General features: G+C 39.1%; 1 protein-coding gene and 1 pseudogene across 1 annotated transcript; both read right to left on the minus strand.

The window, feature by feature from the left end:
* Positions 1-26,804: 26,804 nt before the first annotated feature.
* LOC141627154 (uncharacterized) lies at positions 26,805-57,640 on the minus strand (annotated as a pseudogene).
* A 2,493-nt stretch (positions 57,641-60,133) lies between these two features.
* Positions 60,134-66,651, minus strand: LOC141627155 (uncharacterized). The gene is made up of 4 exons (XM_074440592.1): positions 66,544-66,651; positions 66,384-66,412; positions 60,338-60,435; positions 60,134-60,238 (listed from the first exon to the last, which is right to left on the minus strand). Exons 1-4 carry the CDS (start codon positions 66,626-66,628, stop codon positions 60,163-60,165), a joined length of 288 nt encoding a protein of 95 aa, XP_074296693.1. The 5' UTR covers positions 66,629-66,651; the 3' UTR covers positions 60,134-60,162.
* Positions 66,652-72,089: the final 5,438 nt, after the last annotated feature.

The following is a 72,089-nucleotide window of genomic DNA, read 5'->3' on the forward strand; positions in this document are numbered from 1 at the left end:
CACGTTTTTCGAGCCTAGGGAGCGGAAACGGGGACCAAAATGCAAACTAAAAGCACCCCTATACTCCTAAACAGGTTTCTAACCGAATGCAAACATCAATTTCACTCGAAATTGGCTCAATCAAAAACGCCCATCGATTTTTAGGGCAAAATCCGTCCTAATTCAACTAAGCTAACAATCAACAAATTTGAAAGGATTCGAGAGGAAATACTTACCTTGAGATGACATTTGTTGATAATGGCACGAGCAAAAGCAAGCTAAAAGGTCCGGTAATGGCGATTTTGGCGAGATTTTGAGGTTGAAGATGAATATTCTTCCGCAACTCAACCTCGTGTCTTTTTAACAGAAAATAGGGAAGCCGGCTTACATCGCCAAGTGGCTCGCACCTAAACCAGGCCTCCCCTTTTCTTTTTCAGCGAAATTTGGGCTTTGGCCCAATTTCCCATGACGAATTCCAAATTTTCGTTGACGATAGTAAATGTCGTTGTTTCCTCGAAAACAAACAAAACAAATAGTGAAAATTTAAAACTCGCTATTTTCAAGCAAGCGGCGATCAAAACCGCCTACTTCAAAAAATAATAGCAAAACTCAAATTTGCTATTTTTCTCCAAATTTCAAGCAAACGGCGATAAAAACCGCCAACTTCAAAAAAATAATAGCAAAACTCAAATTTGCTATTTTTCTCCAAATTTCGAGCAAACGGCGATCAAAACCGCCAATTTCAAAAATAATGGCGAAATCAAAATTCACCATTTTCCTTCAAATTTTCCAAAATAAGGGCGAAAATTCAAAAACCGCTATTTCAAGCGACGACACATAAACCTTCACTTCAATTAATAGTGAAGATTCCAAATTCACTATTTCTTTCAAAATGTCAAGCGACGGCACATAAACCGTCACTTCAATTAATAGTGAAGATTCCAAATTCACTATTTCTTTCAAAATGTCAACGACGGCACATAAACCGTCACTTCAATCGATAGTGAAGATTCCAAATTCACTATTTCTTTCAAAATGTCAACGGCGGCACATAAACCGTTACTTCAAACGCTATAGCAAAACTCAAATTTGTTGTTAGAACAAACGACGATCCAAACCGCCACTGCAAATTCCAACCGAATGGTGAAGATTCCAAATTCACTATTCCTTTAAATACCAGCAGAGGGCTTCCTCGTGGAACCCGCTCATTCCAAAAATAGTGATAGTGAGAATCCATACTCGCTATTTCCACAGCGGCATCACGAGTTCGCTACTTTCAAAACAAGTCCATTCGACGTGGCTATTCCCATGGTCCATTAACCGACCATACCACTGGCTGGCGAGCCTTTATCCGCAACCTTTTCAAGGATACATACCGAAGATGCCTCGGGAACATTTTCTTACCTTTTCAAGGACACATCCCGAAGATGCCTCGGGTACATTTCCTTGTCGCGGCTGGCGAGCCTTACAACGCACCACGGCTGGCGAACCATACAACGCACCGCGGCTGGCGAGCCTTACAACGCACCGCGGCTGGTGAGCCTTACAACGCACCGCGGCTGGCGAGCCTTACAACGCACCGCGGCTGGCGAGCCTTACAACGCACCGCGGCTGGCGAGCCTTACAACGCACCGCGGCTGGCGAGCCTTACAACGCACCGCGGCTGGCGAGCCTTACAACGCACCGCGACTAACGAGCCTTTCAACGCACCGCGGCTGGCGAGCCTTTTAACGCACCACGGCTCGCCTGGCTGGCGAGCCTTACAACGCACCGCGGCTGGCGAGCCTTACAACGCACCGCGGCTGGAGAGCCTTACAACGCACCACGACTGGCGAGCCTTACAACGCACCACGGCTGGCGAGCCTTACAACGCACCACGGCTGGTAAGCCTTACAACGCACCACGGCTGGCAAGCCTTACAACGCATCGCAGCTGGTGAGCCTTACAACGCACCACGGCTGGCGAGCATTTGTCCGCAACCCTTCCAAGGACACATCCCGAAGATGCCTCGGGTACATTTCCTTACCTTGGCTGGCAAGCATTTGTCCGCAACCCTTCCAAGGAGACATCCCAAAGATGCCTCGGGTACATTTCCTTGTCTCGACTGGCGAGCATTCATCCGCAACCATGCAAGGACATATCCGAAGATGCCTCAGGTATGACTCCTTCTTATGGCTGACGAGCCTTCATACGTAGTCTAACGGACTTTAAACGACCCGCACGGACAGTCGACAGACTCGAAACTGTTCCCGACAACAGGTCCTGGACTCGTACCCTCGAGTCGCCTTGGCATCGCCCTTCCCGACGGCAGGTCCTTGGCCCGAATCCTTTCGAGCCACCTCGACGTCGCTTTGGTCTTTAGGTTGTAATCTTCGATTTACCTAGGGACTCTACTTTGACTTTCGCCCTGTCCAAGCCTCAGTCAAAGTGGGGGCTCTGTAGATACCCAGTATCTGCTGAGACTCCAACAAACACCCGATGATTATCGGACTACATCATGTTTTGGGATCGCAGCGTTTGATCGAGAGTTTGTGTACAACTTTACGTCGGAAAACTTAAAACGATTTTGAAAACAAAACATTTCAAAACATTTCAAAAATACCTGGAGTGTTTAATGCACAACGACGGGGTCGCGATGACACTAACTAGAGTCAAAACCGACACCGAGCCAAAAACCGACTCGAAAATTCAAAATCCTGACTCCAACAACGAGTCAAACCGAGTCAACAACAAAAACAAAATATCTCAAGCCTTCTATACTAAGTTTTCCCGGATTCATGAATGGTCAAGTACCAAACATGTGACTACAAAACCTAGGATAGAACAAATCATAATTGCGTTTGTTGTGATAGTGACAACACAACTCGAAGTGCCGCGACATGGCTCGCACCTCTTTGAGCAGCCCAGGTGGCCACGTCGCTCAAAACTCACACAACCAATCATTGTCCTATAAATACCCCTCAAATGCCACCCATTTGAGACTTACGCGAGTGCCCGCCCCCTCTTTTCTCCCTTAAAATTCTCGACTCGACTTCTAAAGTAACAATCCGACACGTGTTTACGACCTACCGATCGTAAACACGAGCCTTACACAATGTCCGCCCCCTCTTTTCCACTTTGACCACTACACCATCACTAAACTTTTAAAACACTCTTTTACTTACCAAAACGGTTTTAAACCGAGTTTTTTCCGATCAAACATGTTGTTACACTTATGTCGGTCACTCGCCATAACCAAAAATGTAAGTATGAGGGTGTAAAAATCCTCTTTTATTATGTTTTCATTTGTTTCATGACTTTAACATGCTAAAACATGCATAACATGAACCAAAACATGGAATAAACGAGCCAAAACGATTTTTGGTCCGCGAAGCCCCTTAGGTCGCCAACTGGCTCGCGCCTAAATGGGGTACTCAGACCAGAGATCAAACGTGTTCGTTCTCGTCATTTCCCTTAACCCATTTTTCATATTTGTAATCGGTTTTTACCATTTCAAGTATTTTCGAAACCCTTTTGTTTCATTTCACATGTTTTAACCATAAAGCATTTTTCACCCTTGGTTCTTCATACCATGACGGTTAAATCCGTTTTTCGGTGATAATATTTGGTTAATGACATTTAGAAGGTATTTTAAAGCCTTTTATTTCATTTCTTTAAATTTTCAAACAAACATATTGGTCACCAACACGAAATCATCCTTGGTTCTACATACCATGCCGGATTTTAACCCGGGTACGATGATAAGTACCGACTAATTACATTCAAAATAGACTTAAAACAATTAGTCTATAATCATTTTCAAAACCATTCATGTCAAGCTTGTCAAAACCAAGCCCGACACCGAATATTATCAAATAATGATGATTATTCGAGTCTAGTTCTTCAAATCAACAAATGCGGTCTAAACGACCCTATCAAAATCAAACCGGGTTCAAATACCCACTTTGACACGTTTCATAACGTTTTCTAAACAGTCAGAACACGGCATACATCCGTTGGCTAACCCGCGCCTCAAGCATGCCTTTTCTTTCTCATTTTCAAAACCAGAGGGAGGCCCCTTACACCGCCGGCTGGCTCGCGCCTCTTATAGCCGTCAGTGCAAGCTGTTCCCTTCCGGCATTAGTCTAGGGCGATCCCGACTCGGTTAACCGGATATAGGACGGATCAGATGACTATTCAACCCACATTTGCAAAATGCCTTACTAAGACAAATGGATCATGTTATGCACCCTAAACCTAATACGGTAAATGGATGTTTAATTTCCGTCTTATATGCAAATCAATCATTAATCCAACTCGACATCTTATACTTGATACTTGGATTAAATCAACCGAGTTAGAAAGCTCTCACATGTTAGGCTTAAATCATTGGATGCGCATTCATGCATTTAAACCGTTTTATCAACTTTTGCATTCAACCAACCAAGATCGATCAGTAGAGGCCGCTAAATGCGGGCGGGATTGTTTGTCTGATTAAAGGGCTTCCCAATACGTATCTTCACCTCTTACTCAGAAACTTTGGATAGTGGACGACCTTATCCAGGGCGTACGAGAGTCATTCTAGAGATAGGATGCTAAAGAGGGACGATTTCCTTATCTTTAGTACCTATGTCAAAACGCTGCTTTGTGCCTCGATTTGACCGAGGTATAAAGTGGAATTCGAACGGGTTCCAGGCATCCCACAAATGCTTGGTGGCGACTCCAAACATCTCTAATCGTTTCGAGATCCTTACCGAGACGAAACCGACCGATCTAAAAACGATCCGGTCGAAAGCACCTTTACGCCGCCGAGCGTGGCTTTCAAAAAGACCGCTGCACGTCCGCAGATCGAACCGGACATGCAGGTGGGCCATGTCCATAAGGAGACACGACGTTAGACCTTTTGAAAGAACCTCCTATCAGTGAAGAAGAAACTCCACACCCTCAATTGAAGAGTTTTTTTGATATGTTAGAGGCGGCGGAGATGCCTTTGTATAAGGGGAGCGATATGTCAGTGTTACAAGCAACTGCAAGGCTTATTAACATAAAATGTGAGGATAACTTATCGCACAAATGTGTAGATAAGGTTGCCTCATTTCTTGAAGATGCTTTACCTCGGGATAATGTGATGACCCGTACATTCTATAACGCAAAAAAATTGCTTAAAGCTCTTCAACTTCCCAATCAAAAGATTCATTGTTGTGAAGAGGGTTGTATGCTCTTTTGGAATGAAGATGTGTCACTTGAAAAATGTAAGAAGTGTGGCAAAGATAGGTACAAGCCAAAACCTTCAAGTGGAAAGAGCATACCTCACAAATTCTTAATCTACCTCCCTCTAGGTCCAAGATTGCAACGACTTTATGCAACTATGAATATTGCGGAGGCAATGAGATGGCATGATCAAAACCCTCGTGTGTTAGGTACATTCGCTCACCCAAGTGATAGTGAGGCTTGGAAGCATTTGGATAAAATGTTCCCAGAATTTGCTAGTGAGCCTCGAAATGTTAGACTTGGTTTGTGCACAGACGGTTTTAAATAATACGGTCAATTTGGGAAGAATTATTCATGTTGGCCCGTAATTCTCACTCCTTATAACCTACCGCCATGGTTATGCATGAAGAAACCATGTATGTTTCTTTCCTTGATTATTCCCGGTCCTAAAAATCCTAAAAAGAACTTGAATGTCTATTTAAAACCTCTTATTGAAGAGTTGAAAGACTTGTGGGAGGTTGGTATACCCGCTTTCGATGTGTCGAAGAAACAAAACTTTCAGCTCAAAGCCGCTCTTTTATGGACCATCAATGACTTTTCAGCTTACGGCATGCTTTCTGTTTGGGCAACCGCCGGTAAACTTGCTTGTCCATATTGTATGGAAGAATCAAAGGCCTTTTGGCTTCCTCACGGAGGTAAGATGTGTTGGTTTGACTGTCACCGACATTTCTTATCCACTAACCACGTATTGCGTTATAATAAAATATCCTTTCTCAAGAATAAGTTTCAAAAAAATGATGAACCCCCTCCAATAGTCTCCGGATTTGAAATTTGGAAGAATATTCGTGATTATCCAACTATCATTGATGGTACAGATGCTGAATTTAAGGAGTTGAAAAAGTTGAAAACTGGATGGTTTAAGAGAAGTATATTTTAGGAATTACCATATTGGAAGCATTTGTTGCTAAGACATAATTTGGATGTCATGCATATTGAAAAGAACTTCTTTGAGCTATTGATTCACACAGTGATGGATAATAAGAAAAAAACCGCCGACAATCACAACTCAAGGAAAGACTTGCCCAAATTATGCAAAAGATCACATTTACACATAAAAGAGAATGGTCAAAAGCCAAAAGCTCCATTTGCTCTTGATTAGGCTCAAAAGAAAGTGTTGTGCGAGTGGATTTGTAATTTGAGGTTTCCAGATGGATATGCATCAGACTTGAGTAAGTGTGTTGATCTAAACGATCTCACTCTTCATGGGATGAAGAGTCACAATTGTCACGTATTCATGGAAAGATTATTACCAGTTGCCTTGAAACACTTATTGCCGAAAGATGTGTGGAATGCAATAACTGAAATAAATCTATTCTTCCGTGATTTTGTGTGCCCCGACCCTCAAACTTGAAAACATAGAAAATCTAGAGCACAACATTGCCGAGATCCTTTGCAACTTGAAAGAGTGTTTCCACCGTCATTTTTCAATTCTATGGAACACTTACCTATACATTTGCCTTAAGAAGCAAGAGTAGGAGGCCCAGTGCAATATAGGTGGATGTACCCTTTTGAAAGGTAAATGAAAACATCTCTTAGTTAAATTACTTATTCAAACTAATATATATATCTTGTATATGCTACTAACACTAAAAGTGTATGTAGGTTTCTAAATCACCTAAAACAAAAAGTTGGTAATAACGCAAGAATTGAAGGGTCTATTTGCAATGCTTTTTTAGTGGAAGAAATATCAAATTTCTGCTCCCAATATTTTGAAGAGCATATAGACACAAAGGCTAAAGATTTGGATTTTGGAACCACAGAGCAAACAGATTCTACTTTACCCGAGCTATTCCAAAAACATGGAGGTAAATCATTCACAAAAGGAAAAATAAGATACGTGGATGGAGAATAATATGAGCGTGCCCATCTTTACGCCTTATCAAATTGTGAACGATTAGAAAAATATGATAGGTACGTAAGTATAATAACATAGTTAGTTTTATGAAATTATCTAACTTTAATAATATTTATAGTAGTAAAAACTTTGAAATTTTATGTTATTCGAAGCTTTCATCCATGAAAAACATCCACAAGTTACTAATGACGATGAGGTTTGGAGTTCATATGAGAAGCTCTATCCAGTGTGGTTTAAAGAACATGTAAGTTTCATAGGTAAACATTAGACAAATATATACAAACCTTAAGTACAAAATATATTTACTTATCTAACTTTGAAATTAGGTATTTCAAGAGAATATCAAAGATGATTTGTTGGTTGCCTTAGCAATCGGTCCTTCTAAAGAAGTACAAACTTGGCAGGGATATTCTATCGATGGCTTTAATTTTCACACATTGAAGTATGGGAAAAATAAAGCTAGTATGAACTACGGTGTCTGCGTAAATGGTATTGATGGAGGACTATTATGATACCTTAGAAGAGATCATTGAGTTAAGGTATTGTGGCGAACAAACGGTTTACAACGCCATCTTGTTCAAATGTTGTTGGATGGATAATTCTTCAAACGGCACAATTGTTCATGACACCTATAAACTTGTAGAAGTTATTCGTAAGAGAAAGTACAGAAAATATGTTCCTTTTGTACTTGCACATCAGGTTAATCAAGTTTATTATGCTCCTTATCCAAACACAAGGAAAGATAGAGATCAATGGTGAGCGGTGTTCAAAAGTAAGGCAAGATCACAAATTGATGCACCGGTTGACAATACTATGGTATTACAAGAAGAGGTGACGACATCTCTAAATTTGTCTTCCATTGTCGAAGATGATCTATTACAAGTTTTGGATGAAGGTGGCGATGAGGAAGAAGATGAAGAAGAGGTGGAGTTTCATAGATTACAAAGAGGAAAGAATGACATGAACGACAAAGATGAAGATAATTTTATAAATGATGATGATGATGATGATGAGGATGATGAGAATGAGGAGGGGGAGGAGGAGGAGGAAGAGGAAGAAGAAGACTAGTTCTTGTTTGTTTTATAATTTATCTATGTATTAAGACTTACATTTTTAAATCATGAGAATTAGTTCATTACATTTTCTATTAAGATTAGTTCATTAAATTTCCTATTAAGACTAGTTCTTGTTTGTTATATAATTTATCTATGTATTAAGACTTACATTTTTAAATCATGAGAATTAGTTTATTACATTTTCTATTAAAATTAGTTCATTAAATTTCCTATTAAGACTAGTTCTTGTTTGTTGTATAATTTATTAGTGTATCATGTTTCTATGTATTAAGTCTGACATTTATTTATATTGCTAATGTTTTCTAGTGTGCATTTAATTTGTTCAAGATGTCTGGCCGAGGACGGGACGGGGATGGAGACGGGGCCGAGGACAAGGACAAGGACGAGACGTGGTATTTAGGAACCAGCAGGAGGAGGAGGTGGAAGACATATCTGGAGACGTCTCCGAAATGGTCATGGAACAGAATCCGGAGAATCCGGAGCACACCGCATCTAAGGCATCAAAGTGTGATGTTATTGAAATAGAGCCGGGAAAGCTATGGTACAATTTGTAATCTATATTATATTTTTTTTAAGTAAATGCAATTTAAACACGAGTTTAATCAATTTTGCATTAATATTGATATAGGTTTGACGACATCCAGGTGACTCGGAGAGTTACCCGCTCTTTCAAAAACAACTACGATTTCTTTTTTTGGTAAAATGTAACTATATTAATAAACCAATTGAACCGTCCAATTACATCAACAACACACTAATCAGAAACTATTAGTGTAACCACTGCCTAATACGTGCTCTATCAGTTGGGTTACATATGAAATCAACCCTGCTCATCACCTCCTTCCTTACCTGTGAAACTATAAACTCAGGCCTAGCTATGACAAACTCAATCCTACAATGATTCCTAGCTTCCCATATTTTATAAACTAGTCCTTGTAAGAGAGCTGCAAGTATCTTCTTCTTTAGTAAACTTCGTATTCTCAACTTAATCCACCATTGAATGACATCAATAGTGGGAATAATAATATCCACACGCAGAGAGAGCAGCTTCACACACCTTTTGCTGTAACTACAGTTGAAGAAAAGATGCCTATGATCTTCATCCTCCAGTCCACATAGATAACATATAGAATCCGAGTTAATATGGAAATGCTGGAGCCTATCTTTAGTGAGGAGTCTTTCATTTGCAACAAGCCATCCGATGAAACAATGGTTTGGTAAACTCATATTATTCCAAACAAACTTTGCCCAGCTTTTTGGCACATCATCTTCACCCAGCCAATGATAACCTTGCTGAATGAAGTAAGCATTACCCTCCTTAAGCCACCACTGTCCATAAAATCCATCTTGCGAAGATCCTTAACAAAGACAAATTTTACGCCGGACCAAATAGAGTAAGGTTTAGGAATATAAGACATCCAGTCAGAATTTTCGATGTAAATTGAGTGCACCCATTTGACCCACAAGTGATCCTTTTTGTGACTAATCCACCAGATATACTTACCCAACGCTGCTCTATTCCACCTCCTCAAATCGGTAATCCCCAGTCCACCTTCATTTTTACTTTTACAGCATGTAGACCAAGAAATCAAAGGAGGAGAATTAGCAGATTCCTTACCTTGCCAGAGAAAACTTCTACATAAGGCTTCAACTTTGTTGAGGATACTTGCAGGAAGAATGAAAATCCTTGCCCAGTAGCAATGCAAGGTACTCAAAACTGACTTGACAAGGACCAACCTGCCTGCATAAGACAATTTCCTCGTCCCAACAGCTCTAATCCTTTCAATAACCCTATCAACCAATTTTGCACATTCAAGGGCAGAGAGTCTCTTTGAAGCAATGGGAACCCCCAAATATCTAAAGGGAAGATGTCCCTCAACCATTCCTGTCAACTGAACAATTTCAGACATGATTCCAGAAGGGACACCATTGCTATACTGAGACTAGACTTGCTCTGGTTCATACACAAAACCAAGCTCTTGAAAAAGTTTCAAAAGCCCTCAACATGATTATCACATCCTTCTCACCCTTACAAAAAGGAGAAGATCATCTCAAAACAAAGGTGGGACAACTTCGAGGTTTACACGGGGATGGAATTTGAAACCATCCATTTCTGCACTACGAAATCACCACTCAAATACTCCATGCAAACTGAATAACAAGGGAGATAGTGAATCCCCTTGGCGAATCCCTCTTTTAGCCTTAAAGAAACCAAAGAAATCCCCATTAAGAGCCAAAGAGAAGGAAGGGGTACACACACACTCCATAATCAAGTGAAAAAAACTGTCAGGAAAATACAATGCCACAAGCATTTGTTTGATGAACCTCCATTCAATGCTATCATAGGCTTTCTGAAGGTCCACTTTAATCAACACCTTTGGAGAGCAAGCTTTTCTACCATAAAGCCTGACCAAATCTTGGCAAAAACTCCACAATCCAAAAAAGATGCATGGTTTAATGGCTTTAGGGTATTTATATTGTCTCTTACCTTGTTAATTATTTATTGTTTTCAGAGGTTTATGGAAAAAGTAGAAGGAAGTTAACATTATTTGAGTGCAAGCCAGGCTAATTGTCGAAGTTTGTATGATCAGTTATTTTAACATCAAAATACCATGAATATCTAATTTAAATGTATGCCTTGGCGTCCATGCAGTAGGGTTGGGTATCTCATAATCCAAAAATCAGAATCCTAACAAATTAGAAGGAGAAAGGATTAATATGAAATTTATGAGTTCAATTTTCCAACTCTTCACATAACCCATGAGTACCATTAAGCTAAGAATCAGAATCCTAACAAGTTGTACATTAAACTAAATGATTGTATCTCATAATACAATCAAAATCCTCCTTGGCCAAATAAAGATGTCAATTTGGTCCTAAACTAGTTTATTTATATAGAATTTATGAGTTTATTTTATAGCTTAAATTATTTTATTTGTTAGAGTTTGTGCAAGTGGGATTCAAGGTATGATGAAGAATGTAGGAAGTGTTGGTGATTTAAGAGTAATTACCGGTTTCATTTTGCGTAATTAAGGTTGGTTCGTTAGTGGGTAATTTCTGAATAATAAATTGCAAGTTCGGGAAAATACGGAGAGTATACTTGCATAATTATTTACGGAATTACGGTTTAGCATTCGGACGAATGACTATGACGGGGTCTCGCTTTGCCTGGTCGTGATCTGATCCCGGGGCGCAACGTGGTCCCCGATGGGGGTTCGGGGGCAACGTCCCCGAAACTTTGGAATTAATTAAATATCGCGGGAAACGGAACTTAACTCCGTGTCTACACTGAAAAGATAATTAATTAATTTTAGGGGAAACTAATTCAATGTATTCCTAGTTTTGAAGAGTTGCAACTCTTCAGAATAATTTCCCTCCCTTCCCTGTTTTCCTCTCTATATAAACAAAGAGGAAGAGAAGAAGCAGAGATATAGAAGATTCTTCAGACATCAACAAACGTTTAACAAACTACACACAATATTTCTAATTTACGTCTCTGATCTTTGAGTGCCAAAGACAAAGGGGACCGTCTTATCTCAATAGAAAAATTCGGTATAACCCAGGCACAAGAATAAGGGTCGAATTATTCTATTAGGAAAGCAAGAGTCGATTCGGTCTGTATTTGTTTGTCAATCCTTATTCGTGCATACTCAATATCTAACAATCTAATAGAATAATTCAAAATCTGTCAAGATGACGAATGGAAAGGAAATGACAATGAAAGTGAACAAAATGGATAGGTTTGAGGGAGTAAATTTTGGCAGAAAAAGATGTAAGTTTTATAATGTTTGGACAACGATGACGAATCGGTACACGAGTTTGTAAAATTGCACTGATATTCTTACTTCCTTCTGTGGAATTATGGGATAATCTGGATTTTCTTTTATATGTGTGCATTTCTGCCATGGGCAAATACTGCCGAGCAATTGATGTCGGAAGCACCTTATTTGTCATAACAAACGATATGTTAAATGCTGTTGATGGCAAATGATACAAATTGTGCAACTTTTCCAGATAAGTAAAACTCATTACTCTGTGTTGATTGGTTGAGCGAATTCATATGGTGCTTTTGTTTATACAGTGGATTTTTTAAAGAATTGAGATTGATGGTATTCATTGTTCGTTTCCCTAATCAAGTCTTTTGGTGTTATTATTATGTCATGATGATTACTTTATGCAATGCCAATTTATAATACAATTCATAAGATCAATGCTCTGGTACATGTATGGCGTCAATATTTCATGATTTTTTTGTTTGCTTTATTTTACGTATTTCGAGTTTGAAATGGAGCAATAGACTATTGGTGATAATAATTTTCCACTGTTGCTGAAACGGATGAAAATCAGAAGAGTTTGACTTAAGTTTTGTGGTCAGTTTTTTTTTTTTAATGATGTCGACATGATCTGTATTGCAGTTTTATGCCAAAAAGGCTTTTGTCACCATGGTTAGTGTAATAATGCCATAGTATGCAGATTTATAAGTGTCAGAATGATAGTGTTAAGTATGACCTTTAATTCTTGTTAAAACTACTGAACCGTTAACTGTAGAGACTTATCAAATTGGACTCTCACGGGTCGCTCATATCACTCAAATAAGCACAGGTGAATAATGTAAAGATAGAAAGAATTCATTTGTAGTGACACTCACCTAACTACGACCTATAAGAACATGCCTGCAATCTAATATGAAAATAATCTCTACAACCGTACATATGCATTCCAACCAACAAGAGACCATGACACATGCCGAGGTATATATGTGGATATGTGAGGTGTGGGTAAGAAGAGGCAAAACATTTATGGAAAAGTGGAGGTACAGGTGATCAAGCTAGTACCGAAACGGAACCATATGGCAACATCCAACTTCTTGCTCAAAAACAAATGAAACGGTGCTATAGCAAGCACAAATCTCACAATCTCCAGGTATAAAGGTAATCAACTAACTCCCCATAAGATAAGAATAAAACATGGGAGCAAAAATCGCCAAAAGATAAGGATTTGAATTATGTGAATTTGATTTCTTTTTCTCGAACCTCTAGTCGATCGACCAATTATGGCAGTCGATCGACCGCTTCAACAGTACAGAACCTCTTTTTTCTTTCTTTCTTCGACTTATTTCTTTTTCACTTCTTTTCTTTTCTTTTCAACTTTGTTTCTTTCCTTCCTTTCTTTTCATTCTCCCAACTAAATCTCAATAAGAGCATTTACTACCAAAAACTAAGTAACAATCCCAAGGACACGGACTACTAGCTTGACAAAGGACAGGCTATATGTAGGATGTATTAATGGGACAAAAAGGCTATTTTTGGCAGTGTGGGGTTCATAGGCAAAACGAATAAGGGGAAACCACTACCACATGTGTCAACTAACCACAGACCGAATGAAATACAGGTATTAAGCATATTAAGTTCATATTTATGCAAATTGATATGACATGTCTTATAAGGAGTACTACTCACATTCCTAAATAAACCGGTCATAGATGTCACCAGTTATAGGCTCTAAATCTCATAAATATGATGTAGTTTGCCAATTTTCAAAGTCAAGTCTCAAGTTCAGCAAATAGTTAACGAAAACTCGTGGATATGCACTTATACGATTCTACTAATAACATGTTAATCAAGCAAGGCTTAGGCAAAACAAATGCAAATGCAATATCATCCTTGAAATACTACCGTTCCGACTCGACCTATATGCTAAAATAAACGTGCATTTTTTGGAATTTTTGAATTTTTTCAATTTTTTTGAATTTTTTGAATATAAGAATGAAATAAACAATGCAAAACAAAATGTAAACATGAATGCAAGCAAATGATATGCGACGCAAAACCCTTCCCCAAACCAAATCGCACAATGTCCTCATTGTGCGAAATCATATAATGAAGAAAAGAGAAATGGGAATTTGCGGGAAAATAAACAAATAAAAAATGACATGAAGTGGAAATCGGGAACTCACAAGACTTTAAGCGCAGCAAAGGAAACCTCCCCAAACCAACGTGAGCTAGGAGGTTTCAGTAGCCAGCATTGCTACTAATAAGTACCGAAAAAGACAAACAAAGTACCACGCATAAAATCGAGAAAGACAATAATGAAGCGGTATTATGTGCAAAATTGAGAAAAATAGAAGAAATAAATAAATGACGGAAGATAAAGTGGAGTAGAAATCTCCCTTAATTCCGCAAATCGACCAAACATAGCAGGAGAGAGGTCGTAACAGTGCAACGGTGCGGGTAGGTCGATCGACCACATCACTCAGTCGATCGACCGAGGTGAAAGGAACAGTAGCTCCTGGAACCTGCAGATCAGTCGATCGACCACTCAGGCCAGTCGATTGACTGAAAATACTGCTGTTACTTCTTATTTCTTCGTATTTGCTTAAAAAACTTGAGCTAAAGAGGTCTAAAAACCTGCAAATGCACAATAATACGCGCCCGAAATTGCGCAAAACCCAAAATAAAGTCTCAAACGCATAAAATCCTAAGCAAGCAAAATAAAATGCGAAGTTTCGCGCACACAAACGCAAAAAAAAGTGTTTAACAAAAGCAAATAAAAAGTTTGGAAAACATGTGATCAACTAGTAGTTGATTAAGAACGGCCACGGAATGGCCCACTTCGTCGGCTTCTGACTACTAGAGGTAGCCTCAACGGTGCTTATCTTATCAGCTGCACCCTTCCTAGCTTCCACGTCCGTATGGCTCAACGGATCAACACTTTCATCATCTCCCCAGTCAATGACCTCTTCTTGCTCATCAAAGTCTAAGTCGGACTCCCTTGCCTTGACCGGCTCGTCATCAACTTCCTCATCAGTGGCATAGCTAAGGCAACCAAGACCTCCTCGTGAAACGATTGGCTTATTTGCTACCGAGTGACTTGCGGCTCTTCCTTCCCAAACCAGCTCTGAATATCGAAAATAGACAAATCTTCCTCCAATTTGCTCCCAATCAGGGGCGGAGGGGTTACAACAGAATAGAGATAGATAAATCGGGAAGCACAAAGTACGATTTCTTGTCGAAACCGTGTTACAACTCACAGAGCCTCATGGGGTCCTTTTTCTTAGATGGTCAAAAAATAATACAATGCTTGCCCACTTTAAAAGTCAAGGTTCCTAGACCGACATCTATGACTGCACCAACGGTGTGCGAAAATGGCCTACCCAAAATAATGGGAATGTGGGCATCCTCAGGCATGCCAAGTACAACGAAGTCGACGGGGAAGAAAAACTTCCCTATTTGGACGGGGATGTCCTCTAAGACTCCTATTGGCTGGACCGCGGATCGGTCGACCATCTATCTTGTCATATCATCACACTGCGAACCTAGTCAATTTGAGCTTCCTAGCTAGACTCAAAGGCATGACGCTTATACTAGCTCCTAAGTCACATAATGCCTTCTCAATAGAGAAGGTACCTATATTGCAAGGAACAGAAAAGCTACCGGGTCCTCTAGCTTATGGGGTGCAGTATGAGACAAATAAGAGCATGACTCTTTGGTTAATGCGACAGTATGCACATTTTCAAGTGACTTTTTCTTAGACAAGAGTTGTTTCATGAATTTAGTGTAGGCAGGCACTTGATTGACCAACTCAAGGAAAGGAACTTGTACATTCAAACTACGAATAACCTTTTCAAATTTATTGAAAGATACTGTTCCTTTGTCGGCACTAGTCTCTCGGGATATGGGGTGAGAGAAATACCTTAGCCCTCTCTTCTAAGTCTCGCATGCCGCGCATCCGTGGACTTAGGGTGAAAGTCCAAAGACCTTCTCCCTATTGAAGCTTAAACCCTCCTCAGACCGTCTCAAATGTGAGCCATTGACCGACATTGGGTCGAACTTCGGAATCGGGACGGACCCATCAGCACTCGGGTCTTGCCCCAATACTTTCGGAGTTGTCGAACCCCGGAACAAATGGTCTCTTAAATTATCGGGCATTGAAGGACGAAATTTCTCAATATCGGCAGGGTCTCGGTCGATCGACCACCTTGCTCGATCGATCGGCGAGATTTGATTCGAAGCTCTGTAACCCGCATATCGATCGATCGACCGGGTATATCGATCGATCGATCGGCGATATACCCAGTAGACGCTTAGTTCTTGTTATTTTTCGTTAAAGCTTTCTTTTGACTCGGTTCCGCCTCATTCTTTTCGGGGGCATCCTCGACCATAGCGAGCCCCTCCAGGGTAGACCCACTCCTTAAAGTAATGGCATTCGGGGTCTCTTTCGGTCGGTTTGAGTAGGTAAGTGTCCAGGAGCTCGAGTGGTACTCTTACTAGCCAATTGAGCAATTTGGCTCTCTAGTAGCTTCATCCCGGCCTCTCTAGCTTGGGACTCCTTCAGCAGACAGTTCTTAAACTCAGCAAAATCGAACCATGGGATTGTTGTTGCTTTCTTGCGGCACATAAAGAGGTTTTTGGTATTGTTGTTGCTTATGATGAGGGGGCACATAAGCTTGCTTTGCTCTCTTCTTGTTGTGGAGGTTGAGTCGGATTCGGGACATTACGCTACTCCACCTCAAGTTGGGGTGGACATTCGGCTCATAGTACGTGTTTGTCTGCCTATAGTGTTGAAAGGCACACAAGACTCAAAGGGGACAGAACAATTCTTCGAGACATGCCCCTCGGCTCTACATCTTCTACGAGACGAAAGGACCTTCAAAACAGCGTTAACATGGTACATCCCACCTTTAGAAGCTCCTCCCAATTCATATTTGTCAAACCTTGCGGTGAGAGCTTCTAGTGCGGTAACAAAGGAAGATTCAGCGGCTCTCCTATGGTTTCCTCTCGAATTCCCATATTCAACCTTATGAGTGGCCAAATCATCAATGATCTTCCACCCCTTAGTCTCTCCCATGTTCTCGGCAAATCGGCCATTGGGCTGCAACATCCAAAATATCCCTCGATCGTCATGACCCATTATAGAACTGGTTGCAAAGACTCCATTTTTCGAACCCATGATGCGGTATGGTTCGCACCGATTTCTTGAAACGGACCCACGCTTCATGAAAGTTCTCATCAGGCCCTTGTTTAAAGCTCGTGATCGAGCTCTAATGGCATTCGTCTTGATCTTGAGACGTACTTTTGTAGAATGCCAGGGCTAAGGAATTCCGATCGGTGATCCCATGGGCGGCTCGGTCAGGATCTCTATACCACTCTCTTGCGGCGTCACGAAGAGAGAAAATGAACATGGTCTCCTTGATCGATCTTGGGTCACACCGGCCGGCGGGGTATAGAGCAATAATCAATAAAAATCTCCATGTGCTTGGTGCATCTTCAATTGCAGCTCCCCAAACTGTTTTCTCTCGACCAAGTTAATATAGGAAGGCTTTGGCTCGAATTTTCTCGCCTCCCAGTAGTTCGAATCCTTTGTAGAGATTCGCATTTGTAGGCTCGAGTGACTAGCAATGGTTGCTTCTTCACCATGATTGGGATTTCGGAGAAGTAACTGTCTCGGTGAAGAAATTGAAGCGGGAGATGTAGGTGGATCTCCTTCGAACGGAGCGTTCTCGTAGTAGCTTGACGAGTACTCGGCTCTTCCTCTCTGTCGGTAATACCCTTTGTGATCGTCTCAACTCGCGCAAGGATTTCTCGATCTCGGGATTTAATGGTACTAGTTCACCACCCTGTGACCTGCGCATAAAAGGAAACTACAAAAAGAATATAAGAAAAGTTTAAGGAACGGAAGTCCCTTAAACTAAAGAAAGACTAAATAAAAACAACTAAAAATTAGAACAATTGCCTCCCCGGCAACGGCGCCAAAATTTGATACCCGTCGTGAGGTGTCAAAAATAAATTTATAATCTCCAACTACAACTATAGCTAGCGGCAGTCGGGTCGAACCACAGAGAGGCAGACGTAATTTCTAGTTGTTTAAATTCGGTCTAAGGTAACAAAAGGTGGGGGTTTGATTAGGTTTGGTCTATAGCTAATAACATTAAAAGAAAAGCAAACTAATGAAATATATAAAATCAAGTATAAAAAGAGGTACTAGGATGGTCGGTTCGTTATAGTTTCGGCGGACATATTAAACAGTCTAAATCAAACACATGAGGCGGGAAATAAAGAGGTCCTCTCGGTCCACTCTTAACAAATAGCATCTTTCGATCTCGCTATAGGTTCCTAATATCACTAATACTGACTCTCGTCCTGAAAAGTGACTAACAATCTAAACTTTACCTATCTTTCGATCTCAGCACAGTTTAGTCATTTTAATTGGTGATCTAACAACTTTCCCTATCTTTCGATCTAATGGGTCAGTCATAAATTAAGCATCTAACTGGTCGCATGCATTCGATTCATTAAATACGACATTAAAATCAATTAAAACGAAGGGTAACCTCACGTGGTCAGTCGATCGACCAGGTATGGCGGTCGATCGACTGACACGCGATTTCAGTCCAAAATAATACTACGCCGCCTACGCTATAATTCCCCTACATCCTAGCACAATTAATTTAGCTACTCATGCTAAGGGTGATAACAACAATAAAACTAACAAAATAAACAGTAGAATTCATGCTTAAAGTGGTAGAACAAACAATTAACATAAAGCGGTAGATTGGTTTCGGGAAACTAACTAGCAATTCTCTCCTACGAATGATAAAAAAGAGAACTAAATCAAGAGCAGAAGAATACCGAGATTGCAGAGGAAGAATCAGAAACCAAACGAAGATAAAATTGTATAAAACTCCGAACCCTAATTATCTAATGAACAAAACTGAATGTTACTGTGTAAAACTTAGACAAAAGTCGGATCGAAACTGGATGCCTTTATCTGATGTTCTAGGTTACGTTATATAGCAAACATACGTAACAACTTATTATCAAAACCTAAACATAATGGGCTTGCTTTCCTCAATCTTTTAATTCTCGTCTGAGTAGCGGGGTGGTCGATCGACTGAGATGACCGGTCGATCGATCGACCGCTATGCGATGTACTGATGAGTTTCTTGAACCCGCAGGTTGGTCGATCGACTGATGGTGGTGGTCGATCGACTGCTTGAGCTGCTACTTGACTTCTATAATCTCGTGGATTTGTCTTTTGGGCTTTGAAATGCGCACCAAGCTCATTCCTCGAGTCAATACTTCACGTCAATTGCAATGCAGGATAGTCGGGGACGGATTTAGCTCAATTTCCGTTGAATTCTTCACATTTCTGCAATAAAGTACAAAAACACGAAAGTAGACGGAAATGGGGGAAATTGCAGCTTAAACTAGACAAATGAGCTCTGAAATGCGTGTAAAATGGGATTTAAAACATCATATAAAAGACACGCATCAAAAAGCCGTACTCATCTTAAGCTCACTACCCAAAGCCAAATGCAGTTTCTTCCAAAACTGAGAACAAAGCCTCGGTTCACGGTCAGAGATGATATCCTTAGGAACCCCATGAAGACGAATGATCTCTCACTGATAAGCATTCGCTAGTTCCTCGAGACTCCAAGTCTCCTTCATCAGAATAAAATGCGAGACTTTAGTCAAACGGTCAACTATGACCCAAATCGCATTCATTCCTCTCGGCGACCTTGGCAAACCCATGACTAAATCCATCGATATCGAATCCCATTTCCATGTGGGAATCTCCAAAGGTTGCAGTAGACCACCGTGTCTCTGATGTTCGAACTTGACCTTCTGACAGACCAGGCAATGACTCACAAACTCGGCGATATCTTTCTTCATACCAGGCCACCAAAACCGTAGTTTCAGATCCTTGTACATCTTATCACCACCAGGATGAACCGAATAGGGAGTACTATGAGCCTCCATGAGAATCTTACATTTTAAGACCTTACGGCTGGGTACACGCTAACGACCTTGGAATCGCAGACCATCATCAGGTCCAACGTCGAAGCCTTTGGCGCGGCCTTCGCTTATAGTGACTCTAAATCCCTCTAGGAATTCATCCTCTCTTTGCTTAACTCCGGTCTCATGAAGAATCTCAGGTTCAGAAACCATCGCACTCAAATCTAAAGTACCAGGAAGAACTACCTCAAGGCTCACCTTCTGGAACTCTCGACTCAAGTCATCAGGTAACACCATCACAGATCTAATGGCATGACACACCTTGCGACTTAAAGCGTCAGCAACCATGTATGCCTTACCCTCATGATACTGCAGCTCAACCTTGTAGTCGTTAAACAGCTCCAACAAACGTATCTGCCTCATGTTAAGATCTCTTTGAGTGAAGATGTACATCAAGCTCTTATGATCCGTATAAATGTTGCAAGAGACCCCATATAAGTAGTGTCGTCAAAGCTTAAGTGAAAAGACCACTGCTGCTAACTCAAGATCGTGAGTCGAATAGTTCATCTCGTGAACTTTCAACTGACGGGAAGCATAAGCCACAACCCTACCCTTCTGCATCAAGACACAACCCAAACCAGACTTTGACACATCGCAGTAGACATCGAACTCAAAGCCCTCTTCTGGTAGAGTCAACACAGGAGCGGTAGTCAACCTCTTCTTCAACTCTTAGAAAGCAGCTTCACAAGCTCAGTCCAAATGAACTTGGATCCCTTCTTCATTAACTGAGTCATCGGTCTTGCGATCTTAGAGAAATCATGCATAAACCGACGATAGTACCCAGCAAGACCAAGGAAATTCCGAATCTCGTTCACATTCTTTGGACTCTTCCACTCGACCACAGCTCGAATCTTCGACGGATCAACCATAACTCCATCGCCAGATATCACATGACCCAAGAAGGTAACTTCCCTTAGCCAAAACTCGCACTTCGAGAACTTAGCATACCACTTATACTTACGCAGAGTCTCCAAGGTAACACCTAAGTGACTCTCGTGTTCAGCCTCATCTCTCGAGTAAATCAGTATGTCGTCTATGAACACCACGACACACTTATCCAAATACTCGCTGAAAGTGCGGTTCATCTGATCCATGAAAAAAGTAGGTGCATAGTTAACCCAAATGGCATCACCATGAACTCACAGTGCGCATACCTCAAGCGAAAAGCAGTCTTAGGAATATCTTCTTTCCTAACTGGAATCTGATGGTAACCAGACCTCAGATCGATCTTCGAGAACACACTTGCACCACGGAGCTGATCAAACAAATCCTCGATCCTCGACAAAGGATAGTTATTCTTGATATTAACCTTGTTCAGCTCACGGTAGTCAATACACAACCGCATACTACCATCCTCCTTCTTGACGAACAAAAGAGGAGCACCCCACGGCAAAGCACTCGGTCAGATAAAACCCTTATCGATCATCTCCTCAAGTTGCTTCTTAAGCTCTTGTAACTCAGCTGGTGCCATACGATATAGAGCTTTCGAAATGGGACCAGTTCCAGGTAATAACTCAGTCGAGAACTCTACATCTCGCTTAGGAGGAATACCAGGTAGATCCTCTGGAAAGACATCAGGAAACTCCTTAACCACAGGGATATCCTCTAACTTCGGCTCAGCTGAAACATCTCGAACACTGCACTGATAGATCTGATGACCCTTTCTACCCACGCCAACCATCTTCAAAGCAGAAACCCACTTGACCGTAGGTGTAACCCTAACACCCAGATAAGATACCCTCGAACCTGTAGGACTCTTAAGTACGATCTTCTGATCACGACACTGAAACCTAGCATCATATCGAGCTAACCAATTCATGCCCAAAATCACATCAAACTCTCCTAGTTTGAATTGGACAACATTAGAAGGAAGGATCGCCCCTACAATACTGACTGGTACGTCCTTGAACAGAATGAAGCAAGAAACAATCTCACCCGTAGGAAGGGATATAGAGGTATCAACGGATGATGAAGAAGTGAGTCCATCACGGACGGTAAAGGATTCGGATACGATCGACATTGACGCACCCGTATCAAAAAGAACAAAAGCAGATAAAGAGTGAACCAGAAAAGTATCCACAACCACATCTGGATTAGCATCTACCTCGACACGACTCATAGCAAACACTCGACCATTCTTCGGAGCATCAACCTTAGGAGCATTAATCTTCGGCTTCTGGGGACAATCAACAGCCTTGTGTCTCGGAGCTTTACAAGTGAAGCAAGTGATCGGATTACGAGTTTCACAATACTTACCCGGGTGGTAAGCCTTTCCACACTTGAAGCAAACCATATCCTTATTAGCTTGACCCTGATCACGCGGAGCATAGGAACGAGCTTCGAACTTCGGCTTCATCTGGGGAGCACTAGGAGCTACATAAGGCCTCTGGACGAACTTACTCTTCGCACTCTCCTCAGCCTCAGTATTAAGAATTAAATCATAAATGCTAAGAGCACGATCATAAGCCTGATGGAAAGAAGTCGAAGGAATACCAGACATAGCAGTCCGGACCTTAGGAGCTAGATTCTTCTCATAACGATGAGTCCTCGACACCTCGTCCATTGCAACAGAAGTCGTGCTACATTCCCGACTCGCAGGTCCACATCACCTTTTTCGAGAGATATGATGTTCGTTAGGCCCTGCAAATGATTACACAGATGAGAACCACAACCAGTATCTAGTACCCAAGTTCCGAAACTTGCATGGTTAATCTCAATCATATGAATATAAGATGACATACCAACAGGAACGACGGGGCCTGCCTTGATGTCCTCACGGTAGATGGGACAGTTCCTCCTCCAATGTCCAAACTTGTGACAATGGTGGCACTCTATGTCACCGCCCTTGCTCTTTGTCTTGCCCTGTGAGCCACTAGTCTCACCAGGCATACTCTTACCGTTTCCTGGCTTCTTAAACTTTGGCTTACCTACAGCTAGGTCGCCATGAGCCTTGCCCTTACCTTTACCTTTGTAAATCGTGAGAACATCCTGCTTCACGCTCCCACTCAATTTGATATCCTTCTCGGTCTGTACGAGAAGGGAGTGTAGCTCATGAGGACTCTTTTTCAAGTCATTCATATAGTAGTTCGCCCTGAAAAGGGCAAAACCATCGTGAAGAGAATGAAGCATTCGGTCAATGACAATGCTCTCACTGATTTTAAAATTCAGTGACTCCAGCTTCTCGACATTCTTAATCATGTGAAGAATGTGTGGGCTAACCGGTTGGCCCTTCTGGAGTTTCGCATCAAAGAAGCGACAGGCATGCTCATATGTAACGATTCTCGGTGCCTTTGAGAACTCGTTAGTGAGCGTGGTGAAAATCTTGTTTGCACCTTGGGCAATAAAGCGTCTCTGCAAATTAGTTTCCATTGCAAAGATGAGTACGTTCTTTATCGCACCCGCTTCCATAACGAAATCACTATAAGCGAGTGACTCGTTGACTCCTGCATTTGGGTCTGGGTTGATCGGTATTGGCTTAGTTAAATACCTGAGCTTACCGTCAGCAGTGGCAGCATTCCGTAGTGCCGCCTCCCAGTCCGCAAAATTGGACCCATCATTCTTCAGTCGAGTGGACTGATTCATTTGGTCCATAAACATTTTTAGCCAGGACGAATAATCTAGTGTGGCACTAGGCATTGGGATTGCGTTATTTCCAGCCATTTGTTGTAACAATATTTTTTATAATAAACGTGTTCTACACTTCGGAAGAAGAATAAAATAATAAGCATGTGCATCGTTTTTATTTTAAGTCTAATGAACTAATGTCATAACGCGAAGACTCAAAACATTTATACAATTGACCTCTCTCAAGAATTATATAAATGACCCCAAGACTCAATTCTCTGTAAATTGATAAGCTAACCTTTTAGCTAATTCTACCGTTAGAATTCTTGGTCGATAAATTTCTGTAAATTCTATCTATAGTCCATCATAATCACGAGAAACTCTTCGGACTATGATGTTGAGGTAAACTAAGTCAACACAACTACTTACCCAACGTAGAAGAGATCATATTTGGCCTACCGACGAAGAAGGGATTCATAGATGTTTGCCCTTATAAAGACTAATCTCAATTTCCGTTTTAGAGGAAGATTCCATCAACTTTATTTTAATTCATTTTAAGTGAACTATAATCTAGCATGCGAGAATGATTAAACTAAGGTGATGGCTTAAAGAAAAAAATGTGACATCTCGCATGTCCATGAAAACTAACATACAACCTATATGAGTCAATTTTCATGCATTTTAGTAGTAGGTGGTTTGATTTTAGGCGGAATATGATGCATAAACTAACATGTGAATGAAAAGCAATAAGAATGAAAAAACGTAAAAACAGTAAAAGTCCTAGTGTGGCCTATCCTATCAAAATGAACAATAAATACAAGTTTGGAATCCATCCTTGGACCCGAGAAGCTTGTCTTGATGTTCCATCTTGATCTATGTAGCGGGAGTGAGCTTCAATCTCCATCTTTAGTCTTCTTTGAAATTACAATAAATAAAATTACATAATTGACCTATTAATTACATTCTAATTTCAAAAACCCAAAACTAAAATAAAGGAGATTCGAGATCTCATAATTACATAAGAAATCATGTTTCCTTCATTACGAAAACATAATTTGACTAAGGCCACACTAAGTATTACAAATTACAACCGATTGCAAAAATAAATACGTAAATAAAATTCATTCATTCGATTCATTCAACAAAATTAAAAGCATCAACTAAAATAAATTAAACATACATAACACAATACATTAATTATGTTGATTAATTTATCCAAACCACCTATTTAAATTAAATTAAGTGATAATTCCGCAATTTAATCACATTAATTTCATATTTAATCCATATTAAACTTGTAATATGAATTCTATCCGTCTAAATTTTAAACCGCTTTAAAATAACTCGGTATCTTTAAATTGTGAACCGATTCACAATAACTAATTGGCCAAAATATAAAAAAAACAAAAACCAATATACACATGGTCTCGGCTGAAAAAAAAATTAAGAATTTTTTTTTTTATTATAATTCCAGCTCCTACACTACACGAAAAAACATTTACCCCCTCTTTTTATGTGGCAAGTTAGGAAAAAAAAACTTACCATATTTTTATTCTCGGCAATATGGCAAAAAAACAAGAAAACAAAACTTTCCTTTTTTTTTTGCTTTTTCTCGGTTTACCAAAAACAAAAACAATTTTTTTTTCCGGCAAACCCTAAAAATTGTACTCCCCTTTATTTTTTTCTTTCTTTTGCGGCAATATGCCCTAAAACAAGATTTGATGACTAAATTGTTTACCTTTGCTATTAGAACATGATTAGCATATGAAATAATAAACATGATTAATTTATATGCCAAAAACCATATAGCAAAAACAATCTTTTTATCATAAACATGACGATTCCATTTAATTTTAACTTAATCTGCATTAAATAAAAAACTACCAATTCTTCATAGGATAATTTTTACTGATTATAAACTATAATATGAAAAATAAAATGGAAAAATATCATCAAACTGAAAGAAAAAAAAGGGCAAAAAACGGCACAAAATTTTTTTTTTCCGAATCACAAAAATTCGAAACCCTAATTTTTTTTCTCGAAAATCCTATTGTTCACATACAAATTTATGAAAATCATCAAGATTAAAATCGTGGCCTAGTGCTCTGATACCACTTGTGGGAAATAATCTGTATACTTCCCTTAAACTAGAAGGATTATAACGATTTAACAATGATGATTAAAGGTCATAAACAAAATACATAAACAAAGTATATGGATTTAGAATTAACCTTCTGTCCTAGCAAAATTGGCCTAAGAACAATATCAAAATTGATATTCGCCTATTAGTTGCACCCAAGACGATCTGAGATATGCCCTTTGATTATGCTAGAAATCGATCTAAAATTTTCTGTAAAATTTAGTTGTTTTTGTGTTTTTTTGATGAGAGAGAGGAGGCAAGGTCAAGAAAAAGCATTAGGGTAGAAATAATTCTCTCCCTTTCTTTTTATACAGACCGAAACTTGGAGTCAATTAGGAAAGTAAAAACTCTCCTAATTTTCGGCCAAGTAAACCGAAATAAGGAGTGTATAATCCTTATTTTTGGTCTTTCCAAAAATATATAATATGTATTGAATTGTCATCTAGTGAGGATCGAATCCATGACCTCTTGGTATGTGTACCCTCACTATTACCACTATGACACATTCAGCTTGTTGATATTAAATACAACTGATTATATTTAATTACGAATTAACAGATTAATTCGTCCAAGCTAACATTATATATATTTAATTAAATATAACTTATTATATTTTATTTGCGAATTGACAGTTAATTCGTCTCAACTAATATTATTTAATTTTCATTAAATAATTATCTCATCAACACATCGACTAACTTTTTAGTCATATTGGGCATCAATGTAATTATATTTCTATAACCACATTTCTCAAACACATCCTATAGGTGTGACCTTTAGGGACCAGTTGATCACCGCCATCTGTATGATCCGTTATTAGGTAAACGTTAATCAACTGATTAAATATACGAAGTATACCCTTGTGAACCTGTAAGACATTTACAAATGTTATCACACTAATTTGTGGAGGACACAAGCTCCAACAGAGAAACAGTTGATGAGTAGGATACATAGTAATACACTACAGAAACTTACAAGACCAAGGGAATCTTAAAACAACCACAAGACAACATTTATTCCAGTGATGCCAATATACTCGAATCATTCCAGAGAAACAGGGGACTCAATTATCCATAAAATACATTACCACAGATAAAAAAAGGTCGAAGCAATGTCATCAAGAAAATAGATCATTTATCAAAAAATACTATCAGCATGGGAAATCTGTTATTTCAAATGCATTTGGTCGTCAAATACCACCACCCAAACTTATCAAGGAAATAATTAACGTCAAGAAGTTTCCAGAATTGTTCTAGACCATCTTTAAGAGGAGATGATATATGCTAAACTGCTGTTATTCAGTGCATAAGTACCTGCATGATAATCTTTCTTGCTGGGGTAGACAATCGCAGATCATAGATTGCTATGCTCCTATCACTGGATAAAAAGAGAAAAGCAACTTAATGATAAAATGAGATCAGAGCAGCAAGCTCAATTATTTACTTGTAGTTGATACCAAAAATCATCAAAATATTCACCCCTTTTGATACAAGTCAAAATATAGTGTTAGACTTGTATGCAAGTAAGTGTTGGAATTAAATCGTAACAACGGATGAAAGACAGAGAAAGACAGAAACAAAAACAGGAAGAATACTTATCGAAATAGAATAGCAGTGCCGTGGTAATGAAGCCACTGACTTGAAAACAATATCGGCACGACTCCGGTGGTTATCGCCTACACGCCGTATGTTTCCCAAGGTTTACACTGCAGCTTTCGTACTTGACCACTAAAGCAAGAAAGCTTTGGAACAAACAGATACAGTACCCGGAAGAAACTCAGAAGCAACAGAAGGAGAGCATATTTGAGAAGAGAGAAAGAGAAGAGAGTATGTTGTGTATTGGTGTGTACCTCTGTCAAGTGAACAGCTCTATTTATAAGGGAAAATAGAGCTGTTACAGAGACAAAAAATCTCAGCAATTAAGGGACGGTCAAACGTAATTAAGGGATTAATTACGCTCCCTTAATTTCTGCAATTAACAGTCATAAAAACATTTGACTGAACAGAATATCACACAGATACACTGAACCTGGACCTAAACCAAAAACACACACAGCCCAAAAAGAAAAGAGGGCCTTTGGCCCGCCCCGCAGGGGCTCTACCCAAACCCGAGCCCGAGCTCGAGTCGGGCCGGGCCGGCGCGCGCGCGCGTGTGTGTGTTTGGATCAGACTCACAGGCCCAACACTCTTAACAAAAGCCTCCTTGGTCCAACTCTTATCCACTTGGGGACAAGGTAGATATAAAAACATCAAAAAACTCCCTTTCCCCACCGATGTGGGAGGAAGGCAAAACTCATTTTTGAGTTTTTGGCTTTACTTGAAGCCATTACTACCAACAATCCCCCACTAATGGCGAAGAGAAAGCTAAAGAGATGTTCCGGGTAAGGAAGGATTGGATACTTAAACGTTCAATGTCTTTCGACTTGAATTGACGTATTAGTGAAATGAGGCAACAACTTACTTTCAACAAGTGAATATCTTTCGATTTGAATTCCTCGTCGGACTTCGGTCGTTGAATTCCCCACAGCACATATCATACCTTCAAAATCTGTTTTATTCCGCGATTTCTAAGTGTAACGCTTTTAAAGCCATGCGTTTACCTTGGTTTAGGTGAGTGCTCTAGCGCGAATTTACATATTCACACATAGATGGTGGCTGGGCCATCACACCCCCACAGGTAGCTCAAGTGCTTCTCAGTAGCACTTCTCACAAGAGCTATTAAGGACAAAAGTCCAACCTCAAATAAAAACTTAATCCATCAAGTGCGTCTCAAAAGCACCACCAGACTTGGCTATGGATATGAAATGCCATAGGAATGAGCTATAGAGTCCATCAAGTATCACACTCAAACTTGATTCAAGGACTTAAGCCCCATTCCCCTCGACATATCAAGGACTACTCTCCTTGTTAACCCCTTAGTAAGGGGATCAGCAAGATTGCGTTCGGACTTCACATAGTCCAAAGCAATCACCCCATTTTTCAGAGTTGTTTTACCACACCGTGCACGATCCGAATATGTCGTTTCTTACCATTGTAGACATTATTCTTAGCAACACGATAGGTAGTCGCTTTACAATCACGAGAGAAGGAGACTGGTGCAACTGTCCCCCACATCGGCACGTCTGCTAGTAAGTTCCTCAACCAATCGCTTCTTGACCCGCCAACTCAAGAGCAATGAACTCAGATTCCATGGTGGAGCTAGCTATACAAGTCTGTTTTGCAGACTTCCACGATATAGCTCCTCCACCCAAGGTGAACACATAACCACTAGTGGAATGTATTTCATCATTACCTGCAACCCAATTTGCATCACAATATCCTTCTAAAACAAAGCAGAAATTTACCATAATGCAAACACAAATCAATTGTTCCTTTTAGGTATTTAAGTAAACGACGAAGTGCATTCCAATGCTCGGCACTGGGGTTATGTGTATATCGACTCAGCCTACTAACAGCATAAGCAATGTCTGGTCGAGTACAGTTCATGAGAAACATCACACTTCCTATAATTTTAGCATATTCTTCTTGTGAGACACTATCACCCAAGTTCTTACACAAAGATATACTAGCATCATAAGGAGTTCTAGCAGGTGCAACATCAAAACTATTAAATTTCTTCAACACTTTTTCAACATAATGTGATTGACTAAGGGATATACCACTTGGGGTTTTCATAACTCTAACTCCAAGGATAACATCAGCTTCTCCTAAGTCTTTCATCTCAAAACGTGATGACAAAAATTGTTTGGTTTTATTTACAACAAATAAATTACTACCAAGAATTAACATGTCATCAACATATAAGCATATAATCACACAATCTGGTCCAAACATTTTAGAATAAACACATGAATCAGAATTGTTAGTTATATAGCCATCATCAATCAAAGTGTTGTGAAATTTCTCATACCACTGTTTAGGTGCTTGTTTAAGACCATATAGTGATTTTCTCAGTTTACACACTTTACTCTCTTGACCCTTTACCACAAACCCCTCGGGTTGCAACATATAGATCTCTTCATTTAGGTCACCATTCAAAAAAGCAGTTTTTACATCCATCTGATGTACCACAAGATCATGAATAGCAGCCAAAGCAATAAGAGTTCTAATGGTGGAAATTTTAGTCACAGGTGAGTAAGTATCAAAATAGTCAATATCTTTCTTTTGTGTAAACCCCCTCACCACAAGTCTGGCCTTGAACCTTTCTATTGTTCCATCAGGTCTCATTTTCTTTTTAAAGATCCATTTGCTACTAATGGGTTTACTACCTTTAGGCAAATCAGTTAACTCCCAAGTCTGATTAGAAACAATAGAATCTAGTTCATTTTTAATAGCTTCTTTCCAAAAAACAACATCTATAGATCTCATAGCCTCATCATATGTTTTTGGATCATCTTCTATTAAAAAGCGAAAACAAGCTCATCAAAAGCACAAATATCACTGCGTTTTTCGATAAGTGAAGTCCGATAGCATCGGTTCGATGAAATCACTCCCGTAGCTTTTTTCAACTCTGGGCCTTTTGCTTCTTCTTGGTTCAACTGCATGATCCACAGAAGTACTAGTACTCGCATGCGTAGAACTGTCAATAGGGTTAACAGGCACAGTAGAAACAACAGGGGCATCGGGTAGTGATACTGTTTCCTTCTTTAAAGGAAATACCTGCTCAAAAAACTCAGCATCTCTAGCCTCAGATATAGACCTGTCACTTAAAGACATGAACCTATAAGCAGAACTGTTTTGAGCATAACCAATGAAAACGCAGTCATAAGTCTTAGGTCCAATGGTTGGCCTCCTAAAGCTAGGTAAGCCTACTTTAGCCAAACACCCCCACACTCTAAGATAACTTAAGTTAGGAGCATAACCTTTCCACATCTCATAGGGTGTCTTGTCTAGTTTCTTATGAGGTACCCTGTTAAGAATATGACAAGCTGAAAGCACCGCTTCCCCCCACATATCATCAGAAAGGCCAGAACTTAAAAGCATAGCATTCATCATTTCTTTCAAAGTTCTATTTTTACGTTCAGCTACTCCATTCGATTGAGGTAAGTATGGTGGGCTTTTTTCATGTATTAAACCATTTTTCTCACAAAAATCTACTAAATAACCAGAGCCATACTCTCCTCCTCGATCGGACCTGACTCTTTTAATCTTCCTATCAAACTGATTTTCTACCTCAGTTTTGAACTTTATAAACATGTCCTCAGCTTCACTTTTATTTCTAAGCAAATATACTTTGGTATATCTAGAAAAATCATCAATAAAAGTGACATAATAATGTTTACCACCTCTGCTCATTGTGTTCTTGAAGTCAGCTAGGTCAGTGTGAATTAACTCAAGAAGACTCGTTTGTCTAGTTGTAACAGGTCTACTAGGTTTCTTAGCAAATTTGGCCTCGACACAACTAGGACACTTCTCATGAGTTTCTGAAGACAACGAAGGAATAAGCGACATAGATTTGAGCTTTTTAATCGAATCAAAATTCACATGACCTAATCTACCATGCCAAACATCAATAGACTCAGCAATATAAGCAGAAGTAGAAGTATTATTATTAATGATAGAAGAATCAACATTCAAAATAAATAAACCCCCACAGAGATAACCCTTGCCCACAAAATCCCCATTGCGCGACATTACAACCTTGTCAGCCTCAAAAACAAGTTTCACACCAGCTTTGTTTAGCAAGGCACCAGACACGAGGTTTCGACGCAAAGTAGGAACATACAAAACATTATTTAAAGCAAGAGTTTTCCCGAGGTTAGTTTGAGAAAGATCTTGCCTTTGCTTGGTGATAACAAAGAGAAGAAGAGTTACCCATGTAGACACATTCACCATCAAAGAACATCTTCAAATTCAAAGAAAGAGATCCTTGTTAGCACAAAGATGCCTTGAAGCCCCTGTATCCAGAATCCAATCACTAGCATTTGCAACCAGATTAGCCTCAACCACTACAAAGCAGAATAATATCATCCTTTTCAAAGAAACATTAGCTTCAAAGACAACTTTCTTTTGAGGACACTGATAAGCTTTGTGACCCGTTTTCCCACAAACATAGTAAACCGGTTTGGTTTACGGATCTTTGAGCGAGTTTGGTGAATTTCCCTTGACCGACTTTCTTGACATTCTGACCCTTGGATTGACCCTGACCAGCTTTAGCCTTTCCCTTACCCTTGAACCTATCTTCTTTTGAAGACCCACCAGTTTCAACGAGATTGGCTTTGACAGTAGTAAGAGACAATTGGACTGACTTATCTTTCAGACGATTAGCTTCTTCAGTCCTCATGTGGCCTACTAGCTCTTGAAGGGACAAATCTTTTTTCTTATGTTTCAAATGGTTCCTATACTCATTCCAGGAAGGGGGAAATTTTTCTAGCAAAACATTAGCCAAGAATATTTCATCTAGTTTCATTCCCTCATTAGTGACATCAAAGACACAAGTTCTCATAAACATGAACTTGCTCCATAATTGGTTTGTCATCTACCATTTGAAACCCAAGCCACTTTGCCCGACAACATATTTTTTCTTACCCGCATCGTCGGCCCCATATTTTTTCTCTCTAACGGTTCCCATATGGTCTTAGCGGTTATGGACCGAAAATAAGTCAAAGAGAGTATTCGACATATGAGTAAGGAGATGGAACTTAGCGGTTTTGTTATCCTTATCATGTTTCTTAATTGTCTCCTCATTCGACTTAACGACATTAGACGAAGGTGGGGTAGATTCTACACTAGCGAAATACGGGGGAGGGTCGAAAAACAAAACATAGTCGATTTCTAGTTGTTCAAAATACATAAGCGATTTACGAGACCATCTTTTGTAATTCATACCGTCTAAGGGTTCCAATTTTGACAATTCGATGCGAATTTTGTTTGAGACAGCGACCATTGTTACGACAGAAATTATATTGTTTTCAAATTGTTGGAATTAAATCGTAACAACGGATGAAAGACAGAGAAAGACAAAACAAAAACAGAAGAATACTTATCGAAACAGAATAGCGATCTCGTGGTAATGAAGCCACGACTTGAAAACAATATCGGCACGACTCGGTGGTTATCGCCTACACGCCGTATGTTTCCCAAGGTTTACACTGCGACTTTCGTACTTGACCACTAAAGCAAGAAAGCTTTGGAACAAACAGATCTGATGCCGGAAGAAACTCGGAAACAACGAAGGAGAGCATATTTGAGAAGAGAGAAAGAGAAGAGAGTATGTTGTGTATTGGTGTGTACCTGCATCAGAGTGAACAGCTCTATTTATAAGGAAAATAGAGTTATTAGACAAAAAATCTCAGCAATTAAGGGACGGTCAAACGTAATTAAGGGATTAATTACGCTCCTTAATTTCTGCAATTAACAGTCATAAAAACATTTGGCTGAACAGAATATCACACAGATACACTGAACCTGGACCTAAACCAAAAACACACAAAAACACACACAGCCCAAAAAGAAAAGAGGGCCTTTGGCCCGCCCCGCAGGGGCTCTACCCAAACCCAAACCCGAGCCGGGCCGGGCCGGCGTGCGCGCGCGTGTGTGTGTTTGGATCAGACTCACAGGCCCAACACTCTTAACAAAAGCCTCCTTGGTCCAACTCTTATCCACTTGGGGACAAGGTAGATATAAAAACATCAAAAAACTCCCTTTCCCCACCGATGTGGGAGGAAGGCAAAACTCATTTTTGAGTTTTTGGCTTTACTTGAAGCCATTACTACCAACAGTAAGCTGAGAAGCACAACGCACATTCTCTGAATGCTGACTTGGGTAATAATGGCTAGCCATTCTAGGGTTCGTATATCATGTATATGGGCACAGGTAACCTTAGAAGTCATATGGTTCATGCAGGAAATAAAGTCATGTTGTAAGTAACTCAGATGAATTTTATGCCCAAGTGAATTCTTGGAAAGTAGCCTAAACATGTTTGTTGACATGAAGAAGTTTCTCACTTCCCATGAATAAAGTTCCATACTTTGTTTGGCTGGACTAACTCAGTTCCCATGTTTTTTATTTATAAATATAAATTTTAAATAGCATGATGTCCTTTGATGCAATCAATTACTTAAAACAATCACTTACTTAAAGATGATAGATTCTGCGAGGGCAAACAAGAAATTTTTAAGACTTCAAAAATGTACTCCCTCTGTAATCTTCCTACTTTTCATTTTGGGTTACCTATTAGGAGTAATAAACTATCAGCTTGGAGTTACGTGTTTGGGGGCAGGTTTTAAGTGCTTCAGACATTAATAGATAGGCTGAAATATGGTTGATTATGCATCACTGTGTGCTTTCACGTATGCATGAACCATGAGATCACATAAATGCATTCTGCATCATTTTTTTGCTAACCTGCCTGAACTGGCCAGTATATTAGGTTCACCAGGGTTGAAACGAACAGACACAACCGTATCGACTCCCCATTGAAAACTATTCAGTGGTTGTGACCTATATACCATAACAAACAGTTATCTCTATCCATATGTAACGTCTGGAAGCAAAAAAAAAAAAAAAAAAATACTTGTCAAAATAATACCCATTGTGATCCCATATGTCAGTCTAACTGTGCACCAGCCGTAGCAAAGAGATTCCCATTCCACTGATGATCAACATCTCTGTAGGATATCAAGCAGAAGTTACAATGTGCACCAGTGATAACGCTTTATTTTACGTATTATTGACCCGCATTTTATATCTTATTTGATCAAACTAATAACTTAAGGTAACTTTATCGACCCATTTTAGTCTTATATCATACATTTGTTGATTAATTTTAAATTAAGTTATTTTATATTATTTGTTAGTATTTTGGTACTGTTTTCGTTTTAATATTTTGTAGGTACCAAGCTAAGTGAAAGCATGGCCGAAAAGAAGTAGATCGAATACAAGAAAGCCCTCTATTCGGACCAAAAGTGCGGGTGATAGTGTTGTATGAGTCGTAACGGCCCATTGGTCTATGTTAGCTCGGTATTGGGCTTTGTGCCCTAATGTTGGCTGTACTATTTATATTACGGTTGAGGAATAAAACAAACACACAATTTATCGTTCTATTTTGTTTAACATGGTATCAGTGAACACAAAACAATTAAAATCTTGAAATCCTCAACCCTAGCCGCCACCATGACCATTGGTGACGGCCCCAGTTCAAAAATTGATGTTTCCTCTCCGTATTACTTAGGTCCTCAAGACCGTCCCGGTGACTCTATCACCCCTGTTCGTCTTACCCTCGATAATTTCGATGAATGGTCACATGAAATTCGCCTTGCGCTGAAGTCTCGTCGCAAGTATGTCTTTGTTAATGGTGTCATTAACGAACCAAAGGCCCCGTGTACGGCCGAGGATTGAGAAATGATCCATTCTATGCTTGTTTCGTGGTTGTCTCATACAATCACGTCTGAGGTACGTACTTTGCTCCCTAAATTTGAGAACGCTAAAAGCTTATGGGATGCTTTACATGAGCAGTTTAGCGTAGTTGATGGGTCACGAATTCAACAACTCAAAGCAGGTCTTCAAGAATGTCGTCAAACTGAAAATATGTCGATAGCGGTGTATTACGGAAAATTGTGTCAATTATGGGATGAACTTGATAAACATCAGCCGATAATTGAATGTAAGTGTTGCGCCAGTTGTACGAGTGCTAAGCAGCACATAGAGCGTCGAGAATCTGATCGTTTGCATCAGTTTCTCCTCGGCCTTCTCCCTACCCCGTATTCCTCTCTCCGCTCTGTCATTCTCGCTCAAACGCCCCTGCCCACCGTGGCTAGGGCATTCCATATGCTCTGTCAGGAAGAGCGAGTCCGTAGTGTCGATAAAATTCCCGAACCCACCTCTGAAATTGCTAGTTTTCATGTTCAGCCGACTATGAATCCTCTTATTAAACCCCCATCTCAAATGACACGGACTGAACGTCAACAATTATACTGTAATCACTGCAAACGTGGAGGACACGACCGTAGCATGTGTTTCGACCTTATCGGGGAGGTTCCTGATTGGTACAATGAATTGAAAGCTCTCCGGCGTGGCGGGTCAGGTCGTGGCGGGTCCTCTGCTCGTGGCCGTGGGGGAGGCCGAGGTAATGGTGGCCGTCATCGGGATGAGGGCAATGGTGGTCGAAGTGAAGGAATGCGTTCTGAGGCAAGCAACTCTCTCCAGGCCCCGGTGTCTTCCTCTGTCGATCCCGCACAGTCCGCTTCCGCGTCTATGGTAAATGTGTATGGCACACCTACCCATGTGCATTCCGGTAAGTGGTTAATCGATACGGGGTGTTCCCATCATGTAACTGGTAATTATACTCTGCTTTGTGATGTCCGTGATATTCCCCATCGTATTGTTGGTTTGCCTGATGGTTCCAAAATATTTGCGTCGAAAATCGGACGAGTACATGTCACACCAACCATCTCTCTGGACCCCGTCTTATATGTGCCACAATTAACCTGCAATTTGATTTCGGTCTCGCAATTAAGTGATGTTTTGAACTGTGAACTTGTAACCAATGCTTCTTTGTGTACCATACAGGACCGGGCTACGAGGGAGGCGATTGGCACGGGTGAAAGGCTAGATGGACTCTATTATCTTCGTCAAGGACCGGAGGAAATAAATGTAGTGTCAAGCTCGTCATCTTTTACTTTATGGCATAATAGGTTGGGACATCCATCCGAGCAAATTGTTCAATTGCTCCCTTTCTTTCGTTCTAGCAAATATTCTTTGTCAAAACCATGTGAGGTTTGTCATCGAGCTAAGCACATTCGTCATAGTTTTCCGTTGAGCAGTAATACAAGTTTAAATGCCTTTGAACTGATACATTGTGATTTATGGGGACCGTATGATGTCCCTTCATCGTCGGGGGCACAGTATTTTTTGACATTGGTTGATGATTTTTCGCGTGGAGTATGGATTTATTTGTTAAATTCCAAAACCGACGTATACAATAAATTTTTACTCTTTATCGCAATGATTAAACGACAGTTCTCAGCTGACATAAAAATTGTGAGAAGCGATAATGGGACAGAATTTCATACCTTAAAGCCGTTTTTTTCCGAACAAGGCATATTATTTCAGTCTTCTTGTGTCGGTACACCCCAACAAAATGGGCGAGTAGAGCGAAAACATCAACATATTTTGAACGTTGCACGTGCCCTACGATTTCAGGGTGGTCTTCCCATTAATTTTTGGGGCGAATGTGCCTTAGCTGCTGCATTTGTTATTAATCGTACTCCGTCACGGCTTCTTAATGGGTTGACTCCGTATGAATTAATTTTCAAGAAACCGCCTGATTTCACATGTCTTCGCGTTTTCGGCTCCCTGTGTTTTGCACATAATCAACGGTCCAAAGGGGATAAGTTTGCTAGTCGGAGTAGAAAGTGTGTATTTATGGGGTATCCGTCTGGTAAAAAAGGGTGGTAGTTGTATGACCTTGATAGACGACAATTTTTTGTCTCCCGTGATGTGAAATTTTATGAAGATCAATTTCCTTTTGTGTCCTTGCATGACTCACGTCCTAGTCCGGATCCCACCCCGAGCACTTCCGATGATTTTGTCATTGACTGGGACAATTATATAGACGCCACTGATGACAATGCCGCCCCTGGGAATGAAACGGCTGCTACTAATACTCCCTCCACCGCGGCTGGAACGGCAAATGGGTCGTCCTCCTCTAGTGATTCTGATACGGAGGATTCACCACCTTCTCCTTCTTTGGGTCGTGGCCAACGGGTCAGAAAGCCAAATCCGAATCTTCGGGATTATGTACTTGATTTAACAGCGGGCCTTTTAATTTGTCAAGTTGACACACGTGGGTTTAGCAATTTTTGAGGCCAAAAATCCAACTTGGCCCAAGTGGACATGACCATGGAATTAGGGAAATAAGAGAAACAGAAAAGTAGCTCGTCATTTTTTGGTGTGCGGGGCACGTGACAAGCAAGTGGAGGGCCTCACATTATTTGGTTGGTGGATGTTTGCTGGGGTTGAGGGGTTCGAAAAAACGCAGAACCTCAGCATTAGACAGCAACTTCATTTTTTGAGAAATAGAAAACAGTAGTTAGAAATTATTAGGAGTAGTTTTAGATCGAGAAAAACTCTCTTATTTTTCCTCTCAATTTCTCCCTAATTAAATTTGTAATATTTTTTGTAACACCCCGCTTATCCAAGAGCCTTATGCTAGGCCTCTAAGATAAGAGACGGTGTTACCATCTCAGTTACCTGAGGTAAATAGTATGAGAAACAACGTTACTAGGTACTTTAAATGTAAATTTAGCGAATGGTAAAAAAAAATACTTGTCCGCATTGGACTTACAAATCCCACGGCTAAAAGCCACCAATAAATGAAGTACTAAATAAATTTAATTACAACTGACAAATTTAAGCGATAACCAATGAGTAAAGTCCAACTACTAACGATAAATAAAAGTGATGACTCGAGTCCCAGCTCACACGTCCCAGCCAAGCAACAATCATCAGCTATACCTGCTTATAAATCTATTTCCATGACGGAAATAGACAATTTAAAGACAACAATGAACACACCAGTCAACAATCTAAGAACCATAATAAAATAAAAGGACATGCGAATAATATAAAAAAAAATACAATGAAATGAATACGAAGTCACAATGTCACGGTCTCAATAATATGCCACAAGTAGTGCATTGTTGGGGCTCTCGGCCCAAGCTCAACCACACCATGTGGACTAGCCACGCCAGGTCCAGGGCTAACTCCTTACACCATGCCCTGCCTGTCCTATCCAAACCAAGGTCCACGGCCCTTCAACATCCCCGTGCCTGGCCTATCCAACTCATCTCATCTCGGCACAGTGCCATTACAGTGATATAATGATGTGAACTCACAAAATATAAACCAACCTCAATGCCAAGTTCCTTTAATTAATTAATGACAAGCCAAGCGAGGTGAATGATAAGATACAATATACATCTTTGCCAAACCAACAAATAATCAAGCTAACATGACAACAATAATAAGCAATCAGCCCTCCTACAACACTATAACAACCAGGAATACACACCCAACGTGCTACAAACAGAAATGCAACCACACAAGCACATAATGAGCCCCGCAAATAAGCGTTGAGTAGCTAGCCTACCTTTAGCAATTTCCGAGCTCAATGAATAATGCTAAAAAGCCTCCTCGACAAAGCCGTTACCTAAATAAAATAAATAACAATTACTAACTAGCTAAATAAATTACAATACATAATTAACTAAGTAAATACGTCGAAACTTATATCCAACACCCACGGTCACGGGTCGACCTAGGCGTAAAAATAGCCATAGAACGGTCACAAAACAGTCCCTAAACGGTCCTTATAAGGCTGCCAAAACAGCCCCATAACAGCATATACACGGTCCCATAATAACCCACACTCAGTCACATCCACTGCCACCATACACGACCACCATACCGTCTCAAAACAGCAGCGATAACATCCACAAAACAGTCATAAACGGTTTCCTTATCACCCCCACGCCCATGTATAAGACGGTCTCAAACTAGCTATAAGACGGTATAATATGGCATAAGATGGTATAATTATCCAATACAATTCATCCTAATACAATCTAAACTAACCAAACCCCAAACCATGGTCTATTTAAACAATTAAAATCCGTCTTAACAATCATAAAGAAAAACCCCCAATTCGATTTCTAGGGTTACAAAATCGACATAAACACAATACTAACTAAGCTAATAATTGAATTAAAGGTGTTAGGGTGAGTTACTTACGATTTAGGATGAAAAATAAGCTAGTAATCGCCTCACAAATCCGATTAAAGAACCCCCAATTTCCTTCGTCTATGGTCGTCGCTGCTCGTCTCTCTGATTCCGTCCCTTTTCTTTTTTTGTTTGTTTTTTTTTTTTTGTTTGTTTGTTTGTTTATGTGATACAAGGTTTTTATGTTATAACTTTTAAGTATATATATGTTGGGTCATCTGGGCTCCTCTTGCCACTCGGCCCAGGCCGAGTTTAAGCCTTGTCATTAATAACCCGTCTCAATTATTAATCCCGACTCATAATAGCTTATAATATAAAATGCTAATTATTCTTTATTAAATTACGGGTATTACAGTCTTCCCCCCTTAAAATGAACTTCGTCCCGAAGTTCGCCCAAGACTAACAAAAGACAAACCTACTAAAAGCATAAATTACTAAATTTAGACGGTGTTTTACATTCTACCCTCCTAAAAGGAAGGTTACGTCCCCGTAACCATATACGTACCTAATGAAAAAGATGAGGATATTTCTCGCGCATGGAGGCTTCTGTCTCCCAGGTAGCTTCCTCCACTTCATGATTAGACCATAGCACCTTCACTAAAGACACTTCACCATTCCTAGTCTTGCGAACTTTGGTGTCCAATATTTCCTTAGGAAATTCTTCATAAGTCAGGTGTTCATCCAGCTCAATATTCTCAATTTCCAGCACATGTGACGGGTCACTTACAAATTTTCTCAGCTGTGACACGTGAAACACATTATGGACTCTTGCTAAAGCTGGAGGTAGGGCAAGACGGTATGCTACCTCTCCAACTCTATCCAGAATCTCATATGGTCCCACATATTTCTGACTCAACTTTCCACGTTTCCCAAATCTCATGACTCCCTTCATTGGTGACACTTTAAGCAACACCTTATCACCAAAATTAAACTCAATCTCGGATCTCCTCAAATCTGCATAACTTTTCTGACGATCTTGAGCAACTTTCATCTTCTTTCTAATTACTTGAACTTGCTCAATCATCTCTTGGACCATTTCAGGTCCTACCACCATCCTCTCAGCACTATCATCCCAGCAAATTGGACTTCTACACCTCCTACCATACAAGGCCTCAAAAGGGGCCATGCCGATACTGGCATGGTAGCTATTATTATAAGAGAATTCAATCAAATCCAGCTTCTCCTCCCAAGACCCTCCAAACTCCAAAATACAGGCCCGAAGCATGTCTTCTAGTGTTTGGATGGTTCGCTCCATCTGACCGTCCGTCGCAGGATGAAACGCTGTACTCATCTTCAATTGTGTTCCCAGCGACTCTTGCAGCTCCTTCCAAAATTTAGATATGAACCTCGAATCTCTATCTGACACGATATCCTTAGGAATCCCATGCAATTTCACCACATTCCTTCTATATGCCTTAGCTAACTCAGCCTTACTCCAAGTATCTTTCATAGGAATAAAGTGAGCAGACTTAGTTAATCGGTCCACTATTACCCATATCATATTGTTCCCCTTTTGACTCTTAGGTAATCCCACAATAAAATCCATAGATATACACTCCCATTTCCACGCAGGAACCTCCAAGGGCTGCACTTTCCCTTGAGGCCTTTTATGCTCTCCTTTAACCCTCTGACAAGTCAAACACTTAGCTACAAATTCCGCTACTTCTCTTTTCATTCCAGGCCACCAAAATGTTTTCTTCAAGTCTTTATATAATTTATCTCCTCCAGGGTGAACTGAATATGGAGTACTATGAGCCTCAGACAAGATACTCCTCTTCAATTCTTCATCATCAGGAACACACCAACGACCCTCAAAGCGGAGGCTACCATCAGCATCTAACCCAAACCGTGTAGTCTCCCCACTGGCAGCAAGGGCCCACCATTTCGCCATTCTCGAATCATATTGCTGCTTCTCCCGGATCTCAGAATACAACTCGGGCTCTATAGTCAAATCACCAACACTCTCTCCTTTTCTTATCACATGAACCCCCATCTTTTCGATTTCATCTCTTAGGCTCACACGGGACAAAGCACTCCATAAGTGATGAATAGATTTCCTACTTAGTGCGTCTGCCACCACATTTGCCTTCCCCTCATGATACACAATTTCCATATCATAGTCACTAATTAGCTCTATCCACCTTCTCTGCCTTATATTCAACTCTCTCTGGGTGTAAATATACTTCAAACTTTTATGGTCTGAAAACACCTTGAATGTCGCACCATACAGGTAGTGTCTCCATAACTTCAGTGCAAATACTACGGCTCCCAATTCAAGATCATGGGTAGGGTAATTCTCTTCATATGGTTTCAACTGGCGCGAAGCATAGGCTATCACCTTCCCACCTTGCATCAAGACACACCCCAACCCATTCTTTGAGGCATCGGTGTACACCTCAAAATTTTCACTTCCCTCTGGTAAGGCTAAGATAGGAGCTGTGGTCAAACGCTCCTTAAGAGTTTGGAATGCTGTCTGACAACTCTCATCCCACCTAAACCGATTCTCCTTCCTCATCAAAGCTGTTAAGGGCTTAGCTATTTTCGAGAAATCCTTCACAAATCTCCTATAATACCCTGCTAACCCCAAGAAACTTCTAATATAAGCCACATTCTTCGGTACTACCCAATTAGATACTGCCTCAATCTTACTTGGGTCTACCGACACTCCCTCTTTCGAAATCACATGGCCAAGGAATGCTACTTTCTCTAGCCAAAACTCACACTTGCTCAATTTTGCATACAAGTCATTATCCCTCAAGGTCTGTAAAACTAGCCTCAAATGTCGTTCATGCTCTTCTTTAGTTTTTGAATAAACTAGAATGTCATCAATGAAAACAACCACAAACTGATCTAGGTAAGCACTAAACACCCGATTCATTAAATCCATAAATACAGCAGGTGCATTAGTTAACCCAAAAGGCATTACCACAAATTCATAATGGCCATACCTAGTCCTAAAAGCTGTCTTAGGAATATCCCCTTCCTTGACTCTCAACTGGTGGTACCCCGATCTCAGGTCAATTTTAGAAAACACACCAGCGCCACTCAGTTGGTCAAACAGGTCATCAATGCGAGGTAAAGGGTATTTGTTTTTGATAGTCACATTGTTCAACTCCCTATAGTCAATGCACAATCTCATACTCCCATCTTTCTTCTTTACAAATAGGACAGGTGCTCCCCAAGGTGAAACACTCGGTCTCACATAACCTTTCTCTTGTAACTCCTCTAACTGCTTCTTTAATTCCTCCATCTCCTTTGGTGCCATCCTATAGGGTGCTTTTGAAATTGGTCCAGTCCCAGGTTTTAAGTCAATGCTAAAGTCTATCGCCCTCTTAGGTGGTAGCCCAGGAATTTCTTCAGGAAAAACATCAGAAAATTCACACACAACTGGGATTTCATCCCTCTTAGGTTCGACCTCTCTCGTATCCCTTACGTGACACAAATAAATTTGACACCCCTTCCTGAGATACGATTTTAGGGTCGCAACATTTATAAATTTCACCTTTGGTTTCATCAGAAAACCCTTATAAGATACTCTCACCCCTTTAGGCCCTCTTAAAGATATTTTCCTTTGGTAACAATCTATAAAGGCTCTCTGTTTAATCAACCAATCCATTCCCAGAATTATCTCGAAACTTCCTACAGGAAACTCAATTAAATCTACTAAAAATATCACCTCACCAATCTTAATTTTTACATCTTTATATATTTTAGTACACCTTACCGACTCTCCTGAAGGTATCCCCACATTATCACTAATAAGCACTGGATCATTTAACTCTAGGTATTTGGCATGCTCACAAGACACAAATGAGTGGGTTGCTCCCGAATCAAATAATACTAAAGAAGGTTTAAGATTCACAGAAAATGTACCCGAAACGATGTGAGTGTCGTTCTCAGCTACTTCCTTCCCAACCATAAATAATTTCCCGGTGACTTGACCGAACCTTGAATAGTTGTTGTAGGTGATCGGTTACCCGACTTTACTCCACTTGCTTGATTGCCATTACCCACATTCGCCTCCGATATGAACCATTCCCATAATTATTACTCCCTTGGTTGAGAAACCGGTTGTACCTATTGTTGCCGTTGTAGTTACTTTTAAGTTATACCCAGAATTGCCTCTATAACCGGGTTGAGGAGTCTTGAAACCACCATCTCCATTACCATTATTGTAGTTATTCCTTCCTCCGGATCTGCATTCAGCTCTTACATGGCCAAACTTCCCACAGCCAAAGCATTGTCGCTTCTGGATGGAGCCTTGGCCGCGGCCTCCACTCACCCCACGGCCGTAGCTCCCACCATTATTACTTCCATAGCTTTTGCCCTGCCCGCCCCATCGAGAAGTAGGCCGGAGCTGGTTCTCTTCTTACTCCCACCTGCTCCTTCACTAACCGTCTCAGCCTTTCTTTTCTCCCCCTTTACTTTCTTCTCCTCCTTTATCATATCCGCTATCCTCTCCGCATGACCAGCTCGCTGGTAAACCTCTTCCAGAGTGGTTGGCTCACCAGCTACTAGCCTCTTCTTTATGCTCACAGTCAAACCCTTCTCGAACCTCATCGCCAGCATCTCTTCATTGAAATTCAAGTCTACTACATACTCTGACAGTTCCATAAACCGATTATGATAAGTCTCTACTGTCATGTCATCTGTCATTTTGAAAGAATCGAACTCTGCCCTCATCTTGCTCCTGATATGTTCGGGAACAAATGTAGCCCGCAAAATCTTCTTAAATCCTTTCCACTTCACATACGGACTATTATTATTAGCAGCAGATTCTCTTATGGCCTCCTTACTGCGAGTCCACCATAGTCTAGCTTTTCCTTTCAAGTAGAACGCAGCTTGATCGACTTGCATCTCTGCCGGACAACTCAATAACTCGAATATGTTGTCAAACTCGCTACACCAGTCTCCTAGTAACGATGGTTCACCCATGCCATCATACTTTGTTGGATTGTGCCTTGCAATAGTGGCACTCATTTTTGCAGGATCTTGGGTTGAACTCTTAGCCTTCAACGCGGCAGTCAAGGCTTCATTTGTAGCGATCAGTCGGTCTATCTCTTCTTGGGACATTGTAGTAGGGACAGATTTCTTTGGAGGCATTATGAAATTCTATTAAGAATAAATAAGATTATGAGATAAGGAATAAGCATTTACGTATTGGAGCTAATATATTATGTATATACTACTATTAATTGGGGAATAAATATAAATGAGAAGAATAAATCCCTGCATCAACAATAAACTACTCAGGTTGGGTTTATTTCACCCTAATCTGAGGTAAATAATCTAGAAATCAGCCCTCTTAAGAGCACAAATTTCATTCCTCAATTACTTCTATCCACTCTAACATTCACTTTATCATACACTAAACTTAGTACTTGGCTTAGGGGCACACATTCCGCATGTTATATTCACAATATAGTGCACCGATGAATTCACACGTTCTCTTACACAATAACATGTTAATTAAGAAAACATTAATCACCACACATGTTATAATGCAAATGCAGTATGATTTCCTCCTTTTATTTGGCATATTCTATGGAAACTTGGCATTGGGCACTTTAAATTAATTTTTTCCTGAACCTTACGGTTCTACACCCTCCACGGGGACTTACCCTTTTGCCATTAAGGCCAAATTTTATCATACGGTACCTGCAACTTTCGTTAATTACACAAGCAAACAAAATAATACATAAAAGCATCCACTCTAACTACCCACTCTCACTTATTCTCACCGAGGTGCCCGGTTCAAAACTAGAAGGGCCATAACCCGAATCAAAGACGTCTCCCCAACTCGAGCTAAGGGGGGGCTCCTAATAGTTTCTACCCGGTGTTCATTTTATTTAGACACGTCCTAGGTTCATTTAATTCATTTGTTTTATGCCCTAGGACCGTCGCTCTGATACCACTTTGTAACACCCCGCTTATCCAAGAGCCTTATGCTAGGCCTCTAAGATAAGAGACGGTGTTACCATCTCAGTTACCTGAAGTAAATAGTATGAGAAACAACGTTACTAGGTACTTTAAATGTAAATTTAGCGAATGGTAAAAAAAAATACTTGTCCGCATTGGACTTACAAATCCCACGGCTAAAAGCCACCAATAAATGAAGTACTAAATAAATTTAATTACAACTGACAAATTTAAGCGATAACCAATAAGTAAAGTCCAACTACTAACGATAAATAAAAGTGATGACTCGAGTCCCAGCTCACACGTCCCAGCCAAGCAACAATCATCAGCTATACCTGCTTATAAATCTATTTCCATGACGGAAATAGACAATTTAAAGACAACAATGAACACAACAGTCAACAATCTAAGAACCATAATAAAATAAAAGGACATGCGAATAATATAAAAAAAAATACAATGAAATGAATACGAAGTCACAATGTCACGGTCTCAATAATATGCCACAAGTAGTCTGTTGCCGAGGCTCTCGGCCCAAGCTCAACCACACCATGTGGACTAGCCACGCCAGGTCCAGGGCTAACTCCTTACACCATGCCTGCTGTCCTATCCAAACCAAGGTCCACGGCCCTTCAACATCCCCGTGTCGGCCTATCCAACTCATCTCATCTCGGCACGCATGCCATTACGGTGATATAATGATGTGAACTCACAAAATATAAACCAACCTCAATGCCAAGTTCCTTTAATTAATTAATGACAAGCCAAGCGAGGTGAATGATAAGATACAATATACATGCTGCCAAACCAATAAATAATCAAGCTAACATGACAACAATAATAAGCAATCAGCCCTCCTACAACACTATAACAACCAGGAATACACACCCAACGTGCTACAAACAGAAATGCAACCACACAAGCACATAATGAGCCCCGCAAATAAGCGTTGAGTAGCTAGCCTACCTTTAGCAATTTCCGAGCTCAATGAATAATGCTAAAAAGCCTCCTCGACAAAGCCGTTACCTAAATAAAATAAATAACAATTACTAACTAGCTAAATAAATTACAATACATAATTAACTAAGTAAATACGTCAGAAACTTATATCCAACACCCACGGTCACAGGGTCAGCCTAGGCAGCCGAAAATAGCCATAGAACGGTCACAAAACAGTCCCTAAACGGTCCTTATAAGGCTGCCAAAACAGCCCCATAACAGCATATACACGGTCCCATAATAACCCACACTCAGTCACATCCACTGCCACCATACACGACCACCATACCGTCTCAAAACAGCATCGATAACATCCACAAAACAGTCATAAACGGTTTCCTTATCACCCCCACGCCCATGTATAAGACGGTCTCAAACTAGCTATAAGACGGTATAATATGGCATAAGATGGTATAATTATCCAATACAATTCATCCTAATACAATCTAAACTAACCAAACCCCAAACCATGGTCTATTTAAACAATTAAAATCCGTCTTAACAATCATAAAGAAAAACCCCCAATTCGATTTCTAGGGTTACAAAATCGACATAAACACAATACTAACTAAGCTAATAATTGAATTAAAGGTGTTAGGGTGAGTTACTTACGATTTAGGATGAAAAATAAGCTAGTAATCGCCTCACAAATCCGATTAAAGAACCCCCAATTTCCTTCGTCTATGGTCGTCGCTGCTCGTCTCTCTGATTCCGTCCCTTTTCTTTTTTTGTTTGTTTTTTTTTTTTTGTTTGTTTGTTTATGTGATACAAGGTTTTTATGTTATAACTTTTAAGTATATATATGTTGGGTCATCTGGGCTCCTCTTGCCACTCGGCCCAGGCCGAGTTTAAGCCTTGTCATTAATAACCCGTCTCAATTATTAATCCCGACTCATAATAGCTTATAATATAAAATGCTAATTATTCTTTATTAAATTACGGGTATTACATTTTTTTTGTTCTTAGTATCCAAATTTCTCTCCTTTTATTAGTCTACAATTAGTATTGGGTTGTAATTTTGGAAGATAAGAAGACATTCATCCTCCATTTTCAATCCAAGTTTGCTCCTTTAATTTAAGTTGGTATATTTCTTATCTTAATGTCACTATATTTCAATTGTTTACATGTTTTTAATTTCATCTTATATTGTTTGTTTAATCTTGTTGCTAACCATGTTTGACATGGTTAGTATTGATGTATGTGTATTATTTGTGTTAACTATGTTTGAGTAGAATTAGTCTAGGGTTAAAGGGGGAGTTTGGGTAACATGAGGGATGATAATGAGTTGTTTACATTTGAATATGGGTTAAAAATCGAGTCTTTACATACTTGCGTTGAAGGTGTTCGATGAAATGGGTGAATGAAAGTTCTTACCTTTCTTTGAATTTTGCTTAACATTTCTTTACATGAGAGTGAATAACAATGTTTGATAGCATATATGTGATGAGTTTGACATAATATGAAAGTTTTATGGTGAGCTTAAGGTGACTTGGAAACTAACTTCGATTCCTTGACCGAAATCGTGACCCAATTCTCGTAGACTTTTGCATCTCCCTCTCCCTACCTAGACAAACCCGAAGACCCTAGCTTTTTCCTCTCTTGTTTCCGTCTTTATGTGTGTGTTTACCTATTGTTTTAGCCTAGTTTGTTAGCGTATTAATCATTCATATGTTTTGCATCCGACTAAACTAAAACCAAATAATAGACTTCTAGCCTAACCCCACCATCCTTATGGTTCGACCTCGACTTACCAAACCTTACTAGTTAGGTATCGAGCTTTATAAATTTGTTTTTGATAAGGGTGTGACGACTTTACCCTACTATCAAAATGGCGCCGTTGCCGGGGATGGTGCTTTGTTATATATAAGTCTTTGTTGAGTTTTAAGCTTAGTCACTTTTATTGCTTTTGAAAAAAAAAAACAAATTTGAAAAACACAAAAAAAATGATATTTGATTATCCACAATTTCTGTATGAACCATTTCATGTTTTTTGGTAAAGACTTGAGCAACATGTCTACATGTTTAATTTGGATGTTCAAGAGTGGGAGTTTTGCCACATGATCTATAATGGCGTTATTGATGAAGTGAGGGATGGCATTGAGCAACATTGTAATGGGACGTTTACTTGCATGACTTATGGTGAGAGGTGGGGGCTTCTTACTTACTTGGCTAGAAACTCCAAGTCAAGAATGGTTAACCATGATGCCCCTCCTTATCACTTTTCCCCCACTTCCTATGAATATGCATGGTGTAAATGATTTTTATTCCACTTGTGCGACATGTGGAGGAGTAGGACATACTTCTCAAGTTTGCACTTCATATGCCTATTCCCCTCTCCCGATGAATACTTGTAATATGCAATCTTTTTCATCAATTTGTGAACCATGTGGTGATTTTGGAGAAAATTATGATGTATGCACCTCTTATGTTCCCCAAATCCCCATTGATGATTATATAATGAATGATGTTAATGATGTGCATGTCTTTGACTCTTTTTGTGAACCACCTCGCACCTTTTCAAGAGAACTTACACATCCCTCATTCCAATCCACACCCCACTTTCCAATTGATGATTCACCAAACTACGTTTGTGATTTAGAGAGCGTGAAATTTGATGATGGTGATGTGAGGTTGAATGAACCAAGTAGTTTTCTTAGTGAGAAATTTGAGTACCTTGGTTTATGTGAATTTGAGGGTGTTTCTTTTGATGTGGACCATGAGGTGGTGAAGAGGGAGTTGATTATGAGAGAGGATGTTACTAGAATTGAGATTTGTGACCATGAGATTGTGGATACCTTGGATAGCCTTGATGAGGGAGGGGACATTTCTCTTGACGTTGATGAGCCCCTTTTTGAGAGATTTGAGGATTCCTCTTGTGGTGAGGATGAACTCCTTGTAGCCACCCATGACACATACCTCATTTCTTTTACACCCATATTGGAGGTTATGTTTGATGATGAGGAGAGTATGAGCACCAATTGTGAAGGGGATTGTGAGGTGCACCTACTTGGTGAACCCGTTTTTGAGAGATTTGAGGTACCTTTTTGCGGTGAGGATGAGTCCCTTATACCCACCGATGACCTTGACCTCATTTCTTATGCCCCTTTGCTTGAGGTTATGACTTTTGATGTGGAGTATAATGCTCATTTACTTGATAAAGCTTGCATGGGTAAGTCGTTTAAAACCCCCCTCCTTGATATCTTTGATGATTGTGATGTCTCCCCTCCCATTTTTGAAAAACTTGTGTTTGAAATGGATGAGTGGATGGGAGAAGTGAGGGACAAGGAGACTAATCGGGTCTCCTATGTTGTTGATTGTCCTTTGCTTGTTGGTTTTGATCATTCTCCTCCAATGAAGGAGGAAATATTTTATGAAATTGAGTTTGAAAATGTCGAGGAGAATGATCACAACCTTGATGATTGGAGGAAGCTAGATGTGAGCTTCATTGACTTGGGCAAGGAGTTAAGTGGCCTTGCCCATAGGTTGTGGGATCCCGGTTAGTTTTGGGACCAAGCTTAGTTTGGCGGTTTCCTTAAAACTGCGCTTCTTGGGAGGTAACCCAAGCTTTTTTTGCATTCTTTTTCTTTTCGAAAAATTCTTCTAAAACCCAAAAACATGTTCTTTTTTTTGAAAAAAAAAATTTAAAAAACGAAAAACATGTATTTAATTTCCGAATTGCCTCTACACATTTATTTCCATTGGAAATTATGTAAATAAATAAGTGTGGGGAGGAAATTTTATTATTTAAAAATACAAAAACATGTCTTTTATTTTTCCTATTTCTTCCCCACATCTCTTTCCATCGAGGACGATGTAAATTTTAAGTGTGGGGAGGAAAATATCTACTTTGTGTATTTTTGTTTATATTTGTATATATACTTGTAAATTTGAGAAAATTTCAAAAATTTCAAAAAAATAATGCATTGTATATATATGTTTGTCTAACAAGTGGAGCAGGCACATACGGGACATTTGAGGCATTAGGAGACTAGAAGACCGCTCGGTTTAATCTTTCCTATCTCTTTCTCCTTTCCTATTCTTTTCCTTTATATTGTTGGATATATGGAGGAGGATGGGCTATGTTGATGAGGATGTTCCATTTTGGAACTTGGTGTGTGTTGCTTACGTGCTGCTAGGTTTAGACAATTGTTGCATGTTTATTTATGTCACTACTACTTAGAAATGCATTTCGTATCTTGTGAATATGTGTTTGTTGCTTTATTTACAGTTTGCATCAAGTTTGTACATATTTTAAAACAAAATGTGGTCTAGGAAGGGAGCATGATACCCTCAATGATGATATTGTCTTGGCCGTATCTTTCCCCTCCCATTGGCTTGCACCTTGTGACATCCTCATTATATACGGGAAATGAGGCTTGAAAGAAAAGTGTTGACCGCCTTGTGAGACCAAGAGGACCGTAGACTAGGCCTAGGTTCTGACATAGCTACACACATGGTGAGGTTTAGAGCCTCCTTAGGTCGGTGTATTCATACCCGGCCTCATTAGGTTTGTGAGTAGGCGTCCTTGCGTGGCATGTCACATCACTACGCACAAGTGTGGCGTTCATTCCTTAGACCATAAGTTGCTTACTTTTGTGTACATAATTTGAAACAAACTCATTTCATACACATATTTTTAGCCTCACATTGCCAAATGAGCCTTTGTTTTGACCCTTTAAATTAGGACCATTTTTTTTTGTAACCCCTTTGAGCCTTAGCCTTCCCTTTTTGGCATACCTACTATACTCACTACATCCCAAAAACAACCAACCTTGATCAAGAAAGTTGTCTAGGTGTTTGTGGTAGTATGAAGAAGGGGACTTAGTCCTAATTTGGTGGTTTCGTGCACAAGCCATTTGAGTTGAAATAATGGTTCTTAATTTGGTTTGTTGTTGGAATAAGAGGTTTTTGAAAAAGAAAAGAAAAAATAAAAGGAGAAAAATTTGAAAAGAACAAAAATAGTTGACATATATATAATATTATAGAAGTGAAAAAGTCAAAGCAACACCCCTTATACATCATTAAAGGGGTAGAAAAAGGCGTTACAAAATAAAGGGCATATGATGTTTTTCCAAGTGAGTCGGATTTTGAAAGTTGGTTTGATTTTGGGCAACTAATTTCAAGAATTTATGTTTACTCATTTGTTGTAATAAGGTAGGGTTAAGCGGAATTTTGACAACTACTTGATTTTAAACTCCAAATGATCCATAACGGTGCTTGCACCAATCCCGTTTTGACCTTCTCCCTAGCCCCTATACAACCCTTTGTTTCTTATTATGTGCATTTCCCTTTTTGCATCTCTATATGGTCACATAGGAAAGGATTCCACATTAGATTGCGGGCATGTCTCACGAGTCGTAGTAGGTGAGTGTTTTTGGGTAATTTTTGTCACATGAAAACACCCGTTCTTCAATGAGTGATGAGTGAAAACCGCGAGGAAGTCGGTAGTCTAGGCCCCGTTAGTCATGGGCCTCTCTTGGTTGAATCTTGTGTCGTGTCATGTCAATCTTGGACTTTAACATGATTATTCTAATTATTCTACTCTAACATGATTAAATTATACTAATCCCAATTAATACACTAATCCCTTCCCCCTAACTAATTATTCTACTCTAACATGATTAAATTATACTAACTAAACTACTTACTAACATTAAACATGAATTAAACCAACAAAGATTAAAACTTTAATTAAATTAAAGACTAGATCTATGAAGACAATAAATAAAAACAAGAACATAATAAAAGAGAGGGAATAAGAGAAATATACCAAGCTTAAATTAAATGGGCAAGTGGAAGTAGATCTTCAATGAGAATAACAAAATGATTAATTTTGAGCACAAATTAATTGACTAATTTAATGTAAGGGAAGAAAAATTGAGAGGAAAATAAGATGGTTTTCTATTGCTATGAACTACTCCTACTGTCTATTGTTTTTTTTTATTTCTCCTATTCTATTGCTGCGGCTAAAAGTAAGGGTTCCTTTTGTTTTCTGATTTCTTGCGTTTTATATCTCTCCCAACACAAAACGTAAAAATACAAAACTGCCCCTCACTTAAACTCAACAGAAAGAGTGATTCCAAGGGCAGCTTTGTCATTTCACGTCTTCTTTCATCAAAAATCACAACTGTTGTGAAATGCAGCAAGGGGATACCGTCTTTTCCCTTCTCATTTCTTCAATCATCAATCAATTAAAGGCAACCAAATTGCTGCGGATTCCATACTCATGAATGGCCCAATGGAGATGATCTCGATGGCTTATGGGCTGTTGAATATTGATGGCCTGAACTCGGGTTTCGAACGGTCGTCGATATTGAGCTTCAGCTGGTCGATTGAATGCAGGACGGAGATGGGTGGCTACTGGGTTCAGCCACGGTGACTGATGGTGATGAATGCAGGTTGAATTGATCGAAATTTGGGAGAATTGCTGGTTGTTGTTGTCGATGTTGTTGCTGGGTTTTGACATTGCAGGTGGCGAATGGTGTTGGTGGTGGTGTTGCGTGAATGGAGGAGCAGAGAAGATGCAAAATGATGGTGGCAGGGCACGATAATGGTGAACTCAACTCGGGTTTTGGAACGGAGTTGAGGAGCAGGTGAATATGGTGATTAATCTGTGATGGTTGAATGAAATGGGGTTTAATGGTGGCATTGAATGATGGTTCTGGGACGATGGTAGGGTGATGATGAAGGTGGAGGTGGATGAATTGGTTGATAATGTCGGGCTGCTGCTTGATGTTGCTCTTTGTTGAAGATGGAGCAGCAGGCCAGTGTTGGCAGTGATTGATTGGGGTTGGAGGATGAACATGGTGATGATGACGAGTTGACTTTGATAAAGTCAAATATTGACTTTGTACTTGCCATTCTTTAATATCGTCTCAAACTCCGTCTTGCTTTCCCGTTTCACCTACACATTAAATTAGAATAATAATAATAATAATAATAATAATAATAATAATAATAATAATAATAATAATAGTAATACTAATATTATAAAAAACCGACTAATTATAAAATATAACTAAGACACCTAATTATTATAAATTAGTTAATAAATGAGCTTTTTAATCATTTAAGCACGCAAAATCGAGTCGAAATAAAGTATAAATGAGGGGTAAAATGTGACCAAAATACTACTCATCAACCAGCCATGCATTCTCATAATGTCAGCAATTTTCACTTAGTTGTATGCATTTTGACCAGTGTACACTGCAAAAGGCTGCAATTATATAATGAGCGCAATTGATTGAGAAACATGTTAACATAACTCTTTCAACACAAAACATTAAAATGCATGGCAACGGATATCAAACCTCCGATGAGTTAGCAGAAGACTCGTCTGATTCCATTATAGAAAGAGCTGGGGTATTCCACAATCTCGCTCTGAAGTAAAAATACACATGCCAAAGCAGAAAAGAAGCAATTAAGTAAATGAACTAGGCAATAACAAAGAGCCCTTATTCAAAGTACATTACAACTTACGTGGAATCAAGTCCACATGATACAAGAATGCGCCCATCGGTTGATACTGTTATGCCCTTTACTGGACCTTGGTGACCAAGGAAACGAGAAACAGTCCGCGTAAATGTTGAAACATATAAAGCACAAGAATTGAGCAAGTCACTAAACCAGCAACATATGAAATGAACATCAAAAGAAACAAGAGGATCTTGTATACAATTCTCTATTATCTTTTGTAGCAGCTTAATTAAGCCCATGGAATAGGCTAAAATCAGTATCTCATACAAGCTGAAATTTCACAGGATATGTCATATACACCCTACCCCCTCCAAATTTGCTGAAATGCAATGTCCAACAATCCAAAAGGTAAGACATCAACCATAACGCAAAACAGAACAAACCCAGAAAACTCGCACCGTGCGAGTTTTGGGGTCTGGAAACTCGCACCGTGCAAGTTCTGGCCTGGAATGCGCTTTTCTTTCGTGCTTTGCTTGATCCTTGGAAGGCTTTCTCATGGTATTCCTTCAATGCTTGTTCTTCACCCTTCCTTGGACGCTTCTCTTGGCTCTTGGCTCTTCATTCTTCACTAGAAATTGTGCTAAATGATAAGGCATTTGAAATTGGTTAAATAACGTGAAAATCGTCACAAACCGTCACCAAACGTTACTAAATGAGCTCCAAATGATGGCAAAACAATGTAGAAATAGGAGCTCATCAGTGGTCATGGTTGAGGAGGGTTGAGCTTTCTGTACCACAATTGAGGTGGTTGATCATGTGACTTTGATGGGCTGGATCGGGGAAGGGAAAGCAGATGGGACACATGGGAGTGGGTTGCTGCTTTGGTTGGGGAAGAAGTGGGCTGGAGGATGAATGTTGAGGTTGAATTGGTACATATGGTTTCTACAAAAAACTTTGTGCCAAAAAGACATGTATACTACCATGTGGAACAGCGGAAGTATATAATTTCAGGTCAATCGCTCCTATGACTCTATGAGCATGATTCAAAAGATCATTGTTTACCTAAGATCATAAGTTTTTTTTAAAAGCATATAAATCATAGAATTTGGATACGTAGAGCTAGATAAAAGGCAAGTAATATGACACCTTGCCCTTGAGATAGCTAATGACATACATTTAAGCTTGAGGCTTTGATTACACAAGAAAGAGGGGTACGACTCGTAATTGTAAGCAGACCAACTGGATCATAAATGAGCATCCTACTTCTATGTTCTGAACTCCTGAAGGTACACTCGGGCACTCTAGCATTTTACCATATCGTGCTATCAATCAAAAATAAGTAAAGGATAACTGAGATAACGTGCTGTCCAAAACAGAATTTCAGTACATCTAGTGAGAACAAAACTGAACTACTATCCAAAATCACCAAAGCATATAAAGTACAAAAATGATAAGCGACTCTAAACTCTACGGACAAAGACTCCACTAATGTGTGCCTGTATTAGTATGATGACATAAACTAGGGTTAACATACCTGGAAGATAGATCCCAAAGCCGGATTTCTTCACAAAAAAAGAGAGACAAAGAGACCAAATCATCAGATAAAAAGCAGCCAACATGATACATATAAGCAAAGATTATCACTTAAACGTGACACCTAGTGAGCCATTGCAACCAAAAAGAAAAACAAGGTACCTCCGTCCATAGAACCCGAAAAAATTCCTTTCAAGTGATGTGGGTTCTTAGCCATACACGAAATAGCCTCACAATGTCCTTCCATTGCTCCAACAAACGACCTGGCAAATATCTGTCAAAAACCCTGATATTCGTGATGGGGCATATTCTGCACCCGCTGACCGAGTCAACACATTGAGCAAGGTCAAAGATATCCACAGCAAGTCAACGACTTAGACAGCCTAACCGACGCAGCCTGTCGGCCTGTCTCTTGTGCCTCGGCTAGGACAACTAGCCAGCCGGGGCACATATCCGCGTACTCATATCCAAGACCCCTCGGCGGCGAGTCAACAGGGCCCGCCGGCCTGCCATGGGTCCCTCGGCCGAGGGTAGATCAGTCTTTCCACCTGCTAGCCACTTGGCCACTACGTGACAAAAGGTGAAAGTCTATAAATACTCCTCAACCCTCATTGAGGAGAGGATCCACAATTTAACCTAAGAATCACTATTCATCTGGTAATATCTTCCTTATCTCTCTACAATACATATTTCGCCAAGTAACAACAACTTCTCTTTAAGTTTACTGACTTGAGCGTCGAAGTGAGTTCGCTCGGTCCAAAGCCGAGCCCTCAGTTTGTTCATCGTTTCAGGAGACCGCGAGGAGGATTCAACCAAAGACGTCATTCTACAAGCACGGGTGGTAACAAATAACTGCTCTGGAATTACACCCGGAACAATTCGCATTACGACTAAACAACACCACCCATCAAACATACGAAACGGATTAAAAAGCGTGGCAATCAAGTTGATAAAGTAAGATACCTTTTCCAATTTAGTAGCATTAAGAGCACGAGTATACTGAATTGCCTTGAGCATCCGCAAAGTGAGGCTCCCCATATTTTCTCATTCCTTCTTTTATTCATTCACCTCATTTTTCACTAACTTTTCCATTTACCCTCCCCAATTTATATCTAAATCTATTTAATAATGGGGTTCCACAATAATATTAACACCCAAAAATTTGGGAGCCTCCCCAAAAGCAACTCAAAATATCTTACTTTTTCTTTGGGAATCTTCCCTACAAATAGAGGAGCCCCATTTGTTGGGAGGGGGTGTGCAATAATGGGGTTCCCGATTTGAGAGAGGGAGGGCATATGGGGAGGTTAACTTCCCACCTTTGCGGATGCTCTAAGGGCGAAGACTGGGATCCAAATTGCGAAACACCCTCTAAATTAGGGTTTTTTTTGTCAAACAACACCTTATAAAATTGTGTTTCGTAAAACACCACCTTTAATAATTTTTTTGGTTTTTTGCCACCTTTAAAAAATAATAATTGTTTAACAGTACCAAATGGCCGAAATCTGGGTAAGAATAAAAAACTCCGGCACTAACTTGTTTTATTCTTTTCATTTCTCTCCAAATTTTCCCTCCATTTCTTTGCCTTTCTTTTCCCTCCATTTCATCTACACTATCTTTGCTCCTTTCTCCTATCTATTTGACGCAATAAAAAGTGTATAATGGCGGTTGCGAATACAGTACTCTCGAAGTAGTAAAAAGCAGAGATTATTGCTGCCCAACATTCCTCATCCTCCACCTTATGATGAGGACATGTAAGCCTTGCAGGTATAGCAGATATTGAAGAGGTACAACCCGGTTCACTCTTGCTTCTTTAGCTTTTGATAGATTAAACCTAGAAGTGGAATAGTGAATTAAAAGATAAGATGAATAATCTAAATTTTATTGTATTGGCATAATAAATTGGTGAAGATAATTAGGGGAAAAGGAAACATTAGATACCAACACAAACTCATAAGAAAAGAGAAAAAGGTGAAAACAAAGGAATGAGGGTGAAGGAGTCTCGAGGAAGGAGGGCTGGAGGGTGATAATGCTGAGGAAGGAAAGTGAAAGAGTGAGGAGGTAGTCGAATATGAAGTCAATGCCGGAAATATTTTAATTTTAGTCAAACACCGGCCATTTGGTACTGTTTAACAATTTTCTTTTTTTAAAGATGGTAAAAAACCAGATTTTTTTTGAAGGTGGTGTTTCACAAAGTGTCCTATATTAAAGGTGGTGTTTAACAAAAAAACCCTCTAAATTATGATTCCATGAACACGACAATTAAATTAAAAATCAGAATGAATTAACATCTAGTTTGAACATAAAATTGAGCAGAAAAAGAGTGAAAATAACCTGAGGTCTTGACTTCGTTCTTTAGTGAATTCGTCAGTAGAACGAGAAATTACTTTTACCCTCATTCTTTGATTTTTGCGATAAACCCTAAACCCTAGTAGAAAGAGTTTACGGAATTCAAAGTATCGCACGCATAAACTCACTATTGATATTTGCTCCTTACCTAAAACTTTACGGTAGAGGTTTTTGAAAAAGAAAAGAAAAAATAAAAGGAGAAAAATTTGAAAAGAACAAAAATAGTTGACATATATATAATATTATAGAAGTGAAAAAGTCAAAGCAACACCCCTTATACATCATTAAAGGGGTAGAAAAAGGCGTTACAAAATAAAGGGCATATGATGTTTTTCCAAGTGAGTCGGATTTTGAAAGTTGGTTTGATTTTGGGCAACTAATTTCAAGAATTTATGTTTACTCATTTGTTGTAATAAGGTAGGGTTAAGCGGAATTTTGACAACTACTTGATTTTAAACTCCAAATGATCCATAACGGTGCTTGCACCAATCCCGTTTTGACCTTCTCCCTAGCCCCTATACAACCCTTTGTTTCTTATTATGTGCATTTCCCTTTTTGCATCTCTATATGGTCACATAGGAAAGGATTCCACATTAGATTGCGGGCATGTCTCACGAGTCGTAGTAGGTGAGTGTTTTTGGGTAATTTTTGTCACATGAAAACACCCGTTCTTCAATGAGTGATGAGTGAAAACCGCTACGAAGTCGGTAGTCTAGGCCCCCTTAGTCATGGGCCTCTCTTGGTTGAATCTTGTGTCGTGTCATGTCAATCTTGGACTTTAACATGATTATTCTAATTATTCTACTCTAACATGATTAAATTATACTAATCCCAATTAATACACTAATCCCTTCCCCCTAACTAATTATTCTACTCTAACATGATTAAATTATACTAACTAAACTACTTACTAACATTAAACATGAATTAAACCAACAAAGATTAAAACTTTAATTAAATTAAAAACTAGATCTATGAAGATAATAAATAAAAACAAGAACATAATAAAAGAGAGGGAATAAGAGAAATATACCAAGCTTAAATTAAATGGGCAAGTGGAAGTAGATCTTCAATGAGAATAACAAAATGATTAATTTTGAGCACAAATTAATTGACTAATTTAATGTAAGGGAAGAAAAATTGAGAGGAAAATAAGATGGTTTTCTATTGCTATGAACTACTCCTACTGTCTACTGTTTTTTTTTTATTTCTCCTCTTCTATTGCTGCGGCTAAAAGTAAGGGTTCCTTTTGTTTTCTGATTTCTTGCGTTTTATATCTCTCCCAACACAAAACGTAAAAATACAAAACTGCCCCTCACTTAAACTCAACAGAAAGAGTGATTCCAAGGGCAGCTTTGTCATTTCACGTCTTCTTTCATCAAAAATCACAACTGTTGTGAAATGCAGCAAGGGGATACCGTCTTTTCCCTTCTCATTTCTTCAATCATCAATCAATTAAAGGCAACCAAATTGCTGCGGATTCCATACTCATGAATGGCCCAATGGAGATGATCTCGATGGCTTATGGGGTCATTGAATATTGATGGCCGAACTCGGGTTTGAACGGTCGTCGATATTGAGCTTGGTGGTCGATTGAATGCGGGACGGAGATGGGTGGCTCTTTGGGTTCACCACGGTGGTGATGGTGATGAATGCGGGTTGAATTGATCGAAATTTGGGAGAATTCTTTGGTTGTTGTTGTCGATGTTGTTCTTTGGTTTTTGACATTGCAGGTGGCGAATGGTGTTGGTGGTGGTGTTGCGTGAATGGAGGAGCAGAGAAGATGCAAAATGATGGTGGCAGGGCACGATAATGGTGAACTCAACTCGGGTTTTGGAACGGAGTTGAGGAGCAGGTGAATATGGTGATTAATCTGTGATGGTTGAATGAAATGGGGTTTAATGGTGGCATTGAATGATGGTTACGGGGCGATGGTAGGGTGATGATGAAGGTGGAGGTGGATGAATTGGTTGATAATGTCGGGTCTTTGCTTGATGTTGCTCTTTGTTGAAGATGGAGCAGCAGGCCAGTGTTGGCAGTGATTGATTGGGGTTGGAGGATGAACATGGTGATGATGACGAGTTGACTTTGATAAAGTCAAAGATTGACTTTGTACTTGCCATTCTTTAATATCGTCTCAAACTCCGTCTTGCTTTCCCGTTTCACCTACACATTAAATTAGAATAATAATAATAATAATAATAATAATAATAATAATAATAATAATAATAATAATAATAATAGTAATACTAATATTATAAAAAACCGACTAATTATAAAATATAACTAAGACACCTAATTATTATAAATTAGTTAATAAATGAGCTTTTTAATCATTTAAGCACGCAAAATCGAGTCGAAATAAAGTATAAATGAGGGGTAAAATGTGACCAAAATACTACTCATCAACCAGCCATGCATTCTCATAATGTCAGCAATTTTCACTTAGTTGTATGCATTTTGACCAGTGTACACTGCAAAAGGCTGCAATTATATAATGAGCGCAATTGATTGAGAAACATGTTAACAGAACTCTTTCAACACAAAACATTAAAATGCATGGCAACGGATATCAAACCTCCGATGAGTTAGCAGAAGACTCGTCTGATTCCATTATAGAAAGAGCTGGGGTATTCCACAATCTCACTCTGAAGTAAAAATACACATGCCAAAGCAGAAAAGAAGCAATTAAGTAAATGAACTAGGCAATAACAAAGAGCCCTTATTCAAAGTACATTACAACTTACGTGGAATCAAGTCCACATGATACAAGAATGCGCCCATCGGTTGATACTGTTATGCCCTTTACTGGACCTTGGTGACCAAGGAAACGAGAAACAGTCCGCGTAAATGTTGAAACATATAAAGCACAAGAATTGAGCAAGTCACTAAACCAGCAACATATGAAATGAACATAAAAAAAAACAAGAGGATCTTGTATACAATTCTCTATTATCTTTTGTAGCAGCTTAATTAAGCCCATGGAATAGGCTAAAATCAGTATCTCATACAAGCTGAAATTTCACAGGATATGTCATATACACCCTACCCCCTCCAAATTTGCTGAAATGCAATGTCCAACAATCCAAAAGGTACGACATCAACCATTTTCATTTTCTAGTTGTATTTTTTTGTATCTTATAGATGCCAGTATTAGAAAAACAAGGGTTTCTAAATAAATTTGGATATATCACAACAGCTGTGTTGCCTGTGTATAATAAGGTTTATAAAAGCCCCCACCACTTAGCTATATCACAAAAAAAAAAAAAATTATACAATGAGGTATACACAAGTCCCTAATAGAGAAAGTGTATCCATTTAACATTCTACTTTTAACAAAATTTATAAGCTTATTGCAGAACTAAACAGGTGGAAGCCTAGGGAATCTTAAAATATGGGGATTTCTTCATACTCAGGGAAAATCAGAAATTTAACTTGGACAATGAGTGGAAAACAGAAGCAAAATCCATCAAAAGACTTTTATGAGATTGAATGAGGAATTTGAAGGGCCGCCATAGAGCAACAAATATAGGAAATGGAAGACTAAATCTACGTTAAGCTTCCACGGAAAAAACACCACAAAGGGCATGCACAAACCATTGTTTTTCACTTCTTTTTACTTGACTGATTTTTACTACTAGTCTGTTCCCTCTTCATAGAGAAGATCACAGGCATCACACATGCATGGTGTTAATATTAACCTAAATATCTAAAAGACCATATAATAGCCACAATTAAAGAAGAAAATAAATTACGTAAAATGGAAAGGGCATACCCGTAATTTTAAATTTAGAGGCGACACCAGATAGCAACCAACTAATCAAGGTTTGAAAGGTACAAAGACCATATTTTGACGTAGTATTAACCGTATTTATTATATGCAATAATAACCACCAATTTCAGGATCATGTCTAAAAATGAGATTTAATGACAAATAGAAAAATGGTCAACAAAGGATAATTCTCCATAACTTTGCAAGAATTCCGTTTAGGTACAACTCCGAATATGATCAGGAACTGGTTACGAAATGAGACGATAGATTTACTTGCCTTTAGGTACAACTGAAACTCAAAGGAAGACCATGTTTACAAGAACAACTGCTCTCCCTTGTCTAATGCCATTCTAAAAAATCTGACAACAGCCAAGTGTAAGAAAAATGGCAAGTGAAAACAAAAACTGCTCCTCATGAGCAAATATAAGAAAGCTGGTCTTTAAGGCAGGAATCCTACTATGAGTTTCTATATTATAAACTTTTCTAGTTTGGATCCCTAATTTTGGAGACGTCATATTAAATTCAAGAACCTGTAAGGCTGTAACTTTCTCCTCTGAACGAATTATAATTCCCTCAATATGTCATATCAAAGTCGATGATCCTAGCCTTCCTATGAAATAACAATCATAAGACATGGATCCCTAATTTGGGAGATACGCACGCATTCGCGCCTGATAGATCGTTAGAACATTAATGTGTTCGGTTTGTTTGGAAAGTTCTCCCTAGGTTCCATTGTGAAAAATACATGTTCCGCTTAGGCTTGTTCCATTTACTCATGTATATTTCCTGATAAGGTATGTTTCAAGTAGACCTGTCAAACGGGTCAGGCGGGTCGGGTCCTGGGTCGGGTCAGAATACGGATCGGGTCAAATGGGTCACGGGTCGGGTTAGGGTCAGAATATGGGTCAAGAAATATATTTTAACGCTTTTTTTAATTAAAAAAATACTTTTTAAAAAATAAAACATATTTAAAATTAATATTTTAATCATATTCAACGTTTACATTAATAATATTGACATAAGTATTAAAATAAAGTTTTTTAATAATTATTTTATTATTAAATATTATAAAAGCTATATAAAATTGACTTTTTAATTGTGTTTGTAATTTTATGTAATAAAAAAATAATTTTTTAACTATTTTTTCAAATAAATATATAAATATTAATATTTTAATAAAATTCGTGATTTACCTTTGACACAACGGGTCAACCTGTCCGGGTTGGGTCTCGACCCTAAAATAACAGGTCATTTCGGGTTCGGGTCAAACGGTTTGCGGGTCGAAAAAACCGGGTTTGTAACCCTAAAAACGGGTCGGGCGGGTTGGGTTTTCGGGTCGGGTCGAGTTTTGATAGGTCTAGTTTCAAGTGTAAAAATTACAATTATAGCCTTCACCGAACCCACCCACACCCACAGTCATCCACTTAACGAACTCCAACTACCCAACCTACCAACACACAGACCCACCCACCAATAAAAACCACCCAAACAACCCACATCCGGACATTATTAGGCCACCGCCAACACCACCCCCTCATATCCAACCATTTTCAACCTCATCCACAAATCCCTTACCTCCACTCTAGCCACCTCCACCCTTATTCTGCCCTGCTTTCCAAGACCTAGCCATCTTCACCTCGCTATCACTCACTTACCTCCAGAAATGGGATCCTCCCGCCTCGCTCTACATCAAGAAAAGTAGTTTGATGAGATGAGAACAATGGTGACGGGTTGTTAGGGGCTGTGTGGGCGTAGGAAATGAGTAGTGGGTGGGTTGGTTTTATTTGGTTAGAAGGGATTCCCTGGCTGGCAGGTGGTGTGGGATTTTTTGGAATTATTTGGGGTGTGCTGAGGAAGGATGAGGGTGGTTGACACGCCTAAAATGTCGCAATAAAAGACGGCCAAATTACCAATTTATATACCACAATACGTACTAATTAATACTAATTATAAACTAGGAAAGTAGTAAGCAATGGGATCGAACCCAAGAGAAGGGGGGTTTGCAATGGTGTGTTAATTAGAGCAAGTAGAACAATTGTGACAAGTTAAACAACAAACTAGTATGTAAAAAGAGAAGGGGGGGGGGGTTGGTTTGGCTTTGAAAAGTAACAAAGACAAAGAACAAGAGTAAGCAACAAGTAATTAAACAAGCAAGTTTTTGAGATGGAAATTTATCAAATTTGAGAGAGACTTAATCCAACTCAATAAAGTGAGACACTTTAGTTAATAAAACCACAAATTCATTTCTTTAATTATATATTATCACCCTATTGTGAAGATAAATCTTCTAAATCTCCTTAATAATGGCCAAATGACAAGGAAATCAAACTTAATCAAATAACCCAACTTATCAATTCTACCAAGTAGAAATCACATACATTGGTCAAATTAACAAGAAGATATGAGCACTAGAGATTCAATAGGGGTAATTAGACACAATGAAATCACGATTAATGCCTAATTACAAGTTAATCCTTTACTTGCTAATTAAGCCAAGAAGAAATCACATTCATTAGCAAAAATAACAAGGTGTTGCAAAGATGAGATTACAAGGAAATCACACTTAATAATCCCAACAACAATAAATTAAGGAACTTGATTAATTAAGCAACAAGGAAATCACACTTAATTACTCAATGTAAACAAGGATTCCAAAATTCAAACAATAATAAAGCAAAAGGATTAACAATGATAATGAAAATTAAGGAAAGATTAAGTAGTCTTACAACCAAAGATTACACCTTTGAGCCGGATTAAGAATAGGAGATTAGTTCTCCATAGTAGATCTAAACCCAATCAAAAAGATGAATAATTCCCAAAATTATAACTTGATTAATTAAAATGAGCATAAGATGTCTTAACCTAGAGGAAAACATCCTATATATATAGCCTAACATAACCTAATAATCATGGGCTTAACATAGGAAAAGCCCGTAACGCAAAATGGAACAAACCCAGAAAACTCGCACCGTGCGAGTTCTAGGGTCTGGAAACTCGCACCGTGCGAGTTCTGGCCTGGAATGCGCTTTTCTTTCGTGCTTTGCTTGATCCTTGGAAGACTTTCTCATGGTATTCCTTCAATGCTTGTTCTTCACCCTTGGACGCTTCTCTTGGTCTCTTGGCTCCTCATTCTTCACTAGAAATCGTGCTAAATGATAAGGCATTCGGAATTGGTTAAATAACGTGAAAATCATCAAAAACCGTCACCAAACGTTACCAAATGAACTCCAAATGATGCCAAAACAATGTAGAAATAGGAGCTCATCAGTGGTCATGGCTGAGGAGGGTTGAGCTTTCTGTACCACAATTGAGGTGGTTGATCAGGTGACTTTGATGGGCTGGATCGGGGAAGGGGAAGCAGATGGGACACATGGGAGTGGGTTGCTGCTTTGGTTGGGGAAGAAGTGGGCTGGAGGATGAATGTTGAGGGTGAATTGGTACATATGGTTTCTACAAAAAACTTTGTGCCAAAAACACATGTATACTGTTGGAGTTTGTGTCCTCCACAAATTAGTGTGATAACATTTGTAAATCTCTTACAGGTTCACAAGGGTATACTTCGTATATTTAATCAGTTGATTAACGTTTACCTAATAACGGTTGGCTTGCTAGAAAGTTTGACGTTATTATCATACAGATGGCGGTGATCAACTGGTCCCTAAAGGTCACACCTATAAGATGTGTTTGAGAAATGTGGTTATAGAAATATAATCACATTGATGCCCAATATGACTAAATAGTTAGTCAATGTGTTGATGAGATAATTATTTAATGAAAATTAAATAATATTAGTTGAGACAATTAAGCTAATCAATTAAATAAATTAAATATAATAAGTTATATTTAGTTAAATATATGTAATGTTAGCTTAGACAAATTAATCTGTTAATTCGTAATTAAATATAATCAGTTATATTTAATATCAACAAGATGAATGTGTCATAGTGGTAATAGTGAGGGTACACATACCAAGAGGTCATGGGTTCGATCCTCACTAGATGACAATTCAAAACATTTTATATATTTTTGGAAAGACCAAAAATAAGGAGATACACTCCTTATTTCGGTCAGTTGGGACGAGATTAGGAAATATATTATTCTTTCCTAATTGACTCCAAATTTCGGTCAGTATAAGAAAGAAAAGGGGAGAATTATTCTACCCTAATTCTTTTTCGTGACCTAGCCTCCTCTCTCATCAGAAAAAACACAAAAACAACTAAATTTTACAGAAAATTTTAGATCAATTCTAGCACAATCAATAGGGCATATCTCATATCGTCTTGGGTGCAACTGATAGGCGAATATCAATTTTGATATTGTTCTTAGGCCAATTTTGCTAGGACCGAAGGTTAATTCTGAATCCTTTATACTTTGTTTATGTATTTTGTTTATGACTATTGATCATCACTGTTAAATTCGTTATAATCCTTCTATATTAAGGGAAGTATACAGATTATTTCCCACATATACTACCATGTGGAACAGCGGAAGTATATAATTTCAGGTCAATCGCTCCCATGACTCTATGAGCATGATTCAAAAGATAATTGTTTACCTAAGATCATAAGCTTTTTTTAAAAGCATATAAATCATAGAATTTGGATACGTAGAGCTAGATAAAAGGCAAGTAATATGACACCTTGCCCTTGATATAGCTAATGACATACATTTAAGCTTGAGGCCTTGATTACACAAGAAAGAGGGGTACGACTCGTAATTGTAAGCAGACCAGCTGGATCATAAATGAGCATCCTACTTCTATGTTCTGAACTCCTGAAGGTACACTCGGGTACTCTAGCATTTTACCATATCATGCTATGAATCAAAAATAAGTAAAGGATAACTAACGTGCTGTCCAAAACAGAATTTCAGTACATCTAGTGAGAACAAAACCGAACTACTATCCAAAATCACCAAAGCATATAAAGCACGAAAATGATAAGCGACTCTAGACTCTACGGACAAAGACTCCACTAATGTGTGCCTGTATTAGTATGAAGACATAAACTAGGGTTAACATACCTGGAAGATAGATCCCAAAGCCGGATTTCTGCACAAAAAAAGAGAGACAAAGAGACCAAAGCATCAGATAAAAAGCAGCCAGCATGATACATATAAACAAAGATCATCACTTAAACGTGACACCTAGTGAGCCATTGCCACAAAAAAAAAACAAGGTACCTCCGTCCATAGAACCCGAAAAAATTCCTTTCAAGTGATGTGGGTTCTTAGCCATACACGAAATAGCCTCATAATGTCCTTCCATTGCTCCAACAAACGGCCTGGCAAATATCTGTCAAAAACCCTGATATTCGCATTACGACTAAACTACACCACCCATAAAACATACGAAACGGATTAAAAAGCGTGGCAATCAAGTTGATAAAGTAAGATACCTTTTCCAATTTAGTAGCATTAAGAGCACGAGTATACTGAATTGCCTTGAGCATCCGCAAAGTGAGGCTCCCCATATTTTCTCTTTCCTTTTTTATTCATTCACCTCATTTTTCACTAACTTTTCCATTTACCCTCCCCAATTTATATCTACATCTATTCAATAATGGGGTTCCACAATAATATTAACACCCAAAAATTTGGGAGCCTCCCCAAAAGCAACTCAAAATATCTTACTTTTTCTTTGGGAATCTTCCCTACAAATAGAGGAGCCTCATTTGTTGGGAGGGGGTGTGCAATAATGGGGTTCCCCATTTGAGAGAGGGAGGGCATATGAGGAGGTTAACTTCCCACCTTTGCGGATGCTCTGAGGGCGAAGACTGCGATCCAAATTGCGAAACACCCTCTAAATTAGGTTTTTTTTGTCAAACAACACCTTATAAAATTGTGTTTTGTGAAACACCACCTTTAATAATTTTTTTTTGGTTTTTTGCCACCTTTAAAAAATAATAATTGTTTAACAGTACCAAATGGCCGGAATCTGGGTAAGAATAAAAAACTCCGGCACTAACTTCTTTTATTCTTTTCATTTCTCTCCAAATTTTCCCTCCATTTTTTTGCCTTTCTTTTCCCTCCATTTCATCTACACTATCTTTGCTCCTTTCTCCTATCTATTTGACGCAATAAAAAGTGTATAATGGCGGTTGCGAATACAGTACTCTCGAAGTAGTAAAAAGCAGAGATTATTGCTGCCTAACATTCCTCATCCTCCACCTTATGATGAGGACATGTAGGCCTTGCAGGTATAGCAGATATTGAATAGGTACAACCCGGTTCACTCTTGCTTCTTTAGCTTTTGATAGATTAAACCTAGAAGTGGACTAGTGAATTAAAAGATAAGATGAATAATCTAAATTTTATTGTATTGGCATAAGAAATTGGTGAAGATAATTAGGGGAAAAGGAAACATTAGATACCAACACAAACTCATAAGAAAAGAGAAAAAGGTGAAAACAAAGGAATGAGGGTGAAGGAGTCTCGAGGAAGGAGGGCTGGAGGGTGATAATGCTGAGGAAGGAAAGTGAAAGAGTGAGGAGGTAGTCAAATATGAAGTCAATGCCGGAATTATTTTAATTTTAGTCAAACTTCGGCCATTTGGTACTGTTTAACAATTTTCTTTTTTTAAAGGTGGTAAAAAACTAGATTTTTTTTGAAGGTGGTGTTTCACAAAGTGTCCTATATTAAAGGTGGTGTTTAACAAAAAAACCCTCTAAATTATGATTCCATGAACACGACAATTAAATTAAAAATCAGAATGAATTAACATCTAGTTTGAACATAAAATTGAGCGGAAAAAGAGTGAAAATAACCTGAGGTCTTGACTTCGTTCTTTAGTGAATTCGTCAGTAGAACGACAAATTACTTTTACCCTCATTCTTTGATTTTTGCGATAAACCCTAAACCCTAGTAGAAAGAGTTTACGGAATTCAAAGTATCACACGCAAAAACTCACTATTGATATTTGCTCCTTACCTAAAACTTTACGGAATTCTTTATACGATTCTTCGACATTAAAAGAAAAAAAAACCCTTCAAGCTAGGAAACCTCTCTAATTAAAACCAAATTAATTCCCCTTCCACCGCCTAACCCAAATCAATTTTCTCGCCGGCGGCCTCTCCGGAAACCTTAAGACCGCCGGCGAGAGCCTATTTCCAGATTAAATTGTACTATCTTCCTTCTCAAACTCATAATTAACAAGTTTCTCTTTTTTCGGGTGCTTATTTGACCAGTTTCTGGTACTGGTACTGGTCGTCGGTCTATCTCCGGCCTCCTTTTGTCTCTCCAAAATCGGTGAGATGATGTTCAGGTTTTTCGCTTAGTTCGGTCCTGTTCTTTTGGACTGAAATTGTCTGAACTGAACTGAACTCAACTTAATGGAGCTGAACTGAACTGAACTGAACTTAATAGAGCTGAACTGAATCTGAACTGAACTGAAATAAAAATAAAAGATTATAATAATAATAAATTTAATACCAATAATAATAATAAATATTATAACAATATTATTATTATTATTAATATAATTTAATAATAATCTATATATATATATAAATAGTAATATAATAATAAATATAATAATAATAATAATAATATATTAGTAATATAAATGATAACATTATTAACAATAATATAATATTAAATAATACAATATATTAATTTTAATAACTAAAAATTAAATACGATAAGTATAATATAATATAAATATTATAAATAATTTTAACAATTAATAATAATAATAAAAAAAAATATATGTAATATAATAATAATAATAATAAATATGTTATTAATAATATTAATAAAAATGAATATATTATTAAATAATAAATATAATATAATAATAATAATAATAATAGTAATAATAATAATAATAAAACAATAGTAATATAATAAAGAAAAATATATATATATATATATATATATATTAATATAATAATAAAAATATTAAATAGATTAATATAATAATAATGATAACTGTAAGAATATAAAATAAGAATAGTATTATTAATGTTGAAATAAACTGAACTGAACTGAACTGAACTAAACTGAACTGAATTGAACTGAATGGAGCTGAACTGAACTGAACTTAATAGAGCTGAATTGAACTGAACTGAACTTATAAGAACTGAAATTAAGTCTAAAAGAACATGGCCTTCATCTGAGTAGTGGTTCATTTACTATACTTTAGGTTATTTACGTTGTTTTAGTTACTACTGCCTTGCTACTTGTTTTGCTGACTTTCATTTACGTGTTTGTGAACTTCTTGTTAATGTGTTTTTTTTAATCATTGTTTTGGTAAATATTTACGAGTTGTTAATTTAATGAGTGAGTAATAATGATCGATTTATGGCCAACGACGGTATGAGTGCAACGAATTTAACGAACAAATGAACGACGAAATAAAAGATTGACACGCGGAGTTTTGGTGACGCGGAAAACTCGATGTGGGAACAGCCGCGGGGGGGAGTCGGAATCCCACCAATTTGGCACTATAATCGAGACGGAATTATGCAAGTAAGAAAATACAAGGGCTAATTTGCTATTGGAATATTGCTAAATGATCGACAAAAATGCTAGAGTATGAGTGCTGGTGTGCGGAATGAGATGATTTTCATATGCCTCTGCTTGGTTTATATAGCCTCTGCCTTGCTAAGGTTGGACTTTACAACTTCTTCCTGCCTCTACTGCTGGATTCCTGCATCTGTTCCTGTAAAATAGGGGGTAGTTGCTTGACTCATTGAATATTTTACGTAAAGCAACAAACACACTTGTGTTTGTTCTTATCCTTTAATCTAGTGGCCCTTGTGTTGTCATGTCAGCGATCCTTCCCAATTGCTTTGCACCAACGGATGTTTGCCACGTTAGCTAAGAGTAAAATCCAAATTTTATCCATAACAATTGCCCCCAATTTTCCGTCTTAAAATATTTTAGGTGGGAATTTCTGCTATGAGATGCTTTAAATTGACGGGATGCGACAGTTACATCGCGTCGTGCTTCACCCCATTAAATTGCTCCTACAGACCCTTTAGTTTCCAAACTTCCCATTTATTACTTCCCTTCAACTTCCTCAAACTTCGCCATTTAATCCTACTCCGGTCGTTTTAACAGGTACGCCGTCCTTTTCCTTCGCCATCATCATTTTTTTTTGGGCTTTCTTCTATTTGCTCCATCATGTCTCAAAATACCGCCTCTCCCCCCACCACCTCGGATCCTCCAGTGCCGGCGAACGATTTTCCCTCAAGCGGCGTACTTTTCGCCAAACATTTGTGTGATTCCTCCTTTACGGCGGCCGATCTCGCCTCTATTAAGGAAACATTCGGGTTTTTCGATCAAGTGGTGCTCCATATCGCAACTCCCGGTCAAAAAGCCGACTTTGTGAGAACGGGTTGGATATGTTTGTATGAGTATGCCTTCCGCCTTGGTTTGAGATTTCCGTTTACGTCTCTGATTTAAGAGTTTTTGACCCTTAATCGTTTAGCCATTTGTCAAGTAGCTCTTTATACTTGGCGAACTTTACTCGCGATTTGTGCTATAAATAGCCATTTCGGTTATGATATTGGTCTTTCTGATCTTGCTCACTTGTTCTCGGTTAGATCACTTAGCCGGGGTCAAGTGACTATTCGAGTCCGAAATGGTGAGGAGAATTGCATTTTCTTCCCAGTAAAACTCGATGATAGCAAATGGTTAACCCGATTTATTTTTGTCGAAAATAGCTCGCTTCCTCCTCCCACTGATTATATAACCAGCGCATGGCGATCCACGGATGACATTTGCATGCCTTAACTTTTTCTTTTTCTTTGACGCTTATATTTCCTTACCTAGCTCTTTGTGCAGTTTTGTATCAATTTACTCCGTCTCCTGACGAAGTAGCGTCACTTACCAAGCTCTTTGGACCTCTGCTTGGACATAGGACCTTCCCGAATCTGGTCGAGGATTCTGCCCCTACTTCAAAGGAGGAGAATGAAGTGTTAGAAGTGGAAGAGGAAGGTGAATCGATGTCGACTGGTATGTTACTCTACTTTCCATAATTTTTCTCTGCTTCTAGTGCTGCTGTGATTCCTGCTTCTGACCGTGCTTTTCTCTGCTCCCAGGCTCTGCAAAACCCAAGGCTACACTTGCTGCGGTCCTGGCTCCGCGAGAAAAGAAACGTGCTGAAGTTGCCTCCAAACTAGCCGAGAAGAGAAAAGCTGTCCCTGCCTCTGCTTTTGGTACCCGTGCAAAAAGGAGATCTACCTCTGGTCTAGCCAAGGAGCAAGTTCCCATTGAGGTCACTCCTCTTGCTACGAAGCCTCCTATCCCTGGATATGTTCCTCCTCGTGGCTTTACCTCTGCTTCTGTGGATGCCCCTACTTCTGAGCCCAACCCTGCCTCTGAGTCTCCTGTCTCTGGTTCCCCTGCTCCTGGGGGTCCTTCTGAAGTAGTACTCATATTTATAGGAGACTTTGGCAGGTCAAGACCTACACGCGACCGGGGTCTGCTTGGCCGGATGTTGTTTCCTGCTTCTAGGTCTGTATTGGAAAAAAGGCCTTTGAGTGACTTGGTGGACCATGCTGCCGAGCATACCTTCGAGGTAGCTTTTCTCTTTTCTCTCTTTTTTTGAAGAGTTTCCTTGCTTGTGATTGGCAGTCTCTGGAGATGGCTCTGTTCCTGCGGGAGAAGATTTCTTCCTTGGAAGGCAGCGTCTGCAAATTGCAAACTGAAAAGGCTGAGCTTCTGGAGCAGGCGAATGTAGTTAGGAAGGGCAAGCTCAAGACCGAGGATGAGTTAGATGTGGC

Source organism: Silene latifolia, chromosome Y, assembly GCF_048544455.1.
Source record: "Silene latifolia isolate original U9 population chromosome Y, ASM4854445v1, whole genome shotgun sequence".
In the NCBI taxonomy this organism is placed as follows: domain Eukaryota; kingdom Viridiplantae; phylum Streptophyta; class Magnoliopsida; order Caryophyllales; family Caryophyllaceae; genus Silene; species Silene latifolia.

Coding starts and splice junctions, on each gene's coding strand:
- LOC141627155 (XM_074440592.1), bottom strand. CDS start 66,628: ATGGAAGGACATTATGAGGCTATTTCGTGTATGGCTAAGAACCCACAT. Junction 60,436..66,383: donor TTTGGGATCTATCTTCCAGG/TATGTTAACCCT, acceptor TCAACATTTACG/CGGACTGTTTCTCGTTTCCT. Junction 60,239..60,337: donor TCATGTGGACTTGATTCCAC/GTAAGTTGTAAT, acceptor TTTTTACTTCAG/AGTGAGATTGTGGAATACCC.